This window comes from Osmerus mordax, chromosome 12, assembly GCF_038355195.1.
Source record: "Osmerus mordax isolate fOsmMor3 chromosome 12, fOsmMor3.pri, whole genome shotgun sequence".
Taxonomy (NCBI): Eukaryota; Metazoa; Chordata; class Actinopteri; order Osmeriformes; family Osmeridae; genus Osmerus; species Osmerus mordax.
The window spans coordinates 5,120,054-5,189,047 of NC_090061.1; the positions used below are offsets into that span (position 1 = coordinate 5,120,054).

Here is a 68,994-nt window from a genome sequence, read left to right on the forward strand (position 1 = left end):
CAGCAGATAATGAAAGACTAGTATCAAGGAATGCTCCGCTTTTTTACTAGACACAGCGCAACAATAACATCATCTCATCTACAACATTTTATGATCCCATAGATAATACATTGTATCAACAATAACATCCTATCTTAAGTACAACACTGAAATTGTGCATGTGCAATCTGTTTTACAAGATCTGTGGAACAAACTGGATTTAAGATTTGTCTATGTTCATCTGACTGATACATAAGATATTTCTTGTCTGGGATTGAGAGTTTGCCTCATTTTGTATAACACTATCACACCGCATGACGCTTTGGTCTGTTATTCTTCGATTATCCTTGAATTCCCTTAAAAAAAAAACATCCTCAGAGTTACTTTGCAACAGACCATGTTCTTTTGTTTGATCTATTCTGTATTTTTGTAGTTCTGTTTCTTGTCTGGTGTTACTCTCTTTCCATTCGGCTGACTGATTAAGGTGCCAGAACCCCGACTGAACACACCGCTAGTGGAGAAATACAATTTTTCTTCCACAGATCTCACACAAAACATGCACGTAAAGGTACATTTTGCAGATCCCACAAGATACGATGTGCAAATAAGGGCTACACAAGGAGCTCTCATAAGAGGACCTCCAGGTCAAGTAATTAGTCTAGATAGAGTTTGAAGAGGTGCATCTTCAGACCTAGTAGGGGAGTCAGGTGGCTGAGCGGTGAGGGAATCGGACTAGTAATCTGAAGTTTGCCAGTTCGATTCCCGGCTGATGACATTGTGCCCTTGGCACTTCACCCTACTTGCCTCGGGGGAATGTCCCTGTACTTACTGTAAGTCGCTCTGGATAAGAGCGTCTGCTAAATGACTAAATGTAAATGTAGTAGAAAAGAGGGCAGTAAGAGAGAGGAGTGTAGTTAAAGAGGAAGATCCTTCCCCAACGGAGGAGCAAGGATCAGAGCATGGCATGGCATGGTGGGTGTGGGGACACTGGAGACACAAAATATCTGAGCTTTGTAGAGCAAACTGCCTGAGTGGGAGCATAAGGCTGGATAATGTCAGGAAGCACCATTTTATTACAAAGGAAACATTATTTTAACGAACAGTTAAGCCAAAAACCCTTTCTATGCACACACAAATCACTGATAAGTGGACGGTAGGCAGCTGATATTTTTAAAGGCAGGGACTGTTTTTTCTGTAACATAACCTCTCACATCCTATAATCAATTATCCTAACTCTACTGTACATGAAGCACTGGCCCTCTAAACGTTTAACATGACATACATTTAGCTGAATCTTGGACATGCATCATGGGCTTACAAAATATTAATGGATTATGTGACCGTTAACCACATTGACAGAAAATGAACAATGGGAGATTGGACTGGACATTGAACTCCACCCTTTTATTTAAATACTTAATTGGGTCTACCTGTAAGAAAGGTCGCTTCACAATAATAGCCTTCAAAGAAATGTGGGTAACATGCAAAGATGGGTGGAGTCGGGAGACTCACATATTGATTGGGTTCCATACAGGCGTCTGGAGCTGTTTGGAATGTTTCTTGGTTAATTACACCCATTATATAAAGCTCCCTGGTCGCTATGGCAAAAATCACCCCCCAAAATAAATCTACAAGGTAATCACTTAACTGTTGACCCACGTTCAGCCAAGCCGCTCCAAGCCCACACTCAAATAGAGTGAGTAACATCTGTAACGGTTAAACCGTCTGATAAGTGTATGATAAATGATCAAGACACATCAACCCACCTTGTCACTGGACCCAGATGATTAGCAACAAAGGTGTGTGGAGGTGTGTAACCTAGGAAACTATAAAATAGGATTGACCGACAACAACCGGTGTTTTCCGATGTGAAACTAGTGCTAAATCTTTCCATATCACATGTTCCATATTGGAGTAAGACATAACACGACTATTTTAAAAAGAAAAAAAGCTAGTTTTTTACATTTACGAGTACTGAGACATCAACAAACGGAAAAATGTAATATGCCCATTTACGGGCAAGTAATTTTAACTTGCATATAATATGGATTACCTATTTTTTCCCCTCTCCTCCATTCACCTTAATCCCTAAGATATTTACCTTGTGGATCTAATTTATTTAGAGATAAGAGGTCTTCAATGTCTGAGATGATATTGACTAGAAACTGTATAACAATAAACTGTTTGCAATACTACTGGATAATGCAGAGAAGGTTTGGAAAAGGACATATCGACGCCAAGGGTCTGAGATTAAAGTGCTGCTTTTGGTCCCAGTCTGTTTTTTTGTAAGTCTGATGTAAGATGTGAGAGGGTGCAAGTGAGGACAAGACACACAATCATCCTTCCTCACATGCCTAGCTCTCACATGTAAACACACACCCTATACACAGACTACACATACTGAGGTAGAAACTGCAGACACAGAACTGTTTTCAAAAGAGCTTTCATTAACATACTGTACATGAGTGAAAGAAAGATAAGAACACATTGGCAGGAATAATGGATGTGTTACCTGACAGGCTTGCCCCTTTTGCCCCCTCTGAGACCTCGGCTCATCTACAAATAGCAGCATGGGCATGGGATTTGAATAGGCTGTTTTGAAGCTACAATGCAAGGACATTTCTTTGCTCTTGCCACAATCATTGCATGTCCCTCTGGTATGGGGGAAAACTGAACCACATGTATGTAACCTTTAAAAACCCAACAAATCTATTTAAAACCAACAATTATGTAGTAATAATAATAATACATTTTATTTCTAACGCACCTTTCATCTGAGAACAGATGTCAAGGTGCTACAGTTAATATTATAAAACAAGGTAAAACATCAATATAAAATACAATTAGATAATTAAAACTCATAAGATCTGCTAAAAAGAATTTTTTTTAGTCCTTTTTTAAAAGTCTCAGTGGTTTGAGGTGCCCTCAGATGGTCGGGGAGGGCGTTCCACATCCGGAGAGCGGCGGAACAGAAAGCCTGGTCACCCATGGTGCTGAGTTTAGTCCTGGGGAGATGGAGGTGGTTTGAATTATTTGAGTGGAGGGATCGTGCTGTGGTTGTAGGGGTTAATAGTTCTTTCAGGTAGGGGGGAGCATTGCCATGGATGCACTGATGGGTGAGAAGGGACACCTTTAATTCTATCCTGGCAGAAACAGGAAGCCAATGGAGTGAATGGAGTATGGGTGTGATGTGGTCATATTTCCGCACTCTCATCAGGATCCTTGCTGCACTGTTTTGAAAATAAATAATTATGTTTAATGTGATGAGTTATGGTATAAAAACCCTCGAAGGAAATCAGTTAAAAATCACATCACAACATAAGTCAACCAACACACAAACGTGTCTCATAATACAACAGACCAACATAGCTACAGGGCTGTAACAGGTGACGTGTAAAAGATCTGATCTGGAATCATTCTTGTTTGTGTATACATTGCACAGTAATGTGAAGGTCATTGCGAATTAAATAAATTGAAATCAAAAGCAAAACAGTGTCTATCTTGTGCATTGACACCCTTCATTACCCATTGCAAATCATTTGTTGTAGGACTAATAGCCATCTGAGTTTCAGAATTTGCAAAGATAAGGCATGCCAAAATACTAAATATTTTAATGGATTCTTAATTCTAAAACTACCTAACAAATGTACATAATATTATATGTTTCATATCACAATTACCAGTGACAGGGTGCTGACAGTGTGAGTTGATGTGCCAAAGGGCTTTGTAATCGATTGAGACAGGGCTTAGACATTGGCGGTAATGTGTTTGAATTTTATGAGAGTGCCGAGCAAATCATAACTTGATAAAAACAAGTTACGCTTCTACTTGTCTTACACTTAAAAATATATTTTATGAATGAAAGGGATTTGAGTAGGGGACAATATCACAAGATAATCTGATATCTCCTTGATTACCCATGGCTGAAAAACAGCCCACAATTGGAACGTCATTCAGGAAGTGTGCAATTAAAAAAAAAGTTTTGAAGATCTCTTTTTTTACACACACCAGAAACGTAAACTGACAAATAGGAAAACTCTAAGTATGCATATATAGCATGGATCAATAGTCAATATTGAGGACTCCACGATAGATTTTGTTTTAAACGATGCACATTTGGTGTTTAGCGAGAAAGGGCAGTCATTAATCATGTACTTGGCACTGTTCTTGCTGCTTTGACATACTAGCCCAATGTGTCTCTGGTAATTACGGAGCGACTTTAATTAAGTAGATGTAACAGAAGGTACAACAGCCGGGGCCGTTCAAACCAACCCCTCTGAATGGTAAACTGTGACTGTTCAGTAAAACTATGCACTTGGTCTTTCATTCTACAAAAATTCACAACACTGAAACATTACTTCTGTCCCCAGGCTACCATTGCCACCGTATGTTCCTGACTCGGTGAGAATTCATACGTGATGGAAACTTCAATACACTTTTACCGCTTCATTGCTACTTGCCAAGCACTATATTTATCTTTTCAATCAGTTAATCTACATAAAAGAGGATGGGTCAATGTTCAATAGCTACTCACAGTGGATGTCAAAATTCGATACATCGTTTCAAACTGCACAGTCCAAGTTGTAAATTAATTCGTTTTTTAAATCTTCTACACTCGATACCCTATTTTAACAAAGTGGCATTAGTATGCAGACCTGAGTACATTTGCTTTAAATGAATCGTGTTGGGTACTTGACCAAGCAGCTCTCGCATGCATTGTCTGTAAGCCATTACTCTTGGTACATCATCTCTTTTCTAAGAGGATACTACAAACACTTTGCATTTCAATGTGTCTCTTTGAGAGAACGGACAGGAAAGACCAACCACAGACAAGTGACGACAAATTATCCTTTTATGGAAGGCCAAAAAAAGGAGCTGGGAAGCCCCAGGAAATGCCAGGCAGAAACTCAGAACAGACCTGGGACATACCTAGAACAAGTCAGGGAGAGATTTATGAAAGACCCGGAGGAGATCTGGGATGATCCACAATAGACTATAAAGAGACCCCGGAAGGGCCAGGGACAAACCCAGGACCAAACAAGGAGAGACCCAAGATCCAGTTAAGGCCAGTAGTAGACCCAAGAGAGACAAGGGAGGACACACTAGGGAGAGACACATAACATAGCCGACCAGTAAAGACTTTGGATAGGTCAAGGAGAAACCCAATAGGGAGAGACCAAGGATGTGACAGGGGGCAAATTACACATTTAAAAGTTAATGAGTCAAATCTGATCGAGTCATTCAGGAAGCAAATAAACAAGTTAATGCATAACGTCACCATCTTCCAGTAAGTCCCGTCTCACCATACGTAACCCCTCAGAAACACAGGGCAATTGTTTGTTTGTAAGGCTCCCCTGGACCAAAGGAAGTACAGGAACTTTCTGACCTCTTGTTTTTCTCAGCTGACTGAGTGTGTGTGCACCTACTGTACACAAACCCTTCGCAAAAAGTTCAATGTGAAGGTAGAACCCACTCTTGGACAGAACCTTGTCTTGTCGATTCTCCTCATAGACCCTTATAATTACCCTGATGCACATGAAAGCAGTTCATTCTAGAACACTGAATTTTGGTGAAAGCATCAAATTCTAGGACACTGGTTTGTCATGTAAATGTACAGTTTATTTAACTTCATAGGCCCCGTTCTGATGAAGTGCTTACAAGCAAGCTTGGGCAGTGGTTTGAAAGCTTAAGTGTAGATATCAAGAAATGACTAAAGCCAACCAGGGATACATGCAGCTGAACCAGATGTTTTCCCACATCGTCCCCTAGATACGTTTTTCCCAGGCTCTGCTTTCTTGGGAAAGGAGCCAGGATTGGGAAAGTATGAGAGAAGCGAGAACTGCATCTACAATTATACTCAAATTGTTGTATTAGTTACATTTTTGGTCACTATGCATCATTAGTCCTGATTACACAGTATTATATATGGAATTGCAGTGCTACCAGTATGTACAAAACAGGCGACATGAGGACACAAATACATTTAAAAGCCTTTAAAACATCTGTACCTATTGTAATAACTCACCCCCAGTACCAGTTGGTTTATTGACATCTATTTGCCTGGGTCCATGTGGGTCGATGGGTGTGACTCTATTTGTGTCTCTGAGGTCTGCAGGGTCAGGCCGAAAAGGACAACAGGGTGGAATATTGCTCCTGGGGGTAGTCAATACTGTGACCTATTACTGATATCAAACAATTGGGAGGATAGTTGGGGTTAAGGACCGCTCCAAATCCATGTGTTTTTGTTGATGTGCCCATTGCAAATTAAGTCACCATTACTGTATGTATTTAGGAATGTGTATAGATAGTGTAGATTATACAGTACACATTTTATACCAGGAAAGACTAGATACAGTAGAAGGAATTCAAATATTGTTGAAACGTGTTTAATAAAACATATACATTTTACTGAAGAGTTAAGAGTGAGTCATTAACATCTTCTGTAAAATTGCATTTATGTGAAAGAAATAAGAAGAAGAACGAAATCCTAAAGCCAATGATAGAGCCATTTGAAACTTTCAGAAAAGTATCAAATGTATACTATATTAGCATTTCTGTCATTTTAATCAGGAATGGTACATTTTGCTTTCTGTCTTATTAATCATGACACTGACATCTGAGCTCATTGAGAGAGCAATATTGACAATTTCATACCCCCCAGTAATACTGTTGTGTAATGGACATACATGCACACATGGCACCCTCCCTTCCTGACACATGTCCTGGCCTAATCTACTGCTATGGCAAAATGACAAAACAAATTTTCTGTGGTATGGGTCTTTTTCGCGTACAGTCGGTCTCTTGCTGTCCATGTAAGAATTGAAGAAGTGTAACATTTGTTGAACTGTATATATCATATGGTTTATTTTAAATTCTTAAGTGCTTTAAAAAATGCATGAATCAACTATTCATCATTTCAAGTAGTTTTTCATTGGTCAGCAATACATTTCAATGTACATAAGACCACATCGAATATACTTTTTGCCACAACAGCAACTCAATCTTATGCTGAGAAATGTCTTGAATTTGATCCTTCCTGTCAATTACAACCAACTGTCACTCCAATGCCCTCTGCATTGTCATGTATTAAAGTTAACATAAACAATAAACAATAGATGACAGCATAACTGGAACTGTATATGATATAATTGGAAAGCTAATGTTATCCTCCATCCAGTATAGGCTATAACTCAAAAAGCACTTTGTGGTCAATGAGCAAGTCATACCTTCTAAATGGTAGATTACAAATTCCGGAACTCACTAAAACATTTATAACACTAGAGCCAGTACACAGTATGCACAGTTAAAAGTACAGTAATCATACCTTTGTATCTTAGGATTTGTATGTATATGAACACTTGCTTGTCAAACATCTACTTTAAAAATCATGGGAATTAATATGGAATTGGGCCCACTGCTGCTGTAATTGCCCTAAGAATTCTGGGAAGGCAATATCCAATAGATGTTGCAACATTGCTGTGGTATTTGCTCCCACTGAGCCATGTCTGTGAGATGAGAGATACAATGTACTTTATGTGCCAAATGACCTAAATATGTATCGCCCAGTGTGAACATTCCTGGCTAGTGAGACAGAAGGTGGACATCTTCAGCTTGTGCATGACTTACCCAGCCACTTAATGTGATCCAGAGAGAAAAAGTTAGTATAGTGAATATGTACACTGAATACCCAGCCCATGTTACGCCTGGACCATACTTGTTGACTTCAGCTGGCGAGTGTTCAGCACAGAACAGTTGGCTTTCCCGGGTGAGCACTACATGGTGATGCTATAGGCCAACATGTACAGTACGCAACAAGAGTTTACTATGTGGAAATTATTAACTACAGGCATTAACTACTGGCAATGCCTGACCAACTGCACAAGTTTAACTTGGCATATACGTATTGGCTTCTTTTTAGAGACTTTACTTGAGACTTGGGGAAGGCCTTATCTCACTTTCACCTGTGACTACTTACAGCTCCTCCTTACAATCCTTCCATCGCCAAATTCATTCAATTTACATTTTACATTGTACTTTTTGTAAGTTGCTTGGCAACTACAGATTGGCCTAGACTCAGTGTCACTGGAATACACAAAATGGTACTTGCCTTTTGCCTATACAAAAAAACTGGATTGACTACACTGAAAACTGTTACATCACTGTTTTTCTGAAGATGCACCTATATAGTGGACACACTTGTTGTAACTAAGCATGTCAACTGAGCAGAGAAGAAGCATGCTATTAGTTAATAATAGTATTAGCATTATCTTTCAGATGAAAATGCAAATCACGTCAAATATGAAATACTTCTTTACAGTGAAAGCAAGACAACATTTACTTTTTATTCAGACGCTTTTTCCAAAGCATTTTAAAATTACAGCTGATTCAAAAGGCTTTTTTCAAATTTCCTCTTAAATTTGGACAGTTAACGTCTCAACCTTGCTTCTACAGCAAGCTAGTTAATATGATTGATTAATACATTAAAAGCCTATTGACCATTTAATAACAAAAGATTTGGACTGGGTTGGGTTGAAATGATCAACCGAGATTGAAACTTGCACAAACCATCACATGCTTTTATCACAAACACATCTGACTCATATACACAAATTAAAACGCAGATTTAGTCCAGTTCTTAATGATGCATCCTTGTAGGAGGACCTTGGCTATAATTGAGAGACCTCGTCTCAAGCATGGGCAAGTTTATAGATACATTGCTTTCTTCAGATACATTACTACCTCTTCATTGAGAGAGAATGACTCACACGTCTCCTGAATACCACGATCATCTTTTTCTTTGACCACAGTTTTCTCCACCTCGTATTGTTTTTCCCTTTCTCTGAGTCAAGCACTTGTTGTCAAGGCAACAGCTCAATCGTCATCGCTAAAATAAAACCAAGAAGGTTGAACTCTAATTTCTTAAATTCTTGTTGTCCAAGAGGACTTTTTGTCATGGTGATGAACCATTCAAGAGAGATCCAAGCTTAAAGGTTAAACTGATACAAACAATTAATTTTGATCCCTTAGATTTACAAAATGTCAAGAAGGCATACCTGTTAGATTTATTAGGCAAATCTTTTAGGCAAGGGTTATCTTAAGCCATTTGTTTCATTTTTACATTTGATTTAATCCTCTCTGCCTCTCTGCTTGCTGCTCTACATTTTATTTAAATCTTACAAAAGGTTTTATGGAACCAATTTGACTCTATAACTACATCCACTAATCTAGGAAGGCTTCAAAAGTATATGATACCCCTTCAAATTAGTTCTGAGGTATTTTGCATAACAAGTGTTTGACTTCAGATGCAACACTCACTGTAGGTCCAAACTGCGTCTGGAAGGAGTGTCATAATCTTTTTTTTTTTTTTTGAGCTTTATAAAATGGTCCCCCAAACATATTCCACAAAGTATGAAGCAAAGAATTATGTAGAATGTCATTGTATGCTTAAGCATTAGGATTTTCTCCAGTAGAAATATGCAGCCAAGCTCAACCCATGATAAACAGCCCCCAACCATTATTCTTCCTCCACCAAACTGTATAGTAGGCATTATGCACTCGGGCATGTAGTGTTTTCCTGGCATCTGTCAAACTCTGATTGGTCTGTCAGACTGACAGATGGTCAGGGGTGATTCTAACTCCAGACAACGTGTTTTCACAGCACTAACAGTCCAATGGCTGCAAACCCTTGGCATAGCACATTGTGATCTTAGGCAATGGAAACTTCTTTAAGCTCCTGACAGTAACTGTGCTAACGTTGCATCCAGATCAAATCAAATTTCATTTGTATGGCCTTTTTACAAATGATGTTACAGAGGGCTTCTTAGATGCAGAAAGAACTGTACCTAAACCTGCCTGAAACACTCAGACGACAAGGACTGTTTTTTTTTTAAATAAACCTTGGGAGGAGCAATTCAGTTAGGGATCCCTTCTTCCAGAGACAGTTGGTGAAACAGTGAGCTGCAGACTATAGGCTGAATAAAATGATGCATAAAAATAGAGATAAAGGTAAAAAATGTGCCAGTTGTGCAAGATAAAGTTAGCCTCCCAGATGGAGACAGGAAGTGTATTCCAGAGGAGAGAAGCTGAATTGAAAAGCCCTGCCCTGCCCCTCACTGATGTCTCCTTGATGTTGGGAACCATGAGACATCCGGCGTCTTTAGATCGTAGTGTTGCTATGGGTGACAGGGTGTGAGGAGATCCAGGAGACAGGGCGGTCCTGATCCGTGGAGTGATTTGCATGTCAGGAGTGGGCCAGTGTTGAGGGGCAAGGATTGGTGAAATGTGGGTCGTATTTTCTGGTAGTTCTCCAGGCTTCAGGGAAATGTCATCCATGCAGCAGTGGAAGTGTACTCTGCACTCCATAAATTACAATCATGTTTGCTAGAAGCAGCAAGTATAGAGAAAAATATTCATTTGATCTAAACCGCTTAGAAATGGTTGGTTAAGCATGGTTGTTATTCATAGATTTGCAGGGACGATAACAAGAGAATAAAAGTGTTCAAACGATCCTGAATCCTGATCTCAGTTGTAAAAACCCTTTTTGGATGAATGTCAGTGATTTTTCTGGCATGTTGTATGGTCTGCATAGAAGGGTTAGTCAACATTCTCGTAAGTTGAAGATGGGGTGTCTGTTAAATCCATTGCTTTACAGCTGACAAAGCAGATGAGAGAATAACAATATGGCTTTATAGAGTACACATAAAATGAGAAACAGCATCACTGAAATTATCTCGACATCAGATGGACTGATTCAAGGAGTCTTTACACCTCTCTTCGATGCCATCTTATTTTGTTCTCTCCTTCATCCCTCTTGTTTTGCCCTCTTATCCAGCTGTTATTTCATTTTGGTCAACAGCTTGCCAGCTGGTTGGCTTTCAGGCTTTTCAAGGAACCCAAGAGGCCTCTGTTGTTGGTCCGAGAAAAGGCCACCAGGGGCCTCGAGTTACTGAGTTAGATTCAACCCCTCAGTCTCTCATTTTCTTAGCCTTTATTCGCTTTGAAAAGATCCCGTTGAGGTAATGACTGCACTTATCTCTTTCACAACCTAGCCAGGATAAGAACAATTCATAAAACAAAATAATAAAATGTCAACATTAAAACAGATGGAGTTTCAGAGATAAACCATGGCCAGCCAAGAAAGACAAAGTGTCACCTGAAACAGATGGAAGGGTGAAGCAGGAGAGAGCTGCCCAGCCACTGAGGGACCTCCTCTTGGCACAGGACCTACGGCTCATCTTATGACTGAGAATGAGGGGATCAACACAGTAACGCCATTGGTCAGTAGAAGCTGTTATCATAGATTCTGCCTTACCTATTTAGCATGTCAAGTGGATGGCAGAAGTGGTATTCGGCAGTTTATTGTGCATATAAATATCATAGCGAGTATGTGTGAAATCTTGTTAAAAGATTACAGTAGAAAACAACTTTAGCATGTTGTGGGTTACTGAGCAACGAGGACAGATATGACAATTTCTGCTGATAATTTCTGTTGGACTCCCGCCCACCTGTCTAAGTACCTGTGTACTGCACCACAAGGCCATTTTCCTCTTTCAGAGTATCACTGTATACATGAATGAATGCATGCCCATATGAACAATGAGGGTTGTTGAAGTTAACATGAATCCACTCAAGCAGTCACTCTTTTGGTATTACTTTCAGAAATCAGATTATAGTAATGAATTGATAACATTTTCAGCTGTCTCTAGTGAAAAAAAACACTGTAAATTATTTTTGAAAAGCACTCAAATAAGGAGAGCGGGAAGATCTGATTAGCCGGAGTGTTTGATTTTGTTATCTCTAATCCTTGACCATACATACTACCAGATCAATACTGAAATGTCCCTTTTCATTATTAAATTAGTGTATGAGCCAGGAGGCCTCTGTCCATCATGACGAACCAGGTTATTTAAGTCACTTGAGTTTGAGCTAAATCAGGTTGTCACTTGGGTAATGGGAACTTGGAAAATCCAGAGGTAATATGTAGAGAAACTGCAAATGACCTTTTTGTACTGCTGAAATCTAGTGCAGTGGTCGGTATTTGGACTCAGTTTTTCCACATCTTGTACAGGGATTATTTATTATTTTTACATTTATTGCCCTTTTTACCAACATCGGTGTGGTTTAATGTGACTGCTTTGAACTGCAGAAGACTGCAGGGGATATTTTATTTCTGTCTGTCTACGTGGTGATGGATGTTAAGGCCAGTTGTGTGTTTGAACGTTGAGGTATAATGTGTTGCACTCTCACAGATGACCCCTTCACATGTAGAGCTGGAGACCAACACAAGCAGGAAACCCCACTATGAACAGCTCATGTCTGCCCCCCATTGGTGGCACAGCAACATTCCCTTTTTATAAAAATGCAATTACACTGTATACTCTGTATAATCTGTTTAGTGCATTCATTCTATTTAGACTCCTTCACTTTAATACTTTACATACCAGCGCAAAAATATATAAAATTCCGAACACTCTTTAACAATAGGTATGGCAGAGACAGACAGACAGACCTCCTGGCCAAGGACAATTGGATGAGCCGGAGGTAATCCCAGAGAGACAAAAGAAAGAGAAATTAGAACATCAGTCCACATTCCCTTAGATACCAAATTAAGTCTTTATTGTCAGGTAAGGCAAATTTGGTTTGCAGACAAAGTTAAAATATATAACATTAATAAGACATACAGTAAATTACAACAGCGCCCAGAGAGCATTGGTTCAAAGTAGCTTGTAAGGGGATGGCCCAGGAAGACAATGATAGTATTGGACTTTTTCTGCATCTCTGCAAGACAAAATGGTCAGAGCAATGCTGTGATGTAGGTCAAGACAGACTGAATAAAATGTAGTTAAATAGATAAATTCACGAAATAGAAAACATTTCCCATCAACTCTATATCAACACAAAAGGTGTGTACCCGTACTCATCCTCACAAACCCACATATGAGTTAACTTAAACAATAAGCACATATGCTACATACACTTGCAGCAATTGATAAACTAACTTTGCACCAAACTGCATCAAAGAGTAAACACAGTTACTGTAATACAGTGGGCATGGTGTAGCCACAAATGACTTGGACCTGAATTACGTAAATGTAAGAGGTGGTTACAATTGCAAGTCATACAAATGAAGAATTAAAGGGCCTTTATTACAAAGTTTGAAGATAAGTAACTGGTAATCTACACTGGGTCAAATTTACCCTAACTTCACATATTAAGTTTTTAGTAGTTGTGAAGAATGTTAAAACCAGCCCAAGCAAATGTTCTTAAACAAAGTTAAATATTTATGTTGAATATTATTCCACTTTTATCATTGTTGAACACTTATTTCTAGTACATTTGCTGTGGCAAAAATTAGGAAGGCACTATGATACATTCACAAGTAAAAAACAAAGGCACTTGAATTTGAGGTAGAACTTTTGGATCTGTCCCACTATATTGCAATAAAAATATCTTACTTATACAGCTGCAACAATTTTATAGGAAAGTTATATGTAAGACACACCAAAAATACTTTTGCCTTTAATGCAATCATAACAATATGCCTAGGGTTGAGAATAATATCAGAGATGAAAAACAAATCTTAAAAACCTTAAGATCTGGGTGGTATTCCAGAAAGCAAGTTATGCGACTTAACCGGGTAAGTTAACTCTCCAGCTGACACAAAATGTTGCTACAATGCTGTGTGCCAACTCGATAGTTCACTTACCTGGTTATGTTGCATAACTTGCTTTCTGGAATACCCTCCTGAAGGTTGGAATTTAGTTTTGTATTTTGCTTGATTACTGGTTGTTAACATACAACGTCCAATATGGTCAACTCTGAATGTATTTAGCTCACAAGCATGCTTCTCACTATCTCCTCGTGTTATGGTTAAGCTGGCAAATATATTAAAGGAGTATCCCTGAGTAGAAGCCTGGAGGGCAGATATTAAGTTGGAGACATTACATGGCAATCATGAGCCCCTTGTAAAGGGTGAAACTGTCTATAGCTCAGTGAGTTCTTATTGACTAATTAATGAATATCTATGTGCAGTGAATGTCTTGGAAAATACACTCAGCACATTTACTGGGCAACACAGGGCATTCAGTGAAACATTTTTGTGAAAATCACTAAATGTTTTTTTAAATGGTTTACATTCACCATTAGAAAACAAATATTTTGGAATAGCATTCTTAAGACAACATTGATCTTCCTCTGATAGATTCAGTAAAACCGTAATTTCCTTTGGTTATGATCATAATTGTTTTAAAGCAGGTGATAATACACTTTATGGCCAATAGTATGCAGACAACGCTCAGTATACAGACATCTGCTTGTTGAACCTCTCATTTCCAAACTTTGCATATTTAACTGCTTTCAATCTTCTGGGTCTTTCCAATATACATCCGCCATAAATGTGACATGAACACATCAAAACGTACATAAATATTGAAACATCAGCTATGTGTACCCCTTTCAAATATAAATGCTGTATAAAGACGTTGAAAACTGAACTCAGCAGTGTGGGTCACATGCCCCATTTTCACCTGAGAGACATTGAGCATAATGCACAGCATCACTGATGGTGAAAAACACATGTTCTCTTTCTCCATCGTTGTCTGGGTAGTACCCCCCTCTCTGCAGAGAGGCACGCACTGAGAAGTTACACTGTGCCAGTAGTACCTTGACTCCCAGCTCTTTGTAGTCCTCATATACCTCTTTCAGTGAATTCACCCCAGCTGTATCTAAAAATAATACCGGACTACAATCTATCACCACACTGTGGAAGCTGGACTTAACTGGCAGAAAGACATTGGTGGTCATCTCTGCCTCTTGACCCTTGGTCCTGTTCTCTCCTGCCCTCATCTGACCTTCTCGTTTCCGGTTCTTTTCCAACTTCTTGCGATGGACCTTTTCCTTGACCGGGTCTAGCCCCAGCCGGTGATAGAGGCACTTCTTGAACAAGCTCTGATTGGCGTAGTAGATGGGCGATTCATAACGGAAGATTGCAATGCCAGGCTGGCTCTGGATACCGTGGTAGCCGGCTAGGTCCTCATACAGTTCGCTGGTTCCAACCCTTCCCAGCTCCAGGCCTTGGGCCCTCTGCGTGCGAACCAGAACACAGAAGGCTGAAACCAGGACCCCAACCAACAAACCAAGCTCTGTGTTGATCAAAGCCGAAGTTGCGGCAGTAATAAGCCAGATGCTTGCGTCAACACGGTTTACGTGCCACATCTGAGGAATTTCCGTGAACTTTCGCAGTGCCCCGCTAAGGTTCACGATGATGATCACAGCCAAAACACACCTGGAGAAATGCAAACCCAGAAACAGCATCATCAATGAAAATGAAATAATTATGCAAGTGGGATTATTAGTGGAAACTGAGCACCACAAAATCATTTTCTGAGTGACTATTAGAAAGCACCAATAATAAATGGCAATAACAATTAGACAAAATGAGATATTAGAGGTAACTCAATAGTCGTACTACAGTAAATCATGATAAATCAATTAGTAAACAAATTAATAATTGAAAAAAATGAATGCATTACTTCTGCAGTGAGTAGAAGAGTGGGGCGATGAGCAGAAGTACTAGCAGCAGCACCAGAGCAGTGACCAAACCAGAAAGTTGGGTCTTGCAGCCTGTTGACTCCTTCACCAGGGTTTTCGTCAGTGCTGCGCTAGTAGTAAAGCAACGGAAGAACGATGGCAGGATGTTACAGAACCCAATCGCGTACATCTCCTGGTTAGGATCCACTTGGTAGCCGTGCTTCTTGGCGAACATCTCGGACAGTGAGACAGTTATAGCGAAACCCACAACAGCAATAGAGAAGGCATCAACCGCCACGGCAGGTATAAGTGACCAGGAAGGCATCTGGGGTGGCAGGAAACCTGTGGGGATGGTGCCAGCGACATCTGACCCATACACCTCCTGGAAGCATCCAAAGTGGGAAGCAACTGTTGCAGCAATGACAACAAAGAGTTCCCAGGGGATCGGTGCCTTGAGTCTGAGGAGTAGATCCATAGTTGTGTGGTCAGATTTTATTGAAAAATGTATATAAAAAAGTTTTTTTGGTGAGTGTGTGTGTAAATATTATAAAAATGCAAGGGATACAGTATAATGCTGTTCCAAACAGAGCCAACCCATACCTGGTCTTGAAACGCTCATTCAGTTCCTTAGTGGGGACCAGGACAAGGAGGCAGAGAAGACTGGTAAACAAGTCACACAAATTGGTGTCGGCCATGTTCTGTAGTAGGCTGAACCAGGTCTTTATTAGGGTGAACCAGCCTTGAGCCCTAGGCAGCTTCAGTCCTAAGAGGTACTTTAGCTGGGAGGTGAGGATGGTGAGGGAAGCCCCAGTGGCAAAGCCGCTTAGGAGGGAATCAGACAGGTAAACGGACACAAAGCCCACCTGGAGGAGACCCATCATAACCTTGAAGGGATAGGAGGGAAGTAGGGGTAAAGGTAACTATCGATACAGTATTTGCGGATATTTTGTGATCATCCCAGAGCTTTGGGGTTTGTTAACTCTCGGCCACAGTCTTACCTGGTACACCCCAGCCGTGAAGGTGACCGTAGCTCCGACCATAATGGCATAACAGCTCTTATCGCAGACTAGACCAGCACCTGCGGTGTCATTCCCCAGTCTGCCCAATATAAAGGACGTTGTTTTATTACTGTATCCCTCTGTGATGTATCCTGCTGCAGCCACCTCCCTGTCCACCACCTGCCCCACGAGAAGACACAACACGCCAAAGATACCCACAGATACGTGACGTGAGGTGCCCAAGAAGGAGTAGATGATGGAGGAGAAGAAAGAGGTATAAAGGCCATAAATGGGTTCCTGCCCAGCTAGTAGGGAGTAGGCAATAGACTGGGGAACAAGCAGTATTCCCACAATTAAACCTGACATAATGTCACCAAGGAGCCACTCTTTAAGATGGTAGCGAGGAAGCCATTGTAAGATTGGGATAAACCTAAGCACAGAAGCTTTGGCTATCTGAGCTGAGCTGCAAAAGCAATGTTTTTGTAGCCTCCGAGCAAACACTGTTTTCAATGGCTCTTCTGTCTTCTCTCGTCTCTCTAAGACAATAGCAAGCTGCAGGTCACTGTCCTTGGATACTGAGTTGGAGTCGTTTTCATCCACAGCCGTCCTTAATGTAGCCATCATATACTCTGCAAAGATATTAAAGGTGATTATTATTATTGTACAGAAACGTTGTATATGTCAGTCCTATTTTCCATTGTCAACGGTTTTGTAGTTAAGATAATAAATGTGTTTCTTGTTCATGATTAAATAAACTGCTGATTTGGCCTGGCACAATATTTTTGCACAAACACCTATGGAATCAAATCAATTATATCATGCTATTTGTGGAGTGTTCATAATAATTTCGTCCATTCTAAATGTAAGGCCTTTTTAATCGTAGGCCTACTATTACTATTACTTGTGTCTGCTGCATATGACATGGTAAATACTCTACAAGATACTATGAATAAATACATACGATTTGTGCTGAAATAGGGCATAGCCTAGGCCTATAGCCACACCACAGTCTATGAGCCTATACCTCTGTTTGCCAATAGGATTATTGGCCATGACAAACACTTATGCAGTAGGCTAGAGTGCCTCGTTGTACTGCACACACTGGAAAGGCAAAAAGTGGCCTTTTGACTTTTCGATTTTAACAACTATGCTACTTTCATAAACAATCCTTAATGAAAATTTAGTTGAACTGTATTTTATTTGAGTAGTTCTCAAAATTTGGGGATGCGTAAACTATAGTGGTGTGGTTCAGACAGGCATGTCCACGAGGATTATCCGTATGTCTACTATACAGTTGGTAATGTACAGTGAGACATAGTGGACGGGATCGGAAAGCATACTGTCAATTGTAAATTGAAAGCTCACTACTTCATTGGAGACACTAAACTACTTCTAAACTCCATCACTTCCACCCTTTGCGAGAGGCTTTATGAATGAAAACCGTAACTTCTGGTCGCCAACGTGTCTAATTGACAGCAATTAGCTCTCCAATAGTCTATATTTAATGATAGCGTTACTCACCTGAGTTTACGTTCATCCGTTCATTGCACAGACTTGTTTTTCAATTGTAACATGAGAGAACAAGAAGGCTGCCTCTCAATCCGGCTTACTTTAGACAACGTCACCCACGCCGTGTACACGTAAACACGCGATGGAATGATAGCTGACTAAAAGGACCAAAAATAATCAAAAATCTGCACAAATGCGCACCGTTTTGACACTGCACAACAATTTGCAAACATAGCCTATTTTATTTTTTAATAATATAGCCTATATGCAGCATTCGTTAGCGACATCTATTTTGGTCCATGTCCTACTGATATTTGAGACCTTTGAGAGGTCAACATAATTCTCTGCCCCCTGGTGTCAGATACGAGGTTCCATTGCTTATGCGGGGTGGGTTGAACTGAAATATGTAGCCTATATAGGCTACTGAACGCAAATATACACTAACTCACGAGTCCCTATCAAGATTATAAAAAAATAGCCTAAATGAATAGGCTACTAAAACAGTAAGTCACTTAAGATGAGTCATCTCTTGATACAAAATAAGCGTATAGCCTAGAAGTTAGATTTCAACCAAATTCTAATTAGGCATAGTTTAGGCCTTACTCCACACACTACTAGGATGTATGAGGTGATTTTTAACGCTTTTGTGGCAGTTTTTTCGCTTTCTTTACCTGGTATAGGTCATTGGCTCAATCTTTACAGACTGATGGTGAGAACATTTGTCATTAGTGTTGTGTGGGCCGCATGGGATGTTGTAATACATTGAGCACTGGCATGCCAAGGTACACCAAGATACAAACTATCCAACCTAACTTAATTTCCATACCAAAAGTTAATATTTACATAAAATGTTCTTTTAACGCATTGCCAAAATACATTTTTACACAATTATTAACGACTGTTATTGAAATCTGTTTAGGTCTGTTTTGAATGTATTCCTTGTGGAAACCAAAAACATGTACAAACATTCACTATCTCGGGATCTGGTTGCACAAATATGCCACTCTGTAATATTTTTGTGGGTTTGGCAGTGTTAGGCAATGGAAACTGCCATTTGTCTTTAATATCCAATATGCTTGAATCCATATCTTAATACCTCTCTGCCTGGATTTGATTGCTCAATTTAATTTATTTTCTAGTGAGTTGCAGTATTCTCATATTTGAAGGCAGGATGTGTTATGTAAAATGGCTGCGAGCAAACATCAACAGAACTTGGAACAGATGTCCCTCTGGTGGTGAATAGGGTATATTTCACACGTGCTTTATTTTGAAAGTTAATTTGTGGTTGGGGCTACAATTCATTTACACCTCAAAATATAATGCAACCACTATGGATTTCACATGACTGGGGAAAAATATTAATCTGTTGGATGACAGTAAAGGTAAGGATGTGTATCAGACAAAGCAGGGTGCATGCTGTTTAAAGCTGGTTAATGGTGCGACCTGTAGCAGCAAATGTAGATTCAGAACATCCCAAACACTGATAAGACATACTGCCAATTTAAATATAAAAAAGAATGGGGACAAAACTGCTGAATTTAGAGTGGCCTTTTAATGTAATCAAAACTAGGTGCATCTGTGTAATGATCACACTGATCAATAAGCTTAAAACTTCCTCATTCCATCCACCTGACTGATGTGGCCCATCATAACAAAAAACTGAAAACTTCTCAAAAATGTATGACGACAGACATGTCTGGGATCTAATTTCAGCACATGAAACATGGCATCAAATCTCAACACGTTGCATTTTTACTTAATAAAATGTATATTGTTTGTAAATGTCTACTCAATATTTGTATTTCTCAAAAGATGAACACGATTTTCAGTCTTGAAAGATGTTGATTCTTCCTCTGTTCTACACAATAATCAGCCTGGAAAGTTTTCAAACTTTTAAAAACTTTATTACAAGCAAAAGAGTGAAGCTTAAGGGTCAACAGAATACAGGATATTTTAAGTACAGAACTGCAGGTATAGAACAGCACATCTTTGACAAAAAAACATCAGGTCACAGAAAAAAAAGAAAAGATCACCATCAGATAAAACAAAATAAATAATGCAATGATCACGATAGTGCTTGACATCTCAAAATAACCTGTCACTAATCTTAAGATACTCAAAAGTATACATTGCTTCCAACTCCATTAATACCCCTGAGTTCATGTTGCTAAACTAATTGACTTATCTGGCTGATAACTTGACTGTTACCACCCAACTTCTTAAAATGCGACGTGAACTACATTTATTTTCAAAAAAAACAAACATTTCAAAATAAAATTACAATTTGACAGTTCTTAAAAGTTTAACTGGTATCAAAGTCCATAATGTTTAGGAGTCTATGTGGAAGGGGTTGAAAACAGGGGCTAGGGGGAGGGGTGTTCATTCATTCAGAGTGGGTGATGGGCGACGATTCCTTGGGTTCCATTGTAGCAACAAAGAAAGTGAGCACCCCGACCCATGGGTGTAATATCAGTTCTTTGAATCAAACTTTCCCTATGGACATTTCCAAATTAATTACGGAGGTCAATGGTTTCTAATAGCCGCCATATCCCCCCCTGCCGTAGCCGCCGCCGCCACCTCCGCGGGCATACGGTGCACCGCTTCTGCTGGAGTAATTGCCCCCCTTCATGGCTCCGTAACCGGAAGACTGCTGTGCGTAGTCGTCGCCAAAGTCACTGTATCCGTAACCACCCCCCATTTGGCCCCCATAACCTCCTCCGTAACCCCCCTGGTTACCGTAGCCTCCGCCGTTACTGTACCCGCCGCCGTAGCCACCGTCGTTACCTCCGTAGCCTCCGCCATAACTGCCATAGCCTCCACCTCGGCCGCCACCGTAGCCGTTGTATGACATCCCCCTTCCTCGTCCGCCTCTTCCACCACGACCACCGGCCGCCTGCATCTCTTGCTTGGTGAGAGCTTTCTTCACCTCCACCTTGTGCCCGTTGATGGTGTGGTACTTCAACAATACTGCTTTGTCGGCCGAGTCATTATCTTCAAAGTAGACAAAGCCGAATCCCCGCTTCTTCCCGGTCTCTTTATCGGTTATGACTTCGGCCTTCTCTATTGCGCCATACTGGGAAAAATATTCATTCAGATGTTCGTCTTCTATGTCGTCTTTCAAACCACCTACAAATATTTTCTTGACTTTAGCTAGTGCCTCTGGCCTATTTGCATCTTCACGAGCAACGGCTCTCTTCAACTCCACGTTTGTACCATCTACGACATGTGGCCTGGCAGCCATGGCGGCATCGGCCTCCTCCGGTGTAGAGTACGTGACAAAGCCGAAACAGCGGGACCGTTGCAGCTGCTGATTTAGAACCACCGCGCAATCAGTTAACTGACCGTACTGCTCGAAATGCTGCCGAAGTCCATCGTCGGTAGTCTCGACGTTCAATCCACCGACAAAAAGCTTGCAAAGTTGGTTTGTCATGATTGTTTGTAGACTGGCAAAACGGCAAATTCGTTCGTTCTTTTCTCCAAGATGCCGATCGACGTAAAAGGCCTTCCTTGCGTTTGCCGTCTGTAGTGTACGTGCAGCGTGCACGGTACGTTCTTCGTTCTGATTCGCAGTTCACTTAAGCCCCGCCTATCCTGGCCACATTTAAAAAAATAAGATACTGTTGAGAACCCCAGTGTTTAGAAACCTCCTCGTTAACAAATTACCGAAGAAACACTTTTAACCAGTGAATCTCAGACTGAAGGCAATTTCTGAGGCGTTACAACTCACGGTGTCCTGCCAAATCAAATAATTTCAGACAATAGTAAACTACAATTTTTCATACTGGTCCTCCAATAGGGTTTATTCTTGGTCGACGCCACATGTTCTCCATTACATAAAACATTCAGTGGATTTAAGATATTAAACGTCTAGATATTAAATGTTGAAACTGAAGTCACAATGTTGTATTCACTATACAATCATTAAATGGATGCTGTGTCCAGCTATACAGTCACTATGATCAAAATCTTATTTATCCAAAATTTCCAAAGCCATCACTCAGGATTAAATTTTGAAATCGACTTCAAAGACAGAATGCATTAATGTGACAACCTCATCTAAGTCACCAACAAATATCCGTGTCTTAGTTTGATCCCATTACATTTACATTTAGCAGGCGCTCTTATACAGAGCAACTTACAGTAACTACAGGGACATTCCCCCCCACGGCAAGTAGGGTGAAGTGCCTTGCCCATGGACACTTCGTCATTTGGCACAGCCGGGAATCGAACCGGTAACCTGATTAATAGCCTGATTCCCTAACCGCTCAGCCATCTGACTCCATTAGTTAAAGGGGAAGTTGGTAAACCAACCATTTACATATTCATCACCTCATTAATCCACCTGGCATATCACCAATGAAGTGAATTATGTAATGTATACTATGTGCTAATGAGGAAATAACATGGAGTTTTCCAGACAGTTCTTCCTTGTCTGAGGGTTTATAGGTTTGATTTAAGTGCAATTCTATGGGTGTATTTGAAGCCCTCTGATTGTAAAAAGGGATATACAAATGCAATTTGACTAGGGAGTTAGGTGTTGTGGAAAACCTACACATATCCACCCCAATATTCATCGACATGGTGAGGATTCACTTTCATCTGAAAAACATGTTTCTCCAGTGCTGAAGGCAGATCTCATTCCACTCAGCATTCATAAGTCTTCAATGATTCAATAAGACAATGCTAATATTGCTATAATATTTATTATAAAACAGTCTTAGGATCCATACACATCACTTGCACAAGCAATCCCCCCATAGTATGCGATGTGCCACCAAACATATGCATCTCCTTCCTAAAAATAAAAACAAAAGCAAATTAGGAAACAACTTCTGTAAAATAGCCTGCACTTGTACAAAGACAGTAACATGTTCATACTCCATGTTTACCAATACACCTGTAATTAAGCCAGGTGGGGGGGTGCAGGGGCACCTGGATTGGGACAAAATCACCTTGGGTGACGCATCAGCAGTTAGATTGGTCCCCAGGTCTGGATGCACTGGAGACATGTTCCTCTTTGCCAGATGAATGTCCTGGCACTGGTCACAGGACAACCTGAGAAACAACACAAAGTAAAGAATGAACCACTAGTCAGGTAGATTTTTCCCTTTCTGGAGGTAGACACTAGGTGCTATTCCATGCGCATAAACACAGGAATAGCAGTGTGTCTCCTTAGCCCATTACATATTTTTAAGGACCAAATTGACCAGAAACCCCCTTTTTACTAAATACAAGACGCTATAGATTAAGTCTAAGTAGTAACGATTGAGTTAATGCAAGAACCTTAGTAAACATGGTACATTTGTGTACCATTTGAAAATCCATAGCTTTAAATACTTGACCAACACATAGTGAAGACAGGTTGATTTACATACCTAGTTGCTGGATGTGATCCTAAAGAGATATTTCAGAGTCCTATCACAATCGACCCCAGGTATTGAACAGGGTCCTGTATAAACAAACTGCTACAGCTATTTTGGCGTACTGGGATAACAGTATGAACACCTAAATGTAGGAATCAAAAATAAATATGAGAGCCCTCCAGTCCACAATAAATTCACAAAAGCATAAAGGTAACTACTGTACGAGACAAAGTGCAAGTCATATTGAATTTACTTTATTAGCCATCTAGAAAGCCTCCATGCATTGGCTATGGGCAACGTGACTTTACCATTCACCCACTGGGAGCTTGCATACAATAAATTGAAGAAATACCGGTTAACTAGTGATACGAAAACAAGTATAGTTTCAATTCACCTGTAACCAAGAGAAGAGGCGAACTTAAGGCAACCTGGTTAAATGAGTAAGAACTAGCTAAACTTGTTTAACTTTTTATTTAAAATGAACATACATATGTATATCAATGCTTAACAATAGTAGTTTGATCTTCAGACAGATTATACAATATACATGAGATATTGCTAGAAGTGAAGGAAACGAACAGGCTGATAAGGTGGACGCTTTGTGTAGTGGCTGGGAATCTACTGACGTACTTCGTTGATTTACAAAACATTTTGGCAAGAAAATGAAACTGACTGCATCCGCTCCACCAATCCCGCGAACACTACAACCTAAGGGCTATAATAGTGGACAGTTACACAATTTACATCAGAGACATAAGCTAGGAAATCCAATGCCATAGCACATGCGCCCCTTCCCCATACATTGAAAACAGACTAGTCTTAGGGAAATTCGATACCATTTGCTTAAAATGCAGATAAGAAAAATATAGTAGTATTTAACAAAACAATCCTAAGTTACTAAATTCGAGAAGATGCTGTACGCATAACTAAATAAAAAGCAGGTCAACTAACGACAGCTACACGCCCTCAACTTTAAACATAAGATAAATGAATTCTGCAATCGAACGTGTCCTACGGCAACAGCTGGTCGTGCAAATCAGGTTCTGGGAAGTGATCTTCCTACCTGTTTGGTTTTGAGGTCTTCGTTAATGATTAGGGTTCACAGTGTCCGCATTTTGGCCTGGTGTTTTACGGCTGATGCCCCATGACTGATTTGAGCTCGGTTAGACGTCCAATCTGACGGTATTGAGGGTGTGAGAATTCTTACGAATAGTCTGTCGTGGACATTGGTTCAGTAGCCGCCATAGGCACCTCTGCCGTAGCCTCCAGCACCGCCTCGAGCATAGGGAGCACTGCTCCGACCCGCAGCGTAATTGGCGCCGCTTTTCATGGGCCCGTATCCGGAGGCTTGCTGGTTGTAGCCAGTGCCAAAGTCACTGTAACCGTTGCCGCCACCATAACCACCCATCTGGTCGCCGTATCCCCCTCCATAGCCACCGGCAGCTCCATAACCTCCTCCATAGCCGCCACTAGCATAGCCGCCGCCATAGCCTCCATCATAGCCCCCACCGTAACCACCCCCATAACCGGTGTTGTAACCACCTCTAGCACTGCCGTAGCCGTTTTGATTGCCTCTCATGCCTCTCCCCCCTCTACTCCTACCACCACCGCCGCCGCGCATTTCTTGCTTGGTCAGGGCTTTCTTCACCTCCACTCTATGTCCGTTGATGGTGTGGAACTTTAGAAGGGCTGCTTTATCGGCAGCATCGTCGTCTGTGAAATGAACAAAGCCGAAGCCCCTCTTCTTTCCGGTTTCCTTTTCAGAAATAACTTCGGCCTTCTGTACCTCACCGAATTGAGTAAAATACTCAGTTAGATGTTCATCTTCAATATCATCTTTCAGTCCTCCGACGAATATTTTCTTGACCTTTGCGTTTATCACTGGGTCATCGGCATCTTCGCGAGCAACAGCCCTCTTTACCTCCACGTTTTTGCCATCGACGACATGTGGCCTAGCCGCCATTGCAGCGTCGGCCTCCTCCGCGGTCTTGTAGGTTACAAAGCCGAAACAACGGGATCTCTGTAGTTGCTGATTCATGACTACAGCACAGTCGGTAAGCTCACCGAATTGCTCAAAATGCTTGCGGAGTCCGTCATTGTCGGTATCGACGTTCAGTCCACCGACGAAAAGTTTGCAGATTTTGGCAGCGTTGTCCATTTTAGACCTTCTGGGTTTGTCGTTACCAGCGTCAAAAGAATATGAAGGTTGTGTGGGGGAGGGATTCAAGCTGTATTTATAGGAGATCATGACGTCACATTTCACGAACGCGCTTGCCAATCGCACGACAGTGCGCCCATTTTGAGATCTGGAGAGGTTTTTAAAGTAAATATGTGTATACTGATAAACTATCTAGGAAATCCACTACATGGAAAGCGGTTCATTTATGTGTTGGCAAATACACAGTTTGTGATGGTTTAGTAAGCAGACATTCAGAAAACGAGTGCTACTGTTTTCACATTGCAAATTGTAAGATAATTTCCTTTGTATTATAACTCTTGTTATAATATTGTGTTATAATTTGTATTATAACAGTTTTTGATTGAACCCAGCAATCAATAAACCTTAACACCTTTTCATGTGTCTTCCATATGACATATGCGTCTGCACATTCTTTAGTAAAACCTGCTTAACCTCTATCCTGGTTTATTGGATTTAAGCAGTAGACTGTTCCTAGAATATTGTGAGCCCTATGTGAGAAACTTGGATTCAATGTCAGCTGGTAAACTGATGAGGATATTTGCACAACAGCAGAGGGCATGTCATGTGGTCATCTGAACAATGACTTTGGTAATGCAGCCTAGTGCTGCCTATTTGTGATTGAATAGATTGATGAGGCCCCTCACCCTTTATGTAAAGTCATCAATAGGGCAATCGAGACTCAAGGTGCCAACAGTATCAAACTGCAGTTGCCGATGCTTGCTAAGTATAGAATATGGTCTTAATGTTCATCACACCATGATTATTTGTAAATATTGACACATCCATCTCCTCCCCTTAAAGTGTTGACTACCCTCTCATGCATCACAAACCTCTTTTTATAACGTTTTTTCCAACTACCTGCCACTCCCAAACATCCCAGTCAAGCCTTGGGAGTTTCTGTTGTGGATTAGTATGTTATAGTATATATAGTGATACAAGTTATATACCATTGAGTGGCTGGTTGGGAAAAAATGACAGGATACATTTTTACTTAAATCTTTATCATCAATTGTTCTTGAACAATCCATCTATCCTACCAAGATAAACATGCATGAGCAGTTTCTAAAGTCTTTCTACTATGACAATACTTAACAGTTGAAAAGCAACCAGCCAATGAAAAGTGGAGATGGTAATGATCGAGATTCATGACTAGGTGACCTTTAATCCTCAAGGAACACCTATGCCAAACTATGCTGTTCTATGAAATCGGAAGTCACACAAACTATCAGCCAGCAGATACAATTTTATGAGCAAAAATATTCACAACATCTTTTCTTTATTGTAATGCACAGGGTTTATCATTGTAAAATATGTATGAAGTTAAATGGCAAACATTAAGTGATGTGGATGAAACTCATCACTTTCATTTCAAATGAACAAATATCAAAAGTACAGTGACTAATTCACAAGTCGGTTGGGAAATAAGGAATTGCCAAACCTCACACAATGTAGGAAGACCACTTGGCAATAGAAAACAGATAATTTAGCTATTCTATTGAAAACGTATCTGAGTAAGTCCACCTTTTGTCAAGGGGATCTTCTGGTGTTCTAAAACTATGATAGGTTGGTGTAGGTTACATTTTGTAGTTCTTATTAGTTTGTTTTGGTCATTCTCCAGTTTAGTCCCTTCAGTTACTGAGAAGACAAGAGAAACATTGCCCAAATGTAAACAATTGACAAACCCAAATCTGTACACCATGATGGTCAAATCTGTATCCAGTATTTTTCTAAAAGGAGCCCATTTCCAAAGTCCGCAAATCAACGCCCATGCCCCTAAACATGGCTACAAACAATGTTAACAAGAAAGTGCATCACGAAACGAAAGGCCGCTCGATGCAGTTCACTTGACCCCGCCTATAACTCAGTCTGCCAAGTTTATATTGACAGCACACTACTCGGGGGCCTACTAAGTTCAATCAAACTCAAAATGTCTCACTTTAAAAACATTTCTGTTAACTAATAATCTCTTGTTCACTCCCACAGTGTTCTTAGTCTGAGTCATCTCTGACCAGTATGTTGTTGTCAGTTGATGGGGGGTTGTGGTTGTAGACAGGATATTCATCAGAGCTGAATGAGCTGGAGTTTAGCTCAGTTGCATCAGGGCGGGCAGGCAGGCCATATATGTAGGCTTCCCGCCACACACTGATTGGACAAGGTCACAGGTTACGGTAGAAGAGTATCCAATCACATGTTGTTCCTTAGTTGCCCCGTCTGATCACATAATGTAGACTTTCTCAGCCTGGGAGAAGTTGAATACCTCTTTGGTCCGTGGGCAGACTACCTTGTCATCTTGACGGATGGACAGGAGGGACTAGAGAAAATGAAAATATAAAACAATTACCAAATAGCTACATCTTTTAATTGAAATCAAATCACCCATCAGCTTTGGCCAAGCGTGAATCCATTTCTCTTTCACTGTAGTGATTACTGATCTGACAAATATGCAGTGTACAGCTAGCTTTGATTCTTTATTTGATTGATTATTTGGAAGAACTCAAACATGGCCTTAGCTTTCAACACCGAGATGCAGTATGATCACAAAGCCATAATAACAACAACAGAAGACGGAAAGAAAGACTGACATTGTATCCGTAGACGTATCCATTGGGCAACATCATGGGAGGGTTGTTCTCGTTCATCACCTCTCCAGAGATCTTACACACCAGCCGAGAGTTGGCACAGTGAGCCATGGGAAGGGGCTGAGCCAGCTTGTTCAGAGACTTGCTACAGACTGGACAGTCTGGGTTCTTCGAGGTCCCGTCCTCCTTGTAGCACTGACTGGGGGTGTGATGGTTAAGGGGCTGAAACTGGTGCGTCGATGGTACCAATCACAGTCTGGAATTCCCTCTTTCTATGATAGAATGCTACCAATCAAAAATAACTGTGTGGCTGTATCATTATTGTATAGACAACACAAATCTGGAACACGGGAGCTTATAAATGCAGACAGTGTAGAGATGGGACAGGGGAGATGGAGGGAGAGGAACAAGTGAGGGAGGATACGGCGTCTTGATGGCAGACAGGCCTGCCTGGAGGGTGATGGTGAACACAGAGTTGTTCCCCAGCTGATGGAGACGGTAGTTGTCGTATCTAAACTGCTGGATCAGCATCTTCCATCGGGCTGGGTCCAGCAGGTCCTGGGGAAGGGGGAACATTCAGACACAATCCAACTGATACGATCAAAAACTACAAATAGTCTCACGCAAACAAACACACCCTTTAAAAACTGATCTTAAAGCAATGGTGGAATAAGTCAAAATGAATCCTAGTGCATATTTGATTTGATGTCAATCAGTTAACACATGTATCATGTCATTTTTCCATCCATATGGTATAGCATGCAGTGGGCTCCATTCACAGGTGACTTACCTTATAGGGGGAGATGTGAGTGTCTGAGGGGAAGGCGAGCATTCCCATCACCTGTCGTACCTCGTCCAGCTGCCCTCCCTCAGCTTGGCTAAAGTGTTTCCGTGCATGTCTAACATATATGCACGCACACAGACAAACAGAACGGTGTTGGCCCATAACCTCCCTCTACACTTTTTATTCCTCATTCAAAATGGCATTAAAAGTGTATTTTCAAAGAGGCTAACTCATCCAGCAGCATGGTATTATTAAAGAGGCTAGCTCATTCCCCTACCTGACGGCATCCATGCGTTTGTTCTGTCGTATTAGCTCGATGAACTCCTGGATCCTCAGACTAAACTCCAGACAACTCTGAAGAGGAGAACACAATGTAATGTACTGTATGTGAAATCACACTAAACAGAATATAAAACCCAGTTTAAGGTCATTCTAAGACCAGAGACAGACATCTGCTGAAATGTGAGACCAATAATGCTCACCTTCATTTTGCGAAGGCGTGACTTGTTGTCATGGCACCAGGCCAAACATGTGGCGGTTTCTTGTCTCTCCAGCGACTCCTCCACTTCCTTCGCTGTCAAAAACATCTCGATGTTCACCAAGTCCTGGAGCACATTACATGACGCAATGCATATAATTAGAACGCAGTGGGCCATTGATTCCACAGAGGCAAAGAACAACACAGGCGTTGCCAAGTCTTTTCTTTGTCAACTGGTTTTGTTAGATCAGGGAAAACGAATGATATCCTCCACCAACAAACAAGACTGTTTCCGACAGATGAGAAACAACATCAGACATGCTACCCAAACACACGTACCTCTATACCACTCTGGCGTGCCAGTTTGACCGCTGTGTTGTAGTAGCCGCAGCGAAGCAAGTGCTCCACCATCATGCGGTCCATGCGTTTCTTCTTCCACACGTTGGTGCCGGCAGGCTGGTCACTGCTGTGCTCCTTTAGGTGCTCAATGCGCCGCTTGCACAACTTGGCACTCTCATCTTCTGCCTGTATAGACTCTGCTGCCTACAACCCAGATTCCACAACCAGATTAGGGAGGCTGCAGAACATGGCAAGGTTTCACCCAGCATGTTTTACTGTAGTACTCATATCCTAAACTGCTGTGGATTCCCCCCCCCCCCCCCCCCCCCCCCCCCCAATAGTTCCAAATGGTCTATGTTTTAGTCTAAGGGCTAGGGTTTTGCTTTTTTCTAGCATGCCATATCTTGAACATGATCTTGTAGGAAAGGGTGACCTTGTGTGAATCTAGTACTTTACCTTTCGCTTGAGAGCACTGAGTTTCTCCACAACCCCATCTAGTAAGGACACCACTGAGTCTACTACTGGGAAGCTGCTCAGGGTCTTCTCCAACTCTGCCACCACCATTGTTACGTGACTAGTCTCTCGGTCAATATTCTTCTGGGCAGCTCTGAAACGCTTGTTCAGTGTCTCGTAAGGTACCTGTGTGAATGATCAAGACAGACGGATTCAATGCCAGTCCTTAAAAAAGACTAATATGAAAAGAATTTTCATGCAAGGTTCCACAATTTTTGGGTGATACTTGTTTAATGTATCCAAGTTAACTTAACATTATACATACTATTTTACAAAGTACAGTATGCTCACCACTGACCAGATAAAATTGACGCATCATCACTGAAATCGATTTACAAATACTTACCCAAACGACCACTGACCACAAACAAAGACGCGAGCAAACCAACAGCATTCTAACAGGCCATGAAACGATTGTGTAGCGGTGCTGTCCGGTGAGAACCTTCTATCTAGCCATTTTGAGAATAACCTGAATCGCAAGGTAGCTTCAAACCACCATCTTACTTGCATTTAGACTGCCAGTGTGTAAAACTGAATTGGATACAATAGTATGACAATACATTATGTGGGGTGGGGTACTCTTCGCAATGAGAGGTACCATGTCATGATACAGACAGCTAGCTCTAGTAGTAGTGAGCTAGTTATCGGTTTAAGGTTAGCCTAGGTAGCTCTAGTCTAGCTAAGCTACCTAGCACCAGAGTAGTCAATGCTGGGTAATCAATTGGACCTTTACTCTGATACTAGCTGTCTGGGAAATATACTTTCCAAACTTGTTAGAGACAAGCCAATGTAGGCAAGCTGCTTGCATACGATAGCTAGCTGTCGTTAGTTAGAAGCTAAATTGCAAAGCTCTGATGTTAGTCAGACAGCTGCGTCAGTGACGAGTGTATGACAGCAACTATGCTAGCGTAGCCAGCTAGCAGTAGCCTAGTAGTAGTACTAGTATTAGAATGCCACATTTGTAGGCAAAGGGGTATGATCGACCTGGTTAGCATGCGAACTTTGAGACAACACATTAGACTAACTTCAACCTAGTTTAGCGTCTTTTTCAAAGGAAACCACGTCCTTGAACAGCTACTAATACTAATGATAAGAGAGCTAGATACAGTACAGTTAAATGCTACCACGACGTATCTGACGTTGAGCTAACTACTGTAGTCTAACGTTAGTCTGCTTTCATCGGATTCTTTCACAGCTGAGCACAGTAAAGTTGTCAAAATAAGGCTTCTTCACAGGATAATACATCGATGACTATCTAGAACGAATGCATTATAACACAACGTTGAGGCTTTGGCCTGTGTCATCGTCTCTATATGATCCGATTATTACCTTTAGGGTGGGATATTCTTGAACCTTGAGAGCCATGGATAGTTGTGATGCTGTCTCTTGCACCGCCATTTTCGTTTATGATGTTAGTGGTGGTGTTGGCGTTTTTTTCGTTGCAGCGTAAAATGGAAAGCCTATTTAGCTCAATACTGACATCTTGCGACGATGTAGATGGAACCATGTTGGTTTATCTTATTACTGTGAGCACTGAGCAGTTACATATCGGATAACGCAGAAACTTACATCAGTGTTGCACTGCACATTAATACGATATAATAATATCACTCTCACTGGCCCAATCATTCGTCTTAGATGGTCCCATCCTAACTTACTGTTTGTTTAAAAACTAGCTTCCAAAAATGTATCATTTATTGTTGTAGAGTCATAACATAGTAATAGAAACACTCATTATAACTCTCAATTCATATATGATTGCAGGATACCTAGTTAAATCTTACTATCATAGCATAGGTTTAGCTGTCTGGATCATTTACAGTAGGCTACTAGAAAGATTTACATGGGATTTTACTTCCAAAATAGATGAACGGGATGTCTGTTATATTACACATACTCAAGATACATAGTGTAACTGTAATGTAATTAAAATATTTTTATTAACAGGACATATCCTACTAGGTTTCTATATTAACTTATAAATGTGACTAAGTTGTAATCAAACCATCAAAAAGAACCGTCCAACACCCTACCATTGCATAACACGTCATGTTTTCTATCTTGCAGGAAACAAAAGATCAATTTGAGTGGCCTTAGCTCCTCCCCCATTCCCCATCTCTTTCTTGCCGCCACCTCGTACTTGCGCACCCCCCTCTCCTCCTCCAACCTTTCGTTTTCTCTCTTTCCCACTCCTATAAAATGCAGTGACACTTGCATTCTGTGTATGGACGCGTTTTTGACAGAGAATAATAGTCAAAACAGATAGTGAGAAAGGGAGGGAGTTAGAGTGAGGGAGGGAGAAGAAGGGACGGAAAAAGGGTGAGCACATGTGTATACTTGTCACTAAGGGGGCAGGAAAAAAGGAATAAGGAAGCTGAGGTAGCCGCCATATGCTGTGGATTTTGTGAATGTCTTGCTGAAGTGAATATCCTTCTTTGGGGGAAAAGATGGGAAGCTCTCATTTGCTGAACAAAGGCTTACCTCTAGGTAAACGTTTGCCTCTTTTGTGCATGGATCACACATTAAATGTGGTATTGTATGATTGTGTGTGGATGGGTGTATTTGTATGTGCATATAGATATTTGTTTTATGTTTTTCATACAGTATTCTCCCCCCCCCCCCTCCCCCCCATTATCTTAAATCTGCACTGTTTGTTCATGCTCACAGAGCACTGCTTGCTCTCTGCTGAGTGTTAGTGTGTCTGTATTTGCATGTGTGTGTTACACTGTAGTCCTGGTCATAGGATATGTGTGGGCAGCAAGGTCAGGGTCTGTATTGTTTATCTTGAATGATGACACTTTACAGCCGTGATGAAAGACAGAAATACTCAGATTTTTTCTCTTTGGAGATTTGAGGTACTGGGGCTGCCAATGATCTGGCAAATGATTTCCTGTGCATTCTCCATTCGGAGAGAATGTCATCTCCGGCTCTGGCCTTGAAAATGTTCCTAATTCTGACTTTTTAGGAGGAAGAAAATGCTCATTCTAGAACAGTCCACTGAGGAACTAGGGTAGACAAGGACAGATATAAAAATGCCCTCTTTAGCCTCTTGACTACTGTTTCTGAACTGCTTTTAAGTATTGTCCCATAAAAATATTTGCACGCAGTACAGTTTGATCCCAATGAGGATGCGGTACATGTTTATTCACGTCTCGTGTAGCATGTTCGGTATCGCAGGGGTCCTCTGATCGGGTTATGAAGCCCAGGCAAATTAACACAGATGTCTTTCATCCCCTGTGGGGACTCCTTATTGGCTGATTACAACCCATGAAGATCACATGTCAGAAAATAAGTCACGGGGTATCAGAGATTTGGCAATAAAACATCTTGTAATTATACATTAATACATGAAAGAAAAATGCCATAGCTTTATGTTATATTATTGTGGTGTTTATTACATTATTATGTATTATCCAGTTTTTGTTTAGAGGTAATCATTAAACACGGGTGATAAAAATGATCCTTATCATGCTACACAGGTCTAGACAAATAGTTTGTATAATTTTTGTATACTAAATAGCTTCTGGCCGATGGTCTGTTTTGCTGTGATCTAAATAGACTTCGACCTAAAGAGATCTGTCAGAATCACAGTTTGTCTGTGTTTGTATGTGCTTGTGTGTGTGTGTGCCTTGTCAGGTGTGTGTATGTGTGCGTGTGGTGTGGTCTGACGATTTATAGAAGCAGGGAGAAGGAGGGAAGGAGAGGGGTGTGTCTTCTGGCAGGTCTGGTGGGAACTGAGCCGTGGGTAGAGATAGGCTAGGCCTGCCTCCGCCATGTTGAAGCACGCCACATTGGCCAGGAACATAAATTACTGAGCTTGACAGGTGCAGACATTCTCTCCCTTTCTCAACACTGAGTTTTACTTACTATACCTATTTCAGACCATCTGTAACCTTGATTGTATGCTTTGTATTAATTAACATTTAATTATAGAAATGCAATTCCTAGTGGGCACAATAAACTAAGTTATGCTAAATGAAGATAGGACTGCCCCTTGTTACGGTTTTTCTTATTCAGATATGTCAAGGATTTAATTACATGTGTTTTATGTGCCACTGAGGATAATTTCCCTGTTACAAACGTCCAGAACAGAGGACACATGTTTTGAACATCCAAAACAGGGGACGCGTCAGACACATATGTCCTGCATGTGTGAGTATGTTGACTTGTTTGTGTGTACAGTCACAGCCACTAGGAGACAGATACCCCAAGGATATGGACACAATTCAGGTTCTGACTGTAAAACTAAGAAACCACATTAGACCTTGGAGGGTGAGTCAAGATCTGGAACTAGATTTTTTTTTCCACTATGTCTCGTGGTTTGACATTAAAAATAGAAAATAAATTAAAGGAGTCCTCCTGTATTCTGTAATTTTCCTAGAATTATTAATGTGAATTCCTTGAAAGGACATGGGGCTAATAATATCATAAAGAGCTGGAGAATAGATTCAGAGCAACTTTGTGATAACTTACTAAAAGCATACTGTTAGTGTATGTGTTTAAAAATGTGTTGCTTCTGTTTTAGTGGAAAACAAACAGAACAGCATCAGAGCAAATTAATGAGCGAGTGAATGCACAATTAAAACCTTACACTTTTGCTTTGCAATAACAAGGACAATTTAGTAAACAAAATAGGTTTTGTTTGTATACTGTTTCAGTATGTGTGTATGTGTTTTTGTGTGATTGACAAGGCAGTTACTCATTAAAGGTACATTTGTTTAAGTAATTTACAGTTACTGTACATTTAATTAATTTAGCAGATGCTTTTATCCAAAGCAACATACAAATACTGCTTTTATCTGTTTGGTCCCAGTTTCTGACTAATGGCAGAAAGTGGCCCATTATAATTATTGCACTATGGAGAGTGGGAGGGGACTTAATTATTGCTTAATGACACTACACTTTCTCAATAGCCATAGTGTGTTTCTGGTGCATTGTCAATTAGAATTTCGCTTTCTAAAGCCATGGCTTTAGGTACTCTGCTCTCTTCAGGAAAACCAGCTAATATTTTGGAGGAACAAAGCGTTGCTTTATGTGCTTTTTGATTTTTTTTGTAAAGGAAAGGTTGTATGTCACATACAATGTAGGAAAGCTGACAGAGTAAATCAGCGTGTTTAATATTACGCCACTAAGTTTAGGTACTAAGATTAAACAATCTCCATTGTGTTTATGTTTGTGCTGTGTTTGTCCAGGCATCCGGCCGCCCATAATGAATGGGCCAATGCATCCACGACCTCTGGTGGCTCTTCTGGATGGGCGTGACTGCACAGTGGAGATGCCCGTGCTGAAAGATGTGGCCACTGTGGCCTTCTGTGATGCCCAGTCCACCCAGGAGATCCACGAGAAGGTAGACGGAGCACACACACACACACACAAGAACACATCATTTTCCCCCACGCACACTATCATGACTATTATGCAACATGGCTCATAAGTGTACTAAGCTTTATTAAGCTGATATCCAGATTTTGTTTGTGTTTAGCCTATTGTCCAAGTCTGGATGCCTGCCAGAGAAATTACATTGTCAGTCTGTCTCTCAGTGTCTCTCTCTCGGTCTCTCTTCTCCTTCCCTCTTCCACATCCATCAAGGTTCCCGTCAAAGTCTTACTGTCATGTAATGACTCATTTGAGTGACGCAGAAGCTTCACACGAGACATAAAACCAAACCTACCTGACTGCATTTGTGTCAATCTAAACCTTCAAGAAATCCTTCTTTCTCACAACACACCATTTTATTCAACAATACGCAAATCTAACCCTACCTATCTATCCTTTGCATTCTGGAACAAGTATATCCTCTTTGTTAATCCTGCTATCTGGTTACACAGTTGATCACGTGCTAAGATAACCCTGCTGCCAGTCTTGTTGCCCTCTATGTGCTAAAAAAACATTGTTATCTGTCTCTGTAGCCCTCTATGTGCTTAAGGCATCTGTACCTCTGTCTCTTTCATGTTTTTGGAGACAGCTCTGTTACCTGTGTCTTTGTTGCCAGGTTCTGAACGAGGCTGTGGGAGCTCTGATGTACCACACCATCACACTGATGAGGGAGGACCTGGAGAAGTTCAAAGCCCTGAGGATCATCGTCCGCATAGGCAGCGGCTTCGACAACATTGATCTCAAATCTGCCGGAGATCTAGGTGAGCTGCACTGGCATCAAGTAACACAGGGATCAGATGGCTGAGCGGTTAGGGAGTCGGGCTATTCATCAGGAGGTTGTTGGTTCGATTACCGGCCGTGCCAAATGACATTGTATCCTTGGGCAAGGCACTTCACCCTACTTGCCTAGGGGAGAATGTCCCTGTACTTAGTGTAAGTCGCTCTAGATAAGAGCGTCTGCTAAATGACTAAATGTAAATGTAACAAAAAAAACAAAAAAAAACGAGAAAAGTCACTCAAAAGCAGATCTTACATAAATATCAGTTATGATTACCTACAACGATTTTGTGTCTTTTGCAGACTGGTCGCTCATTCCGTTGTCAAACTTGTACTTAACACCTTTCGTCCATTTTGTCAGTGTGTGACCCTCTCCTCCTCCTCACCTCTCAGGCATCGCAGTGTGCAACATGCCGGCAGCGTCCGTGGAAGAGACGGCTGACTCGACGCTGTGCCACATCCTGAACCTGTACAGACGAACCACCTGGCTGCACCAGTCCCTCCGTGAAGGAACCCGGGTCCAGAGCGTGGAACAAATACGGGAGGTGGCGTCTGGGGCGGCCAGGATCAGAGGGGAGACTCTGGGCATCATCGGACTGGGTAAGGACAGGGTGTGGAGGCGGAGGAGGAGTTGGGAGGGTTGGAGATGGCTTTGAGGCTTTGAAGATTTGCTCAGATTTGGCATAGCATGGGGTAAAACATGGTTTGAGACTGGTTGAGTCTCATGAGATGAAAGGAGGAAGTTTGGACGTGGCGTCCAGAATTGAGGGATGGAGGCTTGGGGTTGTGACTAAAACACCATGTGTTGCGGTGTTTGTTCAGGCCGTGTAGGCCAGGCGGTTGCTCTGAGAGCTAAAGCCTTTGGCTTTAACGTGATCTTCTACGACCCCTACCTGTTGGACGGTGTTGAACGAGCTCTGGGGCTGCAGCGGGTCAATACCCTGCAGGACCTGCTCTTCCACTCGGACTGTGTGTCCCTGCACTGCAGCCTCAACGAACACAACCACCACCTCATCAATGACTTCACTATCAAACAGGTGCATGCACACACACACACACACACACACACACACACACACACACACACACACACACACACACCACTTCACAATCATATAACATGCACAGAACTAACACATAAGATGGATTTTCACCACTGATCAACAACATAAAACATGTGCACAATGTTCATAAAGGCACATGCGGGCAAAGATGTTTCGTCAAAGATTTGTTCATTTGTTTCTGTGCAGATGCGTCAGGGAGCCTTCCTGGTGAACACGGCGCGAGGGGGCCTCGTAGATGAGAAGGCCCTGGCCCAGGCCCTCAAGGATGGGCGGATAAGAGGAGCGGCGCTGGATGTTCACGAGACAGAGCCTTTCAGGTGAGCGCACACACAGACTCACACAAGATAGCCCTTCTGCTCTCCCTGCCCTCTCTCTTTCCTGCCCTCTCTCTCTCTCGGAAAAACACACACATAAACACACATACACTGGAAAAGTGGTTGTGAACGTGTATTGCTCGCGGCCGGGGTAACTATATCTAACTGTGTGTCAGCTTCAGCCAGGGCCCGCTGAAAGATGCCCCCAACCTGATCTGCACCCCTCACGCCGCGTGGTACAGTGAGCAGGCCTCCATCGAGATGAGGGAAGAGGCGGCCCGAGAGATACGACGAGCCATCACCGGTAGTTCACACTTCATGGACACTGGATTAGAACCATACTTTTCTCACGGCACTTTCAAAATTAAACAATGAGCTTGCAAGTTGTTTATCCCGATGTGCAATAATGAGTCTAAAGCATAAACAAATCAGACTAACAGACTACAGTATACATGTGACAACTCGTACAATATGTTTTTTTGGTACTCATATGGTTCTCATATGGTGTAACAGACTGAACGCCGCAGGAACCACAGATTCACTAATGATCCAGCACTGTTCCCATCTTCAGGTCGTATCCCAGACAGTCTGAAGAACTGTGTGAATAAAGAGTTCCTCACCCAGACTAACCACTGGGCGGGTATGGACCCCGCAGCGATCCACTCTGAGCTCAATGGTGCTTACAGGTAACATGGCATATGAACAACGCTTTCCTGTTTTACATGACATTGCATGTATTTAAATGAGACAGATAGGTTACCACGGCTAGAGAAGTTTTAAACAGGTAGCCTTGCCCCTTATATTAAAGAATCGAATATCTTCGAGGTTGAAAATGTGTGTACGTATTTGGTTAATAATCACTTCAGTCGCCTGATTTTTCGGTGAACTTGTGGTAAAATAGACACTTATTTCTTTGTAACCATCGCTGTCCTTTTCTGTGTCTCCTGGTTCTAGATACCCCCCAGGGGTTGTGAGTTTGGCCTCTGGGGGCCTCCCTCTTGCCGGGGAGGGGATTGTGCCCAGCGCCATGCCCTCAGCCACACACCCGCCCCACAACCCTTCACCTAGTCAGCCAGGCAAGCCAGATGGAGACAGAGAGCAGCACCCTAATGACCAGTTGTAACTTTACCTTCAGTAGATACCAGTCCAAGCTGCACCCACACAGGGCTCTCTGGTCGTAGCCAAACATCCTTTCCAGAGAGTGCTGTGGTACATTGTCGATCTATTTTGGGGAGCATTCAGTGAGCTGAAGCACTGCACAATGTTGCAAACAGAAATGTGAGGTACATATTACAGATTCGTACCTGTTCTAAGTGTACATTTCTACCTGAACATTGTTTAATGTTGCACCATCCTGGACACACCAACTGCTTTTCACCCCAAAGAGAAGGGAAAGGAGGTGCCAGTGGTTCTCACCTGTTCCATTAGCAGACTTACTGGCTGACGGCCTTCCTGGCCTAACCCTATTTTTGTTGCCCTTAAAAAAAAAAAAAAAACGTTTCTCAAAAAGATTATATCAATTTGGAAAGAAAAAATGAAATTCTGCTGTTTTTAGACTGTATTTTGTTCCAAATACGTGGACGAATATCTGTTTGTGTGTCCTATACGGATTCATTGTTCATCTGAAGTAGTCGGTAAAAGATTAATGTTTGTGTACAGTTTTTAGGGTTATGAGAAAAATATGTTTGTAGGATACAAGAACAAAAAAATATATCAAAGCAACAAATTTGTCCCCCTGATTGCCACAAAAGGTTTTGCACTCCTTCTCAGGAAAAGCCACTTTTGTTTTAAGACTGCTATGAGACTCATTCATTCTGTCAGTTAAGGGGCATGTTTTTTTCCCTGGGCTCTGTGTAAATGTTGAAACTGCATTGGGAGAGGCGGCCCTTGTGTCTCGTGCATACATACCTGGTGTCCTGCTTGCCCGTGTCAGTGTGACTTGATTGTAAGTGTTGTCTGAGAAGTGGCTGTTAGCTGCAGAATTAGTAGCAGACCTTCTGCCTACCTTTGGTTCCCCCTATGGTAAAGTAGTAGGCTTAGCAATATATGTATTATATTATACAGTAAAATATCATTATTTTTGGTCAACCAAAATCCAGAAAGAAATGTTTGTGACTGACTGTATGCATTTGTATGAATTATTTTGGAAAGAAATTAAAGTCGCTTTAGAAAGTTTAGGATTGGATTATCTGTGAATTATTTTAGATAAAATGGTGGCATTACCTACATCTGCCACTAGATGGCAAAACAGCTGCAAGAACTCGCACAAAGAACAAATGCTTTTAGTGCTATATCCACGCCATCCTTTTGTGTTTTTTTTCCCCTTAATATTCTGTCATTGGATCTTTACTTTTTATGTTTGAATGAAAACATACGCAGTTTTCTGCATGATAAGACACCTGCACAAGGGTATCACTACATTAAATAATTTCAAGTATAAATTGAAAATTAAATGAAACCCATTTGATAACCATACAAGGCATGGTAACATTTGCCAGTTGTATCAACGATAGAAGGACGGACAGACAGACGGATGAAACAATAGATAGAAAGACAGAATAGCTATATAGATATTAAAATAACATTTAAAATAAGGTTTTCTGTAGATAGATGGACAAAGAGATAAAATGAATAAAATTTCACAGGGATTGTTGAAGCAGCGTATGTACAACCACAGTAAACAAATCTACAACAAAACGAGAGTGTGTAACCACAAAAGATTGTGATAGATATTGTTTAGTGCACCGCCCACTCTTTTCACTTCAAACACTGCACTCTGGAACAGACAATGGAAAGAGATCTCTGCTTTTTTCATTCTAAATTACAACAACTGGAACAGCTTTGTGAGCATGTGGAAACTGTGGAACAGAGAATATCAAAAAGCAGATGGGAACCTAGGAGCAAAGTTTTGTATTCAATGTAGATCCCTCTCATCTGAGTGGAGCTGTGGACGACTTTAAGAGCAAGTCATAGAAATGGAGTACATATTTTACTCAATTTTTTGTCCGTTCTGTGTCAAAAGCACAACGCAATGGTTGATGTGTTTCCGATGTAGCCTGAGGAAGAGGGAATGCTCACCTGTATAAGATAGGTGCTAGTGAAGTACATTCCAGCTCCAATCCAAACTTATGTGCATTTACGTGCAAAACACCAATATTTCAACAGCAAGCTGTCTTGGACAGGAAATTTTATCTGGTCCCAACAAGTAATTTAATCTCCATTACCAACCTTACTAAACCAATAATTCTTGAGCAAAGCCTGAATGATGTCGGTTTTAAGATTCCCCACTATATCTCACCATTGTGGTAAATAGTAAGACAATGATCAAATAAAATGTCACCACATTATTTTACTTTGAACATTTTCTTTTTTGTGTCTATATTGTACTGTATATTATACTGTTTCAGTTTTTCAGTTCTCTTCCCACCCAAACACTGTGACCTGCACTTTATTTGATTGGGCTTTTCTCTGCATTTTATTACAATATAACCCTTAACAGCTTTAAAAAAAGCATCTATTAGTCAAGGCAGTAATTGTATTATTTACTCTATAAAACTCGTGTAAATCATTATTTCAGATCTCCTTGTGTTTTGTAGAACAATATAATCTCAACCACAATAAGACTTTCTTTCACAATCCCTTTCAATGTAAACAGACTGTTTGGCAAAGTCTTCAGCGACTTTAAACGATGGGAAAGTAGGCCTGAAAAGACCTGTACTAAAATAAAGGAAGAATGTTTTATGTTGGGAAGAAGACACATTACAGTTTTAAGCATTGGAATGGGTTTATATTCTTGTTTTTGTATTTTGCAGTTATCGGTCACGTTTTTCCTAAACTAGTCCAAGGAGGGGTGACCCACTTACTGCCTGGCTCTTATTTCCCACTGGCAAATCAGACAGCAGCCGTGAAGAGCCATGTGGTTCACATCAAAATCTCAGCTAACAACACCGTTGTACTTGCTTAACAGCCTCAGACCCCTGTTTCTATCACTTCACGTGTGTATGGTTGGCCAACATAATAATACTCTGTCTGGATTCCAATTCATAATTACATTTTGTTTGGCCAGCAACTGTTAGGCTTGTAGCTTACATGTGAGAAATGTTTTGAAAAAAAAATGCTTTCATCTGAGCAGCCCAATGGAACATTTCCAAAAGCCAAATCACACCAGTTCCATCCTCAGAACTTGACCAGGGGGATTCCATGAAACATTACAAAATCTGGAAAGCTAAAGCATAAAAAAGGCAAAGTTCAAGGAACAACTGTGAGTAAACTCTCGTGGAACTGTCTTATGAACATCATAGTCATATTTTCTGGGAGCTTTCTGTCCAAACAGTTGGACAAATATTTTGGACAAAGCCTGCTGCACATGAGTGTTGGGAGCCACAAGAGTTTAAGATGCTACATCATCTAAAAGCTTGCATATTGGTACCAAACATCACTACATATTTGAACAAAACCCTAAACAAACTCGTCTCAATTCAGAATTGGAACAAATACTATCATGTATTCCATAGCTTCTTTAAGCATGTGAACATCTGAAAACCAAATGGATCAGCCTTCCAACCGCTTTTTAAACTCCGGACAGTCTCTTTAGGAAAGACATGGAATGATTAAGAATACTGTATCTGGTTCTTACCAAGGTAAAAATTATAATGGATTGTTTTTGTTTTTTGTTCTGACAGAAAAATGTTAATAACCCCCTGGTGGGCAATCTGTATAGCTCAGTAAGCAAGCTGATGAAGTGTAGATTTTTGAGTGAATTTACAATCTCTCGGTCGATAAAACACTGGATGGGAAGAGAAAAGCTAGCCTGAAGCACCAAGAGTTCTGAACATTTGAATAAGCTCCAACTTTTATTAAAACCCCATTCATCAAAATTATACGAGCAAATTACTTCACCATTCAGGCTGTAAGGGGTCATTTTGGTGTTATAAAATATAGAACACGTAAAAACATTTTGAAACTATGAAACATGCTCACTTCATTCTTTGACGACATTCAAGGGCCAAGTCAGAGATATTGAAAATATCATGTCTTTGATCTTGAATTTATGAATAGCCTCAAGTAACTCTTGGAAATAGTTGGAAATATCTGGTTCATTTTATAAACACGGCAGTACGGACTTTTGTAGGGACTGACTTGTTCATCCCATACAGACTTTCCTTGTGAATCAATTCTCCATTGCTGTCGTTATGTAATGGAACTGGTTGAGTAATATCCAACAAAGGACTTAACTCAGTTGGCAAAGGCTATTTTGAAGGAAACCTGAATTAAAAACCGATTAGTCTTAGTGTAGAACCAATGCCCTACTCAGAAAACAACCTGGTCAAGCTGAGATCCCTTCTTTCCCAATAGGAAGTCACCTTTAATAACAGCTTTTCAGGCCTGCCAAACCATATGTCAGAGCCATTAACTGCATTTTCTGATATAAGACAAGTTTGCCTGTCCCACCAAATGGTTCTGCAGAATGTCAAACAGATTGAGGTATTGATTTTATCTGACAGCTAAATTATTTAGCGTCCGGTTCACTCTGGTTTTATGAGTTTGTCTGGCTTCAGCCTCAACATCCTCTCTTTCTTTCGACACAACCTGACTACTGGCATCCTGTCTGCTACTGTCTTCTTACTCATAAATGAACATGAATGTCCAAAGAGAGGGGCAGAGTGTTAGAGGGCCACCAAGTCTTTGCATTGACCCTTATTGCATTTTATTCCCTTAGCAGACGGTTAACACAATGCTGTGACATGGAACCTGATAACCTGGTGCCTTAACATTTAGCAACAGCTGGATTATTTGTACACTATCAAGATGGAGCAAATGTCTTTCTGTAATTCGGAGAGTAAAGACCCATGGGTACAAAAAGGCTTTTGAACAAGGACTCCATTACCTACCTAAGTGAAGCATTTCATGAAGGCAAAACCGTGTGAAGAAATGAAGCACTCGACAGGTGGAGAGGCCTACCGTGTAGGTTGTGTGTGGAAGCTATTCATCCCAGCCAAGCAGCCAAAACCCAATCTTTATACTGTGGTGGATTCGCTCACGAGTGCAGAACACAAAGAGTTAAAAGAATATCAAAGGGGATTGAACAAAACAACCGTAAGACTAGTTAATGTGCCAGCTAACGGAAGAGTTTCCTGGATTGTCCTGAAGCATTTCGTTTCCCAGGACTGAACTTTGCAATCAAAGGCAGTAGACTGTGGTTCTAGAAAGCAGAAGCCACAGGACTGCATGCTTCCAAAGGTTTGTAGGCTTCATTTCATCTGTCATTCCACCTTTACATCGTGTCTCCTACCATCTGCCATCCACGTGACAGCAGAAACCCTACTTCCCTCTACTTCCCTCTTACATACACACTCACAAATCAAATCAGACCTTTTGATGGTTGATTCAAACAGCGCTCGCGTCTACGTGGACAGGACCTGTCATTGAAAGATATGTGAACTACCGGAGAAATGGGTTTTGCGCTTTAAATGAAATTGGACCACACTGTGCTATTGCCAAGGCACTATATCAAAATTAGGTTTTAGGGTAAAGCTCCTTATAAAACAGGCTACCATGCTGGAAAACTCTTTCTTTTATCTTTTTTTGGTTGAGGCCCTTAAATCACTTGTTTTATACCTCCGGCCGAGGTCAGACGTCTCCCGTGGCGGAGAAGTGGATGATGGGAAAAACAGAGGGCTCTCCCTTCGCGGGTCAGTGAGGAACCTCCAGAATTCAGACAAGAGAGAGAAAGAGAGAGTGACATAGAAAGCGTGCACAGGGGGAGACAATGAAACAAAACGGACCGATACACAGCATTCAAAGAAAGATGCTTTCAGCATGCAAAAAGCTAAAACTGAAGATCTCTAAACATCTTTACACTGACTGACAATAATAAGATTATTGAGGGGAAAAAAATGATTACACAGCTGACAATACTGAATCGGAACCAGTGTAGGATTTTACAACTTTGGCAGACAGCTTCCACATGAGGCTACCATGAATAGGACATCACTATACTGGCAACACTTGCACCTCTCCTCAGGTATTGCTGACACACTGTCTGTCTGTCTAGCAGGCTGCAGTCTGGATGAACAAGACATGGCAAGGAAATTAAATGTGATTATTGCTTTCTACCTGGGGGTAGTTTTTGGGAGAAAATGTAGCACAAAAGCAAGCGTTGAATGTTTAAACCAGGTGTTGGGAGACCTTAAGGCACTGCAGAAATTATCTAATTTGTTGCACACATGGAAACGTAACAGATCATGGATGTTTACATGCCATTTGTAGGTTACCTCTAGTGTTAGTAGGCCTAGTTAATGTTGGTAGTCCTGCCCTGTTTTCTCCTCACCTACATTCAGACACATCAAGTCCCTTTAGGTAAATACTACTTCCTGTTCAGTACTGTACTTGATGCTCATAATTAGGTGAACATTTCTGTAAACAACTCTCACAAAACACCCTTTCAGTTGAATTTTATTCCTTTCAGAAATAGTCATCTTGAGATTCAGTATATTGTATGCATGCCCATGCCACGATAAAAATACTAGAACATAAATAATAAAATCTCAACAGAAAATGCACAGAGCAAGATGTGAGGAAAGGCGCCAGGGTGTGGGCTGAGCGATGGGGCAACCGAAAACGTGAGCATGTGGAAGTCATTATATTAACCCTCAGCAGTGGAAAAGCTGTGCTTGTGGGCTGGAAAGCCAACGTTTGCGTGTTTGTTGATTGTGTGGGTTAATTGGGTATGTATTTGTGAGTGTGTGTTTATGAGTTGTTGTATTCAGTGGCAGAACTGAAAGATGCAGAAGTACGAAGTGGATTACCCCACCTTACCCATGGCCAAGCCACCAACCCCCCCCCAACCCCTCTTTACGAAAGTAAGAAAGGAAAGAGACTGCAGAATAGACATTTAGAGAAACCACACACTGTTTCTAAACCATGAGCTAAGTGAACTTGCAAGGTAAGGTGAAATTGTGTTTCTGGAGGGCGGGGGAAAGATGGTTGAGAACAGAAGGAGACTGGAGGCTGAAGTGCTAATGTGGAGCATGTCTGAGGAGGGGGGGGGTCCCTGGGGGTGAGAGATGTGAGGGGGGTGAGAGGAGAGGGATCCTCTAGAAGGCATAAATAGCAGAGAAGCCGGCTCAGGTCTCGCAGTCACTTCTCCAAACGGCCCCGGACACAGGTGGTGTCTCCTGCACTCATCTTCTCCTCTCCAACACCACTCCTCTGTTTCTCCCCATCCTTCCAGCCAACTCTCATCTCCCAACTGCAAAAAGTAAGTAGCTTTCATTCTTAATCCTCATTCACATTTGTACAGTGGTGTTCTGAAAGGCATGCATGCAAAGTGCATGAGATCAGATTAACCTTCACACAGTTTACCATGTAACTGTCATTTGTATCTCTTCCAACAATTTAAAAAAACTTCTACGTAATCAACAGCCAGTTTTGACATTTTTCCTTTGCAAACTTCTTTTGAGAAAGGCACATTTTGAGTAGGAGTAGTTATTTTGGCTGAAAAACCATGAAAACTTGATCTGGAGAAACTGAGACACTACATTGTATTTAGCATTTTCATGTCAGTCTCTCTTTTTCTTACTGAAGCACAGAAGGACTCCTTCATATTGTGGAAAATGTTTTAGGGGGGAATTCTTTCCCTGTGAGTCATACAACCCACTGAGTGTTGAACTAACACGTCCAACTTCTCCCTCCACTCACATACTAACCCCCATTTATTTCAAAGAGTAGAAACAAGGACACAACACATGGATATGCATGTTAGGGAATGACTGAGTGAAGGGACCAGTTCAAAAATATTGAACTGCAGCTTCAGACAGAAAAGCGTGGCTGCTTGCACAGACATGCATATTGTGTCATTTCATTCCTCCCTCCTCATTTATCCCTCTTTCTCTTTCTTTCTCATTCTCTCTCTTTCTCTAAAAAGCATGGAGAAAGTGAAGAACATCTTCTGCCCCAACAGCCTGCCCCACCAGCTCACCACCTTGACCCTGACTCTACTGGGACTTGCCCTGCCCATGCCCATGCCCAACCCTGATGAGTCTGGATGCACGGCCTCTGAAACTGCCAAGTACAGCCTAACATTCACTGGGAAGTGGAGCCAAATGGCTTTCCCCAAGCAATACCCCCTCTACCGCCCCCCAGCCCAGTGGTCCCCTCTCATTGGTGGGTGTACAAGTGTAGAACTGACAGTAATTGGTGGTAGAATTGCTTCTCTAACAGGCTAAAATACATCTACAGACGTAAATTGTATGCAGATGCACGACTCTTAGAAACTAAGGAGTCTGTAAAAATGAGCCAAGCTCTTTCTCTGGGGTAAAATAAAAAGACTCTCCCAGTCGTACAAAAAAAAACCTGATGAACTTGATTTTCAAGCATTCATATATGACATATTTTGAATCATGTCTTCTGCCAGGGGTGACCCACAGCTCTGACTATCATATCTGGCAGAGGAACGAGTTTGCCAGCAACGGGGTGAGGGAGTTCACAGAGAAGGGCGAGGCCTGGACCCTGATGAAGGAGGTGGAGGCAGCCGGGGAACGCATCCAGAGTGTCTACGGGGTGTTCTCGGCTCCCGCCATGGATGAAGGAACCGGACAGATGACCTCCGAATTCGAGGTCTTCGCTCGCCACTCTTTTGTAAGTCTAAGCGCTTGACATTTTTTCAATTCTTTAATAGAAACAAGAAACACATCAAAGGAATATTTGGGGACGCATCCCACTAGAGAATGAATGAATTTATCTTCAGTGTACCCATCTTAGAAGTAAAAGTATTTTCCAGGGTCTCACAGGTGGATGTTTCATTATTGTATCCTGAGCCAATTTTTTTAATTAACGTACCCCAGTGGTTTATTGATAGTGTATTGATATGGGTATTGGCAGTAACACAAAAATCCTTTCCCTTTTTGCTCCAATCTTCATCTCTCCCCAGCTGTCCTTCATCGTGCGGATTGTTCCCAGTCCAGATTGGTTTGTGGGAGTGGACAGTTTAAATCTCTGTGAAGGCACACAATGGAAAAACAACATCACGACAGACCTGTATCCCTACGATGCAGGAACAGATAGTGGCTTCACCTTCTCCTCACCCAACTTTGAGACCATCCCTCAGGACAAAGTCACACAGGTACATAGATGCAGAAGTATCATGCATTGGTTCTACAGACTGACCTGGCTGCCAAATTCTTCCTCCCCATGGAAGATTGAATTTCTCCTTAAAAATCCTACTTGCTGTTCAGCCGTGGCCACCGACTACATCTCCCAATCTTGTTTCCAGTTTTGAAAAAGATGACCTATATCCTCCTGCACACAACATGAATGTGCTAGCCTGTCTAGATAAGGTTTAGAAGTGTAAGGATTAGAGATTACACGTTTCTTTAGGATTACTGTGCACATGGTTAATGTTGTCTCTGAACTGCCTATACACTGACATTTGGTTTCTCTTTACTCAGATCACATCATCTTTTCCGAGTCACCCAGCCAGTTCCTTTTATTACCCCCGTTTAAAGCATCTACCCCCCATTGGCAAGGTTACCCTCACCAAGATCAACACAAACCAGATATTTACCCTTCCCCTGGAACCAACCCAATCAAACCAGATACCAACTGGAAACGAGATAGAAGATGTCCTCATAAGTAAGTGTATCTGAGTTGAATTGGTTGAGCTCACTCCTCACTGTACATACCGACTACCAAAAAGGTTTGGTTTTCGGAGACGTTGATGGCTAAAGCAGTGTTCATGAGAGGCGGTGCGACTTGGATGGCGAGGGATCTAATGCTAGAGAGGGTAGGTAGGGAGGAAGTGAGATACGTTAGGGAGGCTAAACCTTTGACATGAATAGAAGAACGTCCTTGTCCATACAACACCATAAACTTACTGCAAAATTTTTAAATTTATTGTCGTTAAGAGACATCTAAACCAAAAAATAAATCCTGTCATTATGTTCATCTAGACATGAACATTTATATAACTTTGTGATCAGTTAGAAAACTTCTGCAATAATTTTGGCATTTGAACTGATGAAAAAGCTGGAACAAAACCAGAAATGGGTCAGGAAAACCTTGCAATAATCTGAAGGTTGGTCTGAGTTTGACTTCTGTGACCATGGTAACCAGACAACAAACAAAAGAAAGTTGGCTTGAGAAAGCACAAGGTTTCCTCCTCAGCTCAGGGAATGCTTGTTATAGAAGTGATAGTTGTCCTGCTTTGCTGTTATTTCCATGTTACCTCCTTGTGCTTTTCTTCTCCTAATATTCTCTTCTCAATGTCTGTGGTAGAAATCAGCTTTTGACTCATGTCTTGGGGAGGCAATGACTTGGAACGCTAAATGAGAACATGAATGCTGCATTGCAATAATTCTATTATTCAATTAAGTCAAAATAAAAAAATAAAAAAGACAACTTGAGACAGAAATGTCTGGCCAAGCTTTTTGGCTTCATAAAAAATACACAATAAATTTGTGCATAGCTATTTTACAGTACAAAAAAACTTTAATCTTTGAAAGAAGGCTCATGGAAATCTGCTGTACATGCAAGACAGTCTTGAAAAGGAAGATTTGATTCCAGTCCATACATTAGCATTATTTTTTTGTGTTGGGAATGTGGAGGGTTGTTAAACTACCTGATCCACAAATGAATTATTTAATTGCACGTGCACATATACACATGATATATAATAGTAATACTTAATACATGCTATTCAATTATTATGTGGTTTTGTGTGTAGATGGACAAGAAAGAAATCTAAATGAACTATTTTGAATTCAGACTGTAAGATAGAATATCTGTATATTTTGTTTGGTATTTTAGATGTTACAAGTGTAATTGCTAACAAGTGTGCGTCCTTTCTTCAGATACCCCTTTAGACTGCGAGGTGTCGGTGTGGTCTCTCTGGGGCCTGTGTAAGGGGGAGTGTGGAGAATCAGGCACAAGGCACAGGACACGTTACATTCACATGCACCCGGCCAACAGTGGAGCAGTCTGCCCCCCTCTGGAGGAGGAGAGGAAGTGCACCCCTGACAACTGCTTATGACTGGGCAGGGGTCAGCGGAGACGCAGACCGAAACACTCCAAAAGACGCCCTCCTAAGAAGTCCAAAGTGTAGAGAACAACCGCTGGACCAGGTTCTGCTGGGCCTCATAAACTCTGAGCCAACTCGATACAGTAGACAGGTCATCTGCAGTGTGATGTCAGAGAAGACTCAAGTCCCAAATCAGCCCTTTGCTCTGCCTCATGTTGTATGTACTCCTGAACATCTGAAAGGATTGATAATGGTCATGGTATGTAGTAGTGGTTCTACTTTTTTCTTTAATCGATGAACTTAAAGGCCAATTAAATTATTTTAATTCCCAAAAGTGTTAGTTAGGGAGGCAGAGCCTTTCAACTGAAATGATCTCTTCACACCAGGTTACATGAGTTTACCACTACACAGAAAACTAAAAAACTCAGTCACATAAATTGTTCAATTGTTGTTCAATGAACAGAATGGCCGATTTCTTCGGACGTAAAAGCCAGTAAGTCGTAAAACCTTGTGAACATTGAGGTCAAACAAATATTGAACTGGGCAGTAAATTCTAGGTCCTTTAGTGGATTACCTTCTTTAAATAGAGTGGAGACTAGAGTTACACTTAAATTCAGTTTCCTTTAAGTACTGTCAAACCTAGGAAGTGCTCTAAATGTAAAGTGTGCATTGTTGTCCTTGATCATCTCTTAATAAAAAGAATATATTTATTCACAGGTTTTGGACCTGTAATGTACAGTAAACTGGGCTAAACAGAAATTTTTATTTTACGCTTTTGAGATATTTGCCAAACCTGAGGGAAACAGTAAAGCTGAACAAAATGTCTCCCACAAAATTGTTGCCAATTTTATTGGGTTTTGTATGAATGTCCTTTCCTTGTTGAATAAACGACCAATTCCAGCAATTGCTTTCACATTAAACTGATCTATTGTTGTATGAGATGTTTTTATTTTATTGTTATGTCATTAACAGTGTATATTGAAGGAACTGCACCACAATTGTTGAACAGAAGTTTGTTTTTCTGACTTCCACCTCTTAAGCTTTCATACTGTATCTTACCTGACATGCCCTGATGCACACCTGGTGAAGACTGGTAACTTCAATGTTGACAGAGTAGCCAAATACTCCAATAATAATAGCAACCACAAATCTGAGCATAATAATTTGTATTTTTTTCTGGTTGCTTTGTCTTATTTTAAATAAGAAAATGACATTTATTAAGAAACAAGACATGGAGAAAGAGTTTTGGGGATGACTATGATGATGCTATTTGAAAATACTTGACACACTAAGCGTGACTTTAAGAAATAAGTCAACTATTAGTCCAGTTTGCCCATATTTTTACTGAGGCCAGGTCCAGTGTTATCATTGGCTGACCAATCACAGCATTTCAACACATGCAGCTGTGAGATTCTCACACGACCTCTCACTCTACCTGAACCTGCAGCTACACCAAGGCTGGCTGTAAGACAGGGTATGTACACGAGGTGGGCCATAACAATATACAGTTGATCAATTCAGGATGGATATCAGGTGGGTTGGTATCGTGGCACAGTGTTGCCTGGTGCTCACGGCTGCTATGTACTTTGACTTGGGAGAGCAGGAGAAAAAATGCATAATTGAAGAGATCCCTGAGGATACCCTCGTCACTGGTGAGATTCGTGACACCATGAATACTATGTAGTCTGATTCTGAGGTATTTAAATTCCCTGTCATTCCCATTTCACCCGAACGCTAACCCAATTAACATGTTAACATCGCGAATGTTTTATATTTAAATCGAATCTCTACTTGATTTGTGGTTTGTGGCCTCATGTAGCCTTTATGTGTTTTCTACTCAGGCTATTTTCTATTGGAGCCTTGGGACCACAAAAGGGGAACAAACTCCCCACACCTAGGCCTCACTGTTTCTGTGAGCGATCCAAACCACGAGGTGCATTTAGCTTCACCTGTGTATTTTGGATGTACATTACGAAGGCTTTGTACTGTTTATCCTGGCTCATCAATTGGCTTATATACACTGAGAATTGAAATACCTTCTCTCCTCGTTGCAGGTGTTAATGTCTAAAAGATATGGCAGGTATGGAAAGTTCACTTTCACATCCCATGCCTCTGGGTCACATTTTCTGTGCATGCAAACCAACTCAACAAGGTTTTCGGTCTTTGCTGCTGAAAGATTGGTGAGATATGCCTCTATTTACACACTTGGGAACACACAAGACATAAGTCTACACCAGTCAACATTTTTATTAAATTAAATACAAAATTAAATACAATTAAAGTACCGCAACACCCCACCCTAACACTTTGAATAAACCAAAATGCTAAAAACAGACTCTCTAATGCTTTACTCCCTATGTTAGAAAATCCATCTAGACATTCAGATGGGTGAGCATTCAATAGACCCCAATGCTGAGAAGGCCAAAGACACAGTCCAAACCATGGAGAACAGTCTGAGTCACCTGATAGACCAGATACAGTACATAAGCAGGCAGCAGGACTTCCAGAGGGTAAGGTCTCGAACACATCCAGTGTGTTTGGGAGTGTCTACATTGATTCCGAAAGTGAACGACTCACCTCTGGTCTTTTCCATCCAAAGGAGCGGGAGGAGACTTTCCGCCAGATCAGCGAGGAGACAAATGGGAAGGTTCTTTGGTGGGCTGTGGTGCAGACCTCCATTCTGCTGTCAGTTGGCATTTGGCAAATTAAAAGACTGAAGGACTTCTTCATTGAAAAAAAGCTGGTCTGAGAAGCTTGCTTCGCAGATATCGAAGAGTACAATGTAATGGTATTACCTGAGGGGTAATATAAAATAACTAAACTGTGTTCAACTTGATTTAGATAGCCTAACTGTTAAAAATAAAAAATGTCAACACATTATTATCTCAGTGTTTGTGCATGTATTTAGAAAACATTTGATCCAATGCCACCAAGAATAATTTGTCTTTTAATAACTTATAAAGAAAAACTAAATAAAACAGTTTAGAAGTTAACTCAACGTGACTTGTATGAGAGCAGCCAATCATAACGTTACTTCATGATCTGTTTATGATCGCAAGCACTGATGGGATTGAAAATCAAGAATCCGGACAGTGTATGCAACTAAAATCCAAGAAAAAGACGTGCTATTAAGTCATTCATAATCTAGATAATGTAATACGTTTCTTTAAAAATCCTTTAATCAAGTAATAATACATTATTATTTACTTCAGCTAGAAAGCTCGAAAGATCCGATAATCTACTGTACTAGACTAGACTACTAGCAGCAGTAGTTAGCTAGCACTAACTGTTCGTTAAGTTAATAGGCTAACGATCTTAGCTAGGTATCGGGCTAGTAATGCCTGACCTACAAGCTAATTGTTAGCTTAGCTGTGTGTTTTCTGAGTGTGTGTTTGTGTGTGCCAATTAACAAGCTAGCCTATCTGTAACACTTGAAACCATAAGATTACTTTTATTGTAGGCTATAGCACTCTAGCCAGGTGACCCGAGTCGGCAAGGATGCCTCACTGGATCTGCTGTAATTCTTGCTTCCAAGCCCCTGGTCCTGACCGCAAAGTAGCTGTCACAACATGTGGCCACATCATATGCAGCGTGTGCTTTCAAAAAGGTAAATATATAGGTAGTAGTGTAATGAGGTACGTCTGGCTCAATTCCAAAAGTACTCATAAACATACTGTGCACATAGCCAAACCTGAAAAGACAGGGCCATCTACTGATGTACTTCGGTCATGTTCTTGAAGGCACTGGAAACCAAGTCCTTGTAAACCCCTCCTCTCCTTCTATGATTTATTGACTTGTATTTGTTTTTAGTAATAATGTACAATTTATCATTGAATCTGGTCAAATCTTTTATGGGTTGTAGTCAGTGATACATGGTGGAGGTAAGACAAAGCACAGTAAGACAAAAACTTGTTTACATCTAAAGATTGCTTGTTTCCACACTGAGCGCCTCATTGGGTGTGCCTTTTATGATTTCAGACTTTTATCTTGTATCACTGCAACCATTGTCATAACATTAAAATTTAGCATTCTCTAGGATGAAATGCCCTGGCCCCTTCAATTTTGACATCACTGTCAGTGATTGGAGACCCATAAAGGACTGAGTCAAATTTAATAGAATAAACCTGCAACAATTCAGGATTGGGTAAATACTTTTTTACAACACTGTATACAGTTTGGGAACTGTACTATTTTTGTTTCTAGGCAAGCAAGGGGAATGCTTGATATGCAAAGCAAAATGTCAAGTTAGTCCTCTTTCTGACAAAGTGAGTATACATTTCTTCTTCAAAAGGTGTGTTTAGAGCTAAATATACATATCTCTGTTCTGGTTGGGCTTTTTCGGCATAGCTCTAGTGTCTATCATATTAAAAGTACATGGATATAAAAGTAAGAGATATTGTTTTTACAGAGCAGTGCAGAGGTAAAGGCCCTCTTCTCTGACATCAATTCTGTGGCAACCAAACATTTTACAGAAATTAGCAAGGTAACGTCTACAGTCATTTTAAAAGACATGAATCTAACAACTTGTTAACTGTGTCAGCCATTCATTTAATCTGTCATGAATCCATCCATTAATTCCTAAAAAACATTTGGGCCATTTTAGGTGCTATTATTCCAGGCAAGGCATCAAAGGAGACTAATGGCACATTACCAACAGAGGGTAATGATAGTTTAGCTGACGGCAAGGTTTTGTAATTTATAATGACACATGATACATTACATAATTGTTTCTCTGATTGTCAGTGTTTTATGTTGATTCATCACTAATGATCCAAACGTTCTTAAACATCTTTCTTTCCATCTGTCTAGAATGAAAAACTGGAAGAAGTCCTTCTAACAATAAAGCAAGAAATGCAACAGATGTCAAAGTAGGAAAAATAAACCTATACATCCCATTCATCACTCTGGGTGTCAAACCTTTACTGATGGAAACATTTGTGTTCTACAGAAGGCTCGCAGAGCAGAGCGCCTACATAGCTAAGCTGGAGAATACTCTTCAACACCAAAGGTATACATTACAAATATTTTTCAAGAATAGGTGCTTGATATGGCTTTCCAGAGTCAAGACTGCTAGACTCTCACTAGATGTCGCTCTTAGCAGTATTTGCAGCACTCCTATATGAGACCTGAAATAACAAATAAAAGCAAAACTGTTACTGAAATAGAGGTGTGTGAGTATGGACACGTTTATGTGACAGATTTTGATCATGTATCTCTTGTCCTTGTTTAGTTTACCCTTTTCCACCCAGCCAAAGAACCAGAGATCTCACAACCCATGTGGTTCAAAATCAGGTAATCTCGCCTTGTCTGATAGCTGTGACTGTGGTTTGGCCCTTGGTCCCTTTAAGTTATTAACCATGTTCAGTTCATTTCCTTCATTTGTAGTTCTACAGATCCCATATTCCTCTCCCATCTCCCTGTCTCGACAGTCTTCCACTTCTAGCCTGTGAGTACAAACACAAGCTTACATGCACATCGGATACATTGTTGATGATCTTCTACTTTTGAACGGTGTACATATTGGGTGGGAGGTGGTGAAATGCCTTTTTATAGAGGGTTCGGTTAGATCACTATTGACTCTGTTTTAGTAGGGCAACTAAATAAAAAGATCCACCAAGTGGGTCCAGGTCTGGTGTGTGTTCTCTGTGCTTATCTCTCTGTATCGTCGGGGACCCAGACCGCTGGAACAGCCCTACTTTTCTACAGAAGATAGAGGGAATGAAAGGGGGAGAGGGGCAGCACAGTGTAAAGCACAGGCCTTCCCAGGAGTACATGGGCTTCATTTCTTGTTCTTATTTTCACTCCTTATGTTTGGCATCAGATGTGATTTATGTTACTCTATGATTGAACTTTTCATAGGGTGGAAAACATGGAGGTTGATCCAAGAAGTCTGTTATTCAGGAAAGTATGTTTACTGAGTTGTTGATCTTTACTTACCAAGCATGATGTCATTCTGTGTTATGACGGTGACACAGTCATTTACGCCCTGTATTGAAAGATTTGTAATACCTGTTGACTTGTGTTAATAGATTGTGTGTGTGTTCCTATCCTTCCATGGAATAGCCTGAGATATGTGGGAGTGTTCCGAGGCTGTCATTGATCAGCCCACCACAGGACGGACACATAGGTATGTCTGATCTACTGCTGCAGTAGCCAATCCATCTGGTCTCTTCCTCTCCACCTCAAGCTATAAACCTCGACTCTGATCTCAGGTCCACTTCTCTTCTAACACTCAATCTCATCTACAGCAAACATCTACCTCTCCTCCTCTCCACATCTCAGTTCTACCTCTCCTCCTCTCCACTCCACATCTCAGTTCTAGCTCTCCTCTATCCTTCCTCCACACCTCCCCCTCTTCCAGTTGTCCTCCATCCCAGCTCCAGTGCTTTAGGTGTTTATAAAGTGCATATGTTGTGATATTGATTAAAGTGTGTTAAGTTTGTTTTGTGTGTACCCTGTAAGTGTATACCATTTTAGAATGTAGAAGTAATCTAAGTGGAGCCCCCAAAATGTCATAACACCGCTGTCTTTTTAGGTACCGTCTGTTATCGATCAGCCAGTCAGAAAACCATGGTCAACCGCTCGGCTTGCTCGGCCACTGTCAGGTGACGGTTGCCTTTGTATTCAAGTACAATGAGTTATTATCACCTTGTAGTCACTGCAGGACACGGGAGTCACTCAACTGAAAATCCTTTCCTAGCTGTTTTGTTTTTTTGCACTGGGCCAATAAAGCATAGAAAGTCTTAAGTGTCTCCATAGTGCGCACGAAAGTTTGAATCAAGGCTATTGGCATTAAAGAGTGCTTTTATTTATGACAAAACATTTTAAATAGTTCCCTCCTACATGGTTATGGGATCAGGTACGAGCTGTTTATGTCCGACAGTTGGGCAGTTTACCAACAAATTGATAAAGATTTTGAATCGGTGCAGGCAACTTGAGCGCTGACGTGCACATCGCTAAAGCAGAGCAGAGCTTTCCCCCCTAGATGTCAGTGTCCAGGGTGCACTGTAGAGGGGATATTTGTGGCACAGGATGTGACATTGTGTGTTTTCTGTCCCCGCAGTCGCCTGCAAGAACTCCAGATGACCCCTGAACTGTCTTACGGTGCTTCAGGGTGGGACACACCCGTTTTCAAGCCTCCATCTGCTTTCCGCTACTCCTCCCTGTCCTCTCTGGTCACGCCCTCACTGGGCAAACCATAAACACACTCTATAATGTGTTGTCAGCTTCACAGGCGGTCTTAGACCCCCTGCGATTGGTATTCTAAAGACGTGCTGAGCAATTAAATTGATTCCTTTTAGTTTGTAACTAATAAAGACAGGGACCCTGCCCTCAGCTAAAACAGGGAGTGAATTGAGTTGAATGTGTATGTCTGTTCTACAGGGTTTCATTCGACTCACAAAACGAGGCCCTCTGTCATAGCTGAGCTGCCTGTCCCTGCCAGGCCTTCTCAGCAGAGATGTTAGGAAACCACAAAGCAGGGTTTCAGGGTCCATTTACTGACAAGAACACAGGCACAAGCGTGAAGGGTGTTGGGTAATGAGGTAATTCTTCTAAGTGACTTGTCAGTCATGACAGATTTGAGGCAGAAGATTTTACTGCATTCTCTTTATTTGTTCCGAGCCCCAATGAGATGGTTTATCTATTCTGGCTTGTCATTTTATTAGGACTTGCAAGACTGGTAGACCAAAAGCTCTGGGTTTCCTATGTGGATTTATTCAGCGAGCATTTAATCTGTTTTCTACCCGCTGTAATCCATCTTTTACTATGGTTCATGATCATGGTTCTCATGGTCTCGTAACCAATACAAAAAAAGACATGCTGAATGCTTGTTTAAAGGTATGGAGTTTCTCAGAGATTCTAGTAAACCCATCAAAAGCTATTATAGGAGTCTTAAACAGACCTTGGGTGATGATGACATTGACAGCTGACATTCAACCATTTGGAGATAAGTACAGGTTAATTGACATGTCAGAACCAATGAGGCAATGGAGGGAAGCATTCCCACCACTCAAACATGGTGTGAATAGGGGGAATGTTCACACCATTTCCATTGGGGAAAGAATGAACCCAAGGCACTTCTCTTCCTCATATTTGTTTAATGTGGTAAAACCATATAAATTTGGCTTTTGACAGTTGCTTTAAATTTGGTGAAATCGGTGGCAGGGCTCACTTGTAGCTGTCTGCTCTGGTCGACGTTTGTCACAACATTCAAAACATTGTAGTCTTTTGTTTATAGCAAACATAAATAGAAGTTAGTAGTCATGTGGGCTGGTTTGTTGGTTGGTTTAGACCGGAGGAACTTGTGTTTTTTTCCTGTTTTTATCTGCAGTTGCCCAGAGCAACATGCTCCCACTTGATAGCCCTTCATAGCTATAAACAGACACCATTTAGCAGGTCTCAGGTGTGGAGGGATGCTCTTGTACAGAACAGAATGGTCTGAACACCTGCGCTTCTCTGGGATTTAGGATAGTTTCCGTTTTCTTCGGGTCCTCTGAAGGTAAAACGATGCATGGAGGCACAATGTCATTGTGTTAAAGACTGTTAAAGAAAAGCTTTACAGTACTGCCATGTGTCCATCGCCCTCACTTCCTCCCAACCCCCCCCCCCCCTCTCTCTCTCTCTCTCTCTCGCCCCAGGGTGTACAAATGAGTTTTCCCTGTAATTGTCAAAACTGAACAACAGGTGGCAATGTTATTCATCTATATACTGAGACGTAACAGCATGCAGTTTATAATACACTAGTTGTTTGAAAATACTTTTTGTAGATTGGAATCTGTGTTGTGAATGTGTTGCAGTTCCATACATGAATAGGACATGGTGGTCTGAGGTTTAGAAATGGGAAAAGGTACATACACACACAAACCAGACGGGCTAACTGACCCTTGATGGCTCTCTCGGTCTCTCTCTCTCGGTCTCTCTCTCGGTCTCTCTCGGTCTCTCTCTCCCATGCACACGCACACAAACACACACACACAGAAAGACAGATGCCCCACATGTGGGGGTCTTTGAAGGGGCCTGACTCAACTGCATCCCATGCTTGAGTGATGTAAGCGGGGCTGTGGAAAGATTCCTTCCCCGTCAGCCTGCCTGGCAGGATGTGTAAAGAAAGGCTGAAAGACAACACCGAGATTAGGCCGCTTTTGTCACGGCCCTGTGGCAGACTTTAAAGGCCTTGGCTCTCGTCCCATCTCGCAGATTTCTTTTCTCACTCGGCATCGCTCTCTTTTCACAGGCGAAGGTAAACATTTGGGAGGGGAGGAGAAAAGGAACCGCCGTCGCACCTTTTTAGCCTTTCTTGTGCCTTTTCATTCTCATTCCCTGCTTTTAAATGGGCAGCTTTTGTGTGGTGTCAGGAGAGAGTTCTGGGTATGGCTGTGAAAGACTGGAGGTATGCAAACAGAACGTCTGATCTCTGCCAGGGATACCCAGGTGTGTCCTTCATGGTCGCCGACTCTATTCACCCGGTGTTCCTTCAGAGAGGAAGTACCTATACACATCACTGGACAGAGTACTGTCGAGCACTGTTGACACACAGTTGTTGTTGATACAACGGCACAGGAATCACGCTACATGGCTTCCGACCCAGAGCGAAGTAGACACATCTGATGTTGCGCTTTGTATTCAATTTTGTCCGCTATTACTATCAAAACATTCTGTTCAAGGAAAGGTGATTCAGGCCATTCTCTCACGGACACATTATAATCATATCAAGCGTCAGATAGTGAGTAAGGCTCCGCTCTCATCTCTTCTTTCACCGAGTCCTCCTCCTCCAACACACAGCCATGATCTCAGCACGTTGTCTGTCAGCAGCACAGGTCCGTGCCATTACGGCATGAACCTCTCTCAACCCAGACTCGGCACGCAACACTTGTCCATCTGTCATCTTGATTGTACACAGACACTGACAGACAGGAAGTTGTACTAAAGAATAGACTTGTCTACTGCTGCACTGGCATTTACCATAAAAATACAAGAATCTAATCTGATTCTGACTCATAGTAATGTCTGTTCTTTATGCTGTCTTTTTTTTGCTCTTTTATGTTTTTACAGTTTAATCAGTTTTTATGATCCTCAGGCTCCGTTGTGGGAAGGGTTTTCGATTGCTTTGTGGTGTTGTTGTCTGGACTCTTGTGATTAGACTTTTCTGGCCGTATATTGCTTCCTGCCCAGATTCAGTTTCTTGGACTTCTGAGCTGTCCCTGAGTAAAGTTCATTGCTGTGAAAAGATGGTTCCCCCGCCTCAGTCTGGTCATCCCACCGTTTACTCTGCTACCAGCTTCACACCCACTGCTGCTACTGAGCTTTGCAGTCGATACTGATGACTATAGCAGTTATTATTATTATTTATTTATTTTTACTCCTGTCTGATTTTCACATTGAAATTAGGAGAAAGAAAGCACTGAATGTGACCCGTACTTACATTCCCCGTTCTAGGGAGCCCTAATGCAAGTCAGTTATTGAAGTAAGTATTCAATACTGGCCCAGGTTGTTTCATTGTAATGTCTGGTCCACAACTTGATTGTGAAAAAGTTAGCAGAAAAGTACTTTTGTACTCGAGGCACTGTGTTTAAAAAAAGTTTAAAAACAAAAACATGATTTACTTTCACTTTAATGGCATTGGTAAAATGATTAAAATATTTTCTTTTGACAAAAGCATTATTTAACCTAAAAGATGATAGTACAGGATTGTCAAAACAAAGACAGTTTGTATAAGTACATGTCAACGACACATATAAATATTTTACACTTGCTAGGTATTTACTACATAGCTTACACTGTAACTATAAGACAAAAATGCCATTAACGGATTCATTTCTACCAACCTTTTGGATCAAAACAGTTGCTTTAATGCCCAATTGTTTGAATAACGAAATCTCACTCAGGAAAATAAATTAAACACACCATATTGATTTTAGAATCTTGACACTCACTTAGGATGTGGGGGTCATTGAGGGGTCAAGAACAGTCCAGAACTCCCCATAGGAGAGCTGGAAACAACATCAAAGACATTTCCATCAACATATTTGGGATAAGTGCATGGATACGTAATGTGGCAGTCCGTAGCTTTGACACATAGTACATATTACTGGGGTAAACACAGAACAGAACACCCATTTTTCTCACCAATAACGCAGCAATTTGAACATTTTTTATCTTTTGCTTTTCACTCTTATCAAAAAGCATCTTAAAAAGGGGGTCATTACAAACATGAGCAGTCAAAGGCAACAGTTTCATATAGTGGTCAGAGAGTTATAAATGCACGCACACTGTTCAACACACAAGAAGGCCACCTGAGATTTGAAGAGAGTAATAAGTCCTTTTGTGGTTTGGGCTAGCTTTAATGTACCACACACAGGTGTACCACTGAGAGTTCCCAAAGTAACAAGCATGAACAAAACACAGTACTGTATATCTGAAGCATCACTGTAACGCTATATCATGTAATTTCAATATCAATGATCAGCTCTGATGAAGCATGATGATGATGACACGTTGTCTACCCTGGTGGATGATTTCACACCAGGGACACAAACACTGAGGAACAAAGCTGGGATGAGTTTGCAGAGAAGAAACAATTGAAAATAAATCCATCTGGGTGAGCACCGTGCAGCTCAAAGCAGCATAATAGTGTGAAATTGGTGACCAAATGCAATGTGAATCCACAGCAATGGAAGACTTTACTCAATATACTGTAGGCTGCAGGTGAATGTCCAACCATTTCTTCTAAAAGAAATCAAACAGCCAAAATTATTCGGATCCAGCTTTGAGGGGAGAAAACAGGTGACATGCAATCTCTGTTCTCCTGAGTGTCTCTGTCCATCCACCTTTCTCTGTAGTGTTGAGGCTTGTGTTCATAAGATGTCCCCATGTTCAGAAAGGAACAAACATATTTTTAAACGACAGAACTGACTGTATACATTCACGTCCTCCACTCTCAGCAGCCAAAGAGAAGGTTCCAGAACAAGAACATGGCAGATTCTTGTATGTTTCTCTTTGCCCCTAAGGTTTGATAAGATGTCATTTCAGTTAAGTTTCTTGTGAAAAGTTTTTCAGTTGCTCTGTTGGCTCAATTAGTTTGAGTTTGTCATTTACTTTTGACAAAAGGCAATATGAAAATATATGTGATATGGATATTCAATTTTTCCTCACAGTTTGTGTGAGCACACTGGCTCTGTCACAGGCTCACTGGCATGTGCCTTGACATTGTCTTGGCCGTATCTGTGTACAGTACTGTGTGGAACAGGAAAATGGTGGATGTGGACTGGCCCAATAAAAAAAAACAGCCTATTCCATAGACGTGAGAAGCCTTCATATTTCCACCTCAATGGCAGAAACAGAGCTTCACATTCACGCTGCTAGAACCAACCGGTGCTAACACTGGCAGTGGATATGCTGATGCTGGTGCACCTTCCCATCCACGTGGGAGTGTGTGTGGGTGTGGATGTCTGTGTAGATCTTGGGATAGACCTTGGGAGCGAGAGCAGGGCCTCCCCCCTGGACCAGGAGAAGCTGCTGCTGCTGAGCTATGTAGTCCTCGTAGGTCAACGAGCCCAGACACTCTTTATCCCCACAGGCCATGGTGCCGGGGGGAAGGGCTCGGTCGCCAGGGGGTGGGCGCTGGGATGCTGGCAGGGACGGGGCGGCGGAGCAGTGGCGTTTCGATTGGCAGAACCAGAGGAAGGCGGTGCCGAGGATGAAGATCACGCCCGCTGGGATGCCGATGATGACAGGCCAGGGTAGGCTGGGGGACGTTGCCGTGGGGACGGGTGGGAGGTAAGGCTTGGGGTCTGAACAAGGGTAGAAACACAGATGAAGCCGTCAGACATGTCAGAGTACATCCCCAAAACAGCTGTCATGAACCTGGACTCTAGAAAATACATGATGACACAATATAAAAATGTATGTCAAAAAAAGATTTTTTACAACAAATCTTGGAAATGTTCATAAATATTTTTTTTTAAATCAATGGAACAAAAGGTAAAAACAGACAAAAGCAACAGAAAGAATTATGACAATAAAAAAAATAAAGTTTCGGTTGTAAGGATTACGAGTGACTTATGAGTGACTTGATCTGTCGATCGTCTCACCCGGAAGCACGGTAAGGTAAGCGCTGCGGAAGCTGTAGCCCATGGTGTTGGCCCCCAGACAGATGTACATGCCCGCATCCTCCTCCTTGGCCCTGGTGATGAGCAGCTTGTTGAGGTAGGAGCCGTCGGGCCGCGACCACACCTCCCCCGTGGGCAGCACCACGAAGCGGTGCTCGCCCACCTCGATGGTGGAGTTGTATTTGTTCTCGTCCCCCAGCTCCACCCTTTTAAGCCACTGGATGACTGGCTTCACATCGCTTCGCACCTTGCACTGGAAGGAGGTCGTCCCCCCGTAGTCAACGGTGGTATTGACCGGGTGGGTCCCCGTCAGGATGGGTTTCGAGTTGGTACGTTCTGTAACACAGGTTAGACGACAAGGTTGCATGTGAAACTAGGGATGACATTTGGCACTACAACTGCTGATTAGTGGAGGCACAGACATACAGTATCAAATTATTTTAATCCAATTTCTCTTATGTTTTCTAGTTGAAATAAAACTATTGCAGGGGGAGAGATGTCATAAAGAATGTTCTCATCCCAGGCTACAATGCACCAGTAAGGATTCTTTCAATGGCGAAATTGGCAGATAGGAGCTCACCGCTTCTTCTTACAATGCTGTGGCTGATGTGACAGCAGTTGACACACTTACATAATTGTTCCTCTCTCTCTCTCTCTCTCTCTCTCTCTCTCTCTCTCTCTCTCTCTCTCTCTCTCGCTCTCTCTCTCTCTCTCGCTCTCTCTCTCGCTCTCTCTCTCGCTCTCTCTCTCGCTCTCTCTCTCGCTCTCACTCTCACTCTCGCTCTCACTCTCTCTCTTTCTCTCTCTCTCGCTCTCTCTCTCAGCTGACAGTTGCAAAGTTTATGGGTTTAGTTTTCTTAAAGTAGCATTTGACAACATGCAAGTTGCATTTAGTTTGATTCCCTTCCTCCTTCCTTGGCATCCCTTTTGGTAGAAACATGTGTTTCAGGAGTCCAACCACAGCTGGGATTTAATGTGCAGCACATGGGGACGTCTGGGAGAGAAGCTGGTCCGCTCAACAGAGCCTCATCATCGCTTCCTCTGACCCAACAAACCGACACCAACCAACATGAAAACAAACCTATGCTCAAAACTAACATTTAGTCCAAGCCAGTCTGACAAGTGCACTGACATTAGTTTCAGAAGTTCTCAACACTGTACATCTCAGAGTTATGGAGCACGGTGCCTGCAATGAGTACATTCAGGAATACTTGCACTGGCACAATATTTTATATTTTGTTGAACAGCAAGTATGCTGTTCAACACTCTTCAGCATTACTCTGATGTACCTTCCACCCACATCACTGGATACAGGAACAAAAGATGTCTGAGCAATAATACTTTCATCAGGCCATGCTTTGTGCATGAATCACCCCCTCCGACCCAAACGAGGGCATGGTGATTCACGGCCAGATCGACCTCCTTCTATCAAACGCGTTCATAAGCAGAGATACTTACGTATGACCTCCACCTTGTAGGTGGCGTTGATCTCCCCTGCTCGGTTGGAGACGTGGCAGGTGTACCTGCCGCTCTGCTCGGGCGTCAGGTTCTTGAGACTGAGGGTCCACTTCTTCTTGCGGCCCTCGGCCCCGCCCGGCCCTTCACCCGCGTCCCCCAGCAGTGGACGGCTGTCCTTCAGCCACACGATGTCTGGCCGCGGGTTCCCGCTCGCCGTGCACTTCAGGCGCACCGAGCTGCCCACGGGGCGGGCGATGACGCGCTTCCTCATCTTCGCCGGCTGCGTGAACCGTGGACGGACTGGGAGGTCCATGAGCGGAGGAGAGGAGAGAGGGAGAGGAGAGAGGGAGAAGAGAGGGAGAGGAGAGAGGGAGGTAGAAGAGAGGGAGAGGAGGGAGGGAGGGAGAAGAGAGGGAGAGGAGGGAGGGAGGGAGAAGAGAGGGAGAGGAGAGAGGGAGAGGAGAGAGAGAGAAGAGAGGGAGAGGAGGGAGAGAGGGAGAGGAGAGAGAGAGAAGAGAGGGAGAGGAGGGAGAGAGGGAGAAGGGAGGGAGAGGAGAGAGGGAGGGAGAAGAGAGGGAATAGGAGAGAGGGAGAGGAGAGAGAGGGAGAAGAGAGGGAGAGGAGAGAGGGAGGGAGGGAGGGAGAGGGGAGAGAGGGAGAAGAGACGGAGAGGAGAGGAGAGAGGAGAGGAGGGAGAAGAGAGGGAAAGGAGAGAGGGAGAAGAGAGGGAGAAGATAGGGAGAGGGGAGAGGGAGAGGGAGAAGAGAGGGAGAGGGGAGAGGAGAGAGGGAGAAGAGAGAGGGAGAGGAGAGAGGGAGGGAGATTCATGAGGAGAACAGTTCTACTGAACCTTTTGATTTTACAGACCGCATAGTCTCTTTGCGCATGAGACACCGGTTAGATGTTTCTGTGAATCACACGTTCTGTCTGTTTTGGCAAGATCATGTTTGTTCTGACTAAATAAATACCTAAAAGAAACAAGAGTGATTCACAAGATTGGGACCCCAAAACTGTTTGTGGTTTGGAGGCAGCACAGGGTGGCTGGGAAGGGGGGGAAGGGGGGGAGTCAGTTGGCTGAGCGGTGAGGGAGTCGGGCTAGTAATCCGAAGGTTGCCAGTTCGATTCCCGGTCATGCCAACTGACGTTGTGTCCTTGGGCAAGGCACTTCACCCTACTTGCCTCGGGGGAATGTCCCTGTACTTACTGTAAGTCGCTCTGGATAAGAGCGTCTGCTAAATGACTAAATGTAAATGTAAATGTCTAGGAAGGAGAGAATAGAGTGCTGGAGAAGGAGACATAACTGAAAGGACAGCAGGAGGGATTTGGCCCCAGAGGGAGCACTTAACTGCAACACTTCACAGTGTAAAAATACTCATGGCAGTCCTCCTTTGAAGAGGGTGAAACATGACTGGCCACATTCTCTGTGTATGTTTGTATGTATGTGTGTGTGTATGCATATAAAGGCAATCACAGAATCCACAAAGGTGGCCATGGTGAGAGAGAGAGATGGAATGTTTCCCCTATCATACTTCACCCAAATAGCCATCTCTCTGGCCTGTCAGAGGCAATTATCTAAGCAAACAGCACCCTGGGAAGTCTGTGTGAGTATGAATGATATGCTGTTAATTCGCTGTCTTTTGAACGTGTGAGTATGTTTGTGTGTGTATGCGTGTGTGCGTGCATAATTCAATTCACTTTATTGATCCCAAAGTGCTCAGGAATGTTTGATGCATAAAAAGTTTTAAAAGTTGATAGCCACCCACATGCTAACTGCTTCAACGGTTTGTTTTCTGCTACCTCTGTTTAAGTTTTTAGGACTATGCTGCTGGAATTTGGAGTAGGTCTGTTATTACAAAGATTGTATCTTGGCAATGCAGAGATTCATATCTTTATGCATAGATTAACATGTAAAGATAAAAACTAGAATTTGGGTTCTTACCCAGCTTTCCAGTCAGCTCTGGTGAGTGTTCTCCATCTTCTCCTGCCCCTGTGCCATCCCTTACAGAGCTGGAGTCATCTGCATGTAGACAGAGGGAAAGATGGGACAAATACATTAAATAACATTGACATAAACATCGATTTGTATAGCCCTTTTTACAAGCAATGTCAGAGGGCTTAAATCAAGTCACAAACTTCACAGGTCCAACCCATGTCTTCAGCTGTGGCTAAGCGCTTCTGTTGCAGGGGCTGCAATGTCTCTGAAGTTGCAGGGATTTCAGATTTATGGCCAAGACATGGTCACATGCCCAGTATCAAAGCAGGTTGAAATACCCATGCCCAACTCCTATCTGAGCCTCATGCTCAGTTCTACCCCCCATCCACCCATCCATCAGTCTATCCGTCCGTCCATCCGTCCAGCCATCTTCCATCCATCCATCCTCACAGCCAGCGACCAGAGTGACGGGTCAATAATGATAACACAATGCCTTACACATCTGCTTTGCGTCACGCTAGGAACCACTTCAAGATGGAACCATCTTCTCTGAGCTGCGAGGCAACTGCAGAGGATCCACATCTGCACTGACTGTGTCAGAGCAGACCCCCGGATCGGATGAGTGACCCCTTCATCCATCCACAGCCTCCCACACAGCCTTCAGCTCTCATTCTTACTCGGCCAAATGGAAAGTTTCAGTAAGAACCTGATGTGGATCGTGAGGGGAACTGAAGAAGAAGGACCACCTGTGAGATCCGCACGTGTGTGCACACTGATTTAGAGGCAACTTCTCCCAAAGTTCACCATTTGGAAGGAAAATAAAGAAATGCAATAGCAGTAAAAACCACTTCCCTCGGGCTGTATTGGACTGTATTTTTAGAGGGTGTGTGTGTGTTCAAAGACTGCACTGGCCAACCGCCATCTGTGAGTCTAAGTGGCAATCTAAAGTGTGTGAGCTCTGGTTACAGCACCTTTCTCCCCCCTCCTCCCAGCGCTACATGACTGGCGTACTCTGGGCTGCTTTGTCTTTGAAGCCTGCGGGCGGGAACTTGGATCTGCCAGTGTCGGCGGTTTAACACTCTTCGAGTACAACGCCACGACAAACCCCTCAGAGGGACAACACCGCAGACCGTAGCTAGGACACCTGAACACTTCATTATCACTCCGCTGCTAGGACAACTGTGCCACACACACAAGCCAGGCCAAGCACCAGCCATACCTCATGACAATCCTCTGCAAACCCAACTATTTCTCAGGCATTTTGCAATGTTTTCCATGTTGGTTTTGAAGTTATTTTATCAAAATCTGTTTTTATTGTACACATATGTTTATGAAGCTCGTCCAGGGACTGAACTCACAGCTCTGAGGTTGCCAGCTCAATGTGCATCCAATACAACAACTGAGGCCAATACACCGTGTCTCCCAGAACTTCCTCATAGTCCTCTAGGTTCCATTCAGTCTGATGTTTTCACTTGAATGTACTTTCAAATAATAAAATGATTGAGTGCCTGGACTGCACATAAATGTGAACACAGACACAGGGTACACATGTCAAAAATCATTCCACAGTTCAGCTGCATTCAATAATACCATACCCCAATTCTTTTGATCAGTTTCTAAACTATAATCATCCGCCAAATGTCTTGCCTACAAAAACACAGTAATATAGCTTCCATGAAACAGCATTCGCTTTCTGATATATATCCAAATATCACTCTACCCCCTAAAAATTACCCCCTGCCCCACCTTCCTCTCCACCCATCAAAAGCTCTGTGATTTACAGAAAGTCAAACAAAGACATAAAGTAGGAGGGTTGTCAGGTTTCCCTATAAAACAAACTCCTTTACCCCAATTTCTTTCGTTATTCCTTTTTTCTTTTCTTTCTCTTCTTTCTTTCTGGCCTTAGTTCCTTCCTCAGGAGAGGGAGGCAAACTGGGCACAACAACACGCTACATTTCACACATTGACTGTCTGTGTGTGTGACAGGGCTGTGTTGACTTCCACGTCTGTGCAGAGTGGGATCAGCCTTACATGGCCTGCTTCAGAAACTCGAGAACTGAGGTCTGTTACGGCAGGGCCCTTGGCCATTAGGGACCCTCTGTTTTGCTATAGGGTCATGTCCTTCTCGGATTTTAATTTCAAGACACTGGATATTAGAACATGGGTATAGGAGGGGTGAAATATTTATTTTAAAAACTTGTAAACAATCTAGGGTGTACTTGGTTTATCTGATGTAGCGCAACGGGATTATAAAAGAAAATGTGAACTGTTGGTTCAGTGATCTAAATCAAGTTCACCTAAAGGTTCTTAGTCAGTAGTTGGATTATGTTGTTGGACAATAACAAGTCTTCTCCACTGAGTTGTGGCTGGCACTTACAAGCTAGCTAACCTTCAGAAACAAACACTAGCTGAAAAACCTTTTCCAAAATTCCAAAATGTTCCAAGACCTTGACTCTCTACACACACAAAAATATATCGGGCATGAACATCCAGTTGAGATGCTTGGCCACTCACAGAATTAAGACCCCTCCGCTGAATCACACCATGATTTGACCTGACAGGCGCCAGGACGCTGCAGTGCCAGAGTTACCCTTCACCCCTCATCCCCAGGCAGATCAAAGCCCCTGCTCAACTCCCAGCTCCACGGATCCAAACAAGCAATATTTCCTCTTAAGCT

The 68,994-nt window shown here is 42.0% G+C and overlaps 9 protein-coding genes across 15 annotated transcripts in view; 4 read left to right on the plus strand and 5 right to left on the minus strand.

Annotated features, from left to right (window-relative positions):
* Positions 1 to 13,105: 13,105 nt before the first annotated feature.
* Positions 13,106 to 18,101, minus strand: slc26a2 (solute carrier family 26 member 2). The gene is made up of 5 exons (XM_067248306.1): positions 18,027 to 18,101; positions 16,506 to 17,134; positions 16,108 to 16,391; positions 15,510 to 15,965; positions 13,106 to 15,262 (listed from the first exon to the last, which is right to left on the minus strand). Exons 1-5 carry the CDS (start codon positions 18,040 to 18,042, stop codon positions 14,473 to 14,475), a joined length of 2,175 nt encoding a protein of 724 aa, XP_067104407.1. The 5' UTR covers positions 18,043 to 18,101; the 3' UTR covers positions 13,106 to 14,472.
* Positions 18,102 to 19,547: 1,446 nt separating this feature from the next.
* On the minus strand, positions 19,548 to 21,885 carry LOC136954282 (heterogeneous nuclear ribonucleoprotein A0-like). The gene has a single exon (XM_067247871.1). The coding sequence runs from the start codon at positions 21,442 to 21,444 to the stop codon at positions 20,548 to 20,550; it is 897 nt and encodes a 298-aa protein (XP_067103972.1). The 5' UTR covers positions 21,445 to 21,885; the 3' UTR covers positions 19,548 to 20,547.
* An 813-nt stretch (positions 21,886 to 22,698) lies between these two features.
* LOC136953798 (heterogeneous nuclear ribonucleoprotein A0-like) lies at positions 22,699 to 25,571 on the minus strand. 2 transcript variants are annotated; one of them, XM_067247216.1, is made up of 4 exons: positions 24,441 to 25,571; positions 23,390 to 23,519; positions 22,967 to 23,069; positions 22,699 to 22,809 (listed from the first exon to the last, which is right to left on the minus strand). In XM_067247216.1, the coding sequence occupies exon 1, from the start codon at positions 25,533 to 25,535 to the stop codon at positions 24,609 to 24,611; it is 927 nt and encodes a 308-aa protein (XP_067103317.1). In that variant the 5' UTR covers positions 25,536 to 25,571; the 3' UTR covers positions 22,699 to 22,809; positions 22,967 to 23,069; positions 23,390 to 23,519; positions 24,441 to 24,608. The 2 variants fall into 2 exon arrangements, 1 of the variants encoding a protein (XP_067103317.1); XR_010878004.1 differs by lacking the exon at positions 23,390 to 23,519 and having other exon boundaries at positions 24,441 to 24,575.
* A 1,809-nt stretch (positions 25,572 to 27,380) lies between these two features.
* maea (macrophage erythroblast attacher, E3 ubiquitin ligase) lies at positions 27,381 to 31,684 on the minus strand. Its single transcript, XM_067247215.1, has 9 exons — positions 31,600 to 31,684; positions 30,214 to 30,396; positions 29,758 to 29,961; positions 29,423 to 29,545; positions 29,218 to 29,294; positions 28,947 to 29,055; positions 28,581 to 28,714; positions 28,160 to 28,355; positions 27,381 to 27,888 (listed from the first exon to the last, which is right to left on the minus strand). The coding sequence occupies exons 1-9, from the start codon at positions 31,666 to 31,668 to the stop codon at positions 27,793 to 27,795; spliced, it is 1,191 nt and encodes a 396-aa protein (XP_067103316.1). The 5' UTR covers positions 31,669 to 31,684; the 3' UTR covers positions 27,381 to 27,792.
* Positions 31,685 to 32,579: 895 nt separating this feature from the next.
* On the plus strand, positions 32,580 to 39,978 carry LOC136953860 (C-terminal-binding protein 1). Of its 4 annotated transcripts, none has more exons than XM_067247307.1 (9): positions 32,580 to 32,589; positions 35,463 to 35,617; positions 36,263 to 36,407; positions 36,817 to 37,023; positions 37,246 to 37,460; positions 37,674 to 37,804; positions 37,978 to 38,105; positions 38,373 to 38,487; positions 38,756 to 39,978. In XM_067247307.1, the coding sequence occupies exons 2-9, from the start codon at positions 35,480 to 35,482 to the stop codon at positions 38,922 to 38,924; spliced, it is 1,248 nt and encodes a 415-aa protein (XP_067103408.1). In that variant the 5' UTR covers positions 32,580 to 32,589; positions 35,463 to 35,479; the 3' UTR covers positions 38,925 to 39,978. The 4 variants fall into 4 exon arrangements, with proteins under 4 accessions (XP_067103408.1, XP_067103406.1, XP_067103407.1 ...); XM_067247305.1 differs by having other exon boundaries at positions 32,585 to 32,757; XM_067247306.1 differs by having other exon boundaries at positions 32,585 to 32,757; positions 37,984 to 38,105.
* A 5,986-nt stretch (positions 39,979 to 45,964) lies between these two features.
* On the plus strand, positions 45,965 to 50,737 carry spon2b (spondin 2b, extracellular matrix protein). Its single transcript, XM_067247625.1, has 6 exons — positions 45,965 to 46,061; positions 46,728 to 46,966; positions 47,217 to 47,440; positions 47,733 to 47,924; positions 48,250 to 48,433; positions 49,651 to 50,737. The coding sequence occupies exons 2-6, from the start codon at positions 46,729 to 46,731 to the stop codon at positions 49,827 to 49,829; spliced, it is 1,017 nt and encodes a 338-aa protein (XP_067103726.1). The 5' UTR covers positions 45,965 to 46,061; position 46,728; the 3' UTR covers positions 49,830 to 50,737.
* Positions 50,738 to 51,339: 602 nt separating this feature from the next.
* On the plus strand, positions 51,340 to 52,639 carry si:ch211-255i20.3 (transmembrane emp24 domain-containing protein 11). Its single transcript, XM_067248298.1, has 5 exons — positions 51,340 to 51,469; positions 51,659 to 51,750; positions 51,872 to 51,997; positions 52,181 to 52,327; positions 52,417 to 52,639. The coding sequence occupies exons 1-5, from the start codon at positions 51,340 to 51,342 to the stop codon at positions 52,564 to 52,566; spliced, it is 645 nt and encodes a 214-aa protein (XP_067104399.1). The 3' UTR covers positions 52,567 to 52,639.
* Positions 52,640 to 53,315: 676 nt separating this feature from the next.
* Positions 53,316 to 57,019, plus strand: LOC136954472 (probable E3 SUMO-protein ligase RNF212). Its single transcript, XM_067248104.1, has 12 exons — positions 53,316 to 53,424; positions 54,021 to 54,082; positions 54,226 to 54,300; positions 54,421 to 54,477; positions 54,627 to 54,685; positions 54,766 to 54,825; positions 55,048 to 55,109; positions 55,203 to 55,263; positions 55,677 to 55,722; positions 55,881 to 55,944; positions 56,353 to 56,422; positions 56,881 to 57,019. Exons 1-12 carry the CDS (start codon positions 53,316 to 53,318, stop codon positions 57,017 to 57,019), a joined length of 864 nt encoding a protein of 287 aa, XP_067104205.1.
* A 3,373-nt stretch (positions 57,020 to 60,392) lies between these two features.
* Positions 60,393 to 68,994, minus strand: part of fgfrl1a (fibroblast growth factor receptor like 1a) — a 30,802-nt gene continuing 22,200 nt past the window's right edge. For all 3 annotated transcript variants that reach the window (XM_067248216.1, XM_067248215.1, XM_067248214.1), the window contains 4 exons: positions 66,324 to 66,401; positions 64,385 to 64,684; positions 62,909 to 63,262; positions 60,393 to 62,608 (listed from right to left, as the gene is read on the minus strand). In XM_067248216.1, the coding sequence (XP_067104317.1) occupies positions 62,193 to 62,608; positions 62,909 to 63,262; positions 64,385 to 64,684; positions 66,324 to 66,401 (1,148 nt within the window). In that variant the 3' untranslated portion in view covers positions 60,393 to 62,192. The remainder of the gene's footprint in view (positions 62,609 to 62,908; positions 63,263 to 64,384; positions 64,685 to 66,323; positions 66,402 to 68,994) is intronic.

Coding starts and splice junctions, on each gene's coding strand:
- LOC136953798 (XM_067247216.1), bottom strand. CDS start 25,535: ATGGACAACGCTGCCAAAATCTGCAAACTTTTCGTCGGTGGACTGAAC.
- LOC136954472 (XM_067248104.1), top strand. CDS start 53,316: ATGCCTCACTGGATCTGCTGTAATTCTTGCTTCCAAGCCCCTGGTCCT. Junction 53,425..54,020: donor CAGCGTGTGCTTTCAAAAAG/GTAAATATATAG, acceptor TTTTGTTTCTAG/GCAAGCAAGGGGAATGCTTG. Junction 55,110..55,202: donor CCCATGTGGTTCAAAATCAG/GTAATCTCGCCT, acceptor CTTCATTTGTAG/TTCTACAGATCCCATATTCC.
- LOC136954282 (XM_067247871.1), bottom strand. CDS start 21,444: ATGACAAACCAACTTTGCAAGCTTTTTGTCGGTGGATTGAACGTCGAG.
- slc26a2 (XM_067248306.1), bottom strand. Junction 15,966..16,107: donor AATGAGCGTTTCAAGACCAG/GTATGGGTTGGC, acceptor TCTACTCCTCAG/ACTCAAGGCACCGATCCCCT. Junction 15,263..15,509: donor CTCTTCTACTCACTGCAGAA/GTAATGCATTCA, acceptor GCATTTCTCCAG/GTGTGTTTTGGCTGTGATCA.
- maea (XM_067247215.1), bottom strand. CDS start 31,668: ATGGCGGTGCAAGAGACAGCATCACAACTATCCATGGCTCTCAAGGTT. Junction 29,546..29,757: donor CACGCCAGAGTGGTATAGAG/GTACGTGTGTTT, acceptor AATGTGCTCCAG/GACTTGGTGAACATCGAGAT. Junction 27,889..28,159: donor GATACGTCTACGGATACAAT/GTCAGTCTTTCT, acceptor CATTTTCTCTAG/TCCCTCCTGTCCATCCGTCA.
- LOC136953860 (XM_067247305.1), top strand. CDS start 32,718: ATGGGAAGCTCTCATTTGCTGAACAAAGGCTTACCTCTAG. Junction 32,758..35,462: donor GAACAAAGGCTTACCTCTAG/GTAAACGTTTGC, acceptor GTGTTTGTCCAG/GCATCCGGCCGCCCATAATG. Junction 36,408..36,816: donor CAAATCTGCCGGAGATCTAG/GTGAGCTGCACT, acceptor CTCACCTCTCAG/GCATCGCAGTGTGCAACATG.
- spon2b (XM_067247625.1), top strand. CDS start 46,729: ATGGAGAAAGTGAAGAACATCTTCTGCCCCAACAGCCTGCCCCACCAG. Junction 47,925..48,249: donor CTCAGGACAAAGTCACACAG/GTACATAGATGC, acceptor CTCTTTACTCAG/ATCACATCATCTTTTCCGAG. Junction 48,434..49,650: donor GATAGAAGATGTCCTCATAA/GTAAGTGTATCT, acceptor TCCTTTCTTCAG/ATACCCCTTTAGACTGCGAG.
- si:ch211-255i20.3 (XM_067248298.1), top strand. CDS start 51,340: ATGGATATCAGGTGGGTTGGTATCGTGGCACAGTGTTGCCTGGTGCTC. Junction 51,751..51,871: donor TGAGCGATCCAAACCACGAG/GTGCATTTAGCT, acceptor TCCTCGTTGCAG/GTGTTAATGTCTAAAAGATA. Junction 52,328..52,416: donor GGCAGCAGGACTTCCAGAGG/GTAAGGTCTCGA, acceptor TTCCATCCAAAG/GAGCGGGAGGAGACTTTCCG.